The 70,523-nt window shown below is 40.6% G+C and overlaps 3 long non-coding RNA genes across 3 annotated transcripts; 1 reads left to right on the forward strand and 2 right to left on the reverse strand.

Moving 5' to 3' along the window:
- Positions 1 to 3,973: 3,973 nt before the first annotated feature.
- On the reverse strand, positions 3,974 to 9,100 carry LOC138752661 (uncharacterized). The gene is made up of 3 exons (XR_011350814.1): positions 9,016 to 9,100; positions 7,126 to 7,328; positions 3,974 to 4,091 (listed from the first exon to the last, which is right to left on the reverse strand). It is a non-coding gene; the product is annotated as an uncharacterized lncRNA (long non-coding RNA).
- Positions 9,101 to 9,751: 651 nt separating this feature from the next.
- LOC138752662 (uncharacterized) lies at positions 9,752 to 43,635 on the reverse strand. The gene is made up of 4 exons (XR_011350815.1): positions 43,527 to 43,635; positions 42,657 to 42,833; positions 15,970 to 16,097; positions 9,752 to 10,036 (listed from the first exon to the last, which is right to left on the reverse strand). It is a non-coding gene; the product is annotated as an uncharacterized lncRNA (long non-coding RNA).
- Positions 43,636 to 43,850: 215 nt separating this feature from the next.
- Positions 43,851 to 60,697, forward strand: LOC138752663 (uncharacterized). The gene is made up of 3 exons (XR_011350816.1): positions 43,851 to 43,983; positions 56,893 to 57,028; positions 60,120 to 60,697. It is a non-coding gene; the product is annotated as an uncharacterized lncRNA (long non-coding RNA).
- The last annotated feature ends 9,826 nt before the right edge of the window (positions 60,698 to 70,523 follow it).

The following is a 70,523-nucleotide window of genomic DNA, read 5'->3' on the forward strand; positions in this document are numbered from 1 at the left end:
AAAAGGAGCTGATGATTCAGCAATTAACTCCTGTAAAAATAATTGGATAAATATCTGGTTGTTAATGGGATTGAAGGTCAGAGGGATAAGTATAGATTCAGATGATCAAATGCTCTATGGGACACAAGGGTTACGATTCGTGTCCTGTTGGAGCTGAGATTGATGGTATGTGAGGCCACAAGGTTAGTATTAAGTAGCAGACATGTGGGAATGGATAGATATTCTGCACTCTTATTTGTTTGCCTTGGGAATAGGGGAGTATTTGCACAGAAACATCTCTCGGTAGATTAAATAATAAAGACCATAATAAGCCAAATTATTTGTGGAGAGGTGGGGAGTGGCTGAAGGGCTAAATAACATTTTGTATTTCAGTTTATCTTTTGTTATCCACAGGGAAAGAAAGAACATGCATTTCTGTTATCTTTTGCAATCCCATTCTTTGAAATAATCTTAAATCTTCTTGAGAGGGCAGTTCATTCTCTTATCCAAAAGATGGATGGGTATGCTGTCAATTAAACAGCAGGAGCGAATTTTTCCTTTGGTCACTGTGCTGACAGGCACTTTATAGTTCTTTCCCAATATTTGCTCCCAGCCTAAGCTAATCATGGTCACAGAACAACCAATATCCCAGACTCCTTCATCATGATCCCAGGGACTGTCCTAATGCAACATCAGGACAAAGCCATCAGAAATGGTGGCTCAGTAGTAAACAGGTTGACAGGTCTTGGGAATCCTCAGTGATGATTCAGGGAGTCATAATGGAATTGAATTGAATTTATTGAAGTGTTTATTGTCACATGTACCAAGATACAGTGAAATGCTTTGCTTTGTGTGCTATCTAGACAAGTCATCCCATACTTAAATACAGTTGATATTGCAATAATAAAACAAAAATACTGGGTGTAGGGTTACAGTAAATCAAAAAGTGCAAGACATAATGTAACTAGGACGAGGTGTAGGATATAGAGAGTATATGTAACCAATGCAGGGGTATCGTTTTTGAAACTGAGGGTTAGTGTTTGAAAGCTCAAGTATCTTCTTGTTGACAGAAGGGGGGGGGGTGAAGAAGAGAGCATAGTAATATGTTGGTAGCTTTCCTGAGGCAATGGGATGTGTGAATGGAATTGATGGAGGGGAGGTCAGTTTGCATGATGGCCTAAGATGTGTTCACAATTGTCTGCAGCTTCTTGCAATCCTGAGCAGAGCACTTACCATATTAACCTGTGATATATCCAACTGGGATTTTTTCTCTGGTGTGGCCGTAAAATTTGATAAGATGCTTATATTGTGGCATGCTGAATTTCTGTCTTCTGACCAGGTAGTGTCACTGATATGTTTTCTTGGTTGTGGCATCAATGTGGTTGTACTAGGACATTCGCTCCTAGGAAAATGAAGTTCTTCACCATATTCACCTCAGCACTGTTGATATATAAAGGGATATGTGCTTCCATTCATTTCCTGAAGTTAATAACCAGAGGATGTTGTTCTCACACTATGACAGCAGACTCTGCTTAGGCTCGCCATTGGTTGAAAGCTGGCCTGTGATGCAGTGTTATCTGCAATCTTGTACTGGTAAATGTAGTTAGCGCACTACTTGGACACATAGCCATGATATTTTTGGAGTATCACAAAGGGCTGAGTGGACAATCTTGTGAGTATTAGTGTTAAGGATATTTTTAATTATTTTATTTACAAATTTTAAACCACGGTAATAATTACATTACATTCAATTCAAAACTATTTCAAAAAGTCATACATGTAGTATATAACCTCACCCCTCATCCCACCCTCTCACCTTCCCTTCCCAAACCAATGTTTGGAATTCTCTAACCAGGGAAGTGGTTGAGGCTGCTTCATTAAACATATTTAAAATTCGGTTAGATAAACTTTTACATGATAGAGGAATTGGGGGATATGGGGAGAAGGCAGGTAGGTGGAGTTAGGTCATAAATTAGATCAATCATAATCTTATTGAATGGCGGAGCAGCCTCGATGGGCCATTGTTGGCCTTCTCCTGTTCCTACTTCCTATGTTCCTATGTTCCTAACCCTAAAAAAGAAAAAAAGAAAGAAAATTGCAAAAGAGAAAAGGAAAACCAGAGAATGGTAAGGGAATAAAACATATATACCATAAAGTATATATGAAGGTACATATATCAAGAAGTGAGGACACCATATTTTCCAAGTGGTAAAGATTTCCATGGAGGAAGTTCTGTCACAATCCTCATTAAATGTGAGGATCCAGCTCCATAGAGGTGTTGGGACCTAAGTCTCAGAATACGGTGATTAGTTTGCATGGGACTATAGGTGCTGCAGGTATGAGTGCAGGGTCAGTTTGATGACATTTGCTGTGTTATGTATCGTCCCCTATCACACCCTCCATCTCACGTCTTCATCATAGCTCTCTTGGGACTGAACTTCATTTTGATAAAGACACAAACCACTGGGAGCAGTCAATTGGTTAGACAGCATTATCCAAGAACACAGGAAATTGCAAATAGCTATGAACATAGCTCAGGCTATCACACAAACTGACCTCCCTTTTCTTAGGGAGAATGGAAGTCTGTGGTCACCCTTGAGGCTTGATTTGCTGATGAAGAGGTGGACCACATCCTGATTACTGAATAGATGGCACTCAGCTGGAATACATGCAAGTTACCTGTCGCTTCGGGTGGAAGGAGTTGTCGAGATGCTGTCAGGCCACTGTTGCCTCCTGAACCTACTCAGTATTTGCTGAATATTTCCATCCTTTTACTGTAAAAATCCTAAAATCTGGACAGCTCAGTGATTGGGCTGATCTGGATTTTTCGATTTTCCAGATTCTAAGGCAGTACTTTTAAAATTCAAATTTAAGGAGAAATAAAAAAAAGATGAACAAGTAAATTTTGAAAGTTTATTCATTGATCAAAACAAGGATTTTAAAGAAAAATAAAGTCAACACTTGACAAAAATGTAAACATAAATTTTTTCACTACAAAAAGTAGATTATGTTTTAAAATGAAGATTAAAAATAAATACAGTGCATGAATTAATTTATTTGTGATACCTGTATTAAGTGTGGTTGCTTGTTGCCGTTGTGCAAATGGGAGGGATGCGGAACAGGACTACTAGTCCGTTCATCAATTTCCTGCTCACCTGTTTGAATATTAGCAGTACCACTCGCTTTCATATCTCATCACAGCCATGGGTCACAGATCTGAAGTTTAGAGGTGAGATAAAGTCAAAGTTGCCTTTAAGAAATCATAGTTAAACTGGAATCAATGGGTAGTCTTTCCAAATGAAGCAACACTTCACTTGTGCATTCATGGGAGTCTCTACTGCATCCAGTGCTCCCATTATGGGCTTCTCTACATCAGAGTGACTTGGCACAGACTGAGAGATCGCTTTGCTGAGTGCATCAGTGACAGGGATCTCCAAGTGGCCAACTATTTCAATTCTGTGCCCCACTCCCTTGCTGACATCTCTGTCCATCGCCTCATGTATTGTCAAACCAAGAGCACCATTAAATTAGAGGAACAACACTTAATTTTCCATTTGGGCACTCTCCAACTGGATGTCATTACCATCAATTTCTCTGGTTTCTGCTAGCTCACTCGTCATTCTCCCTCTCTTCCCCATCCCCCTGTCCTCTTTCCTCCAGCTCTCTACCCCCTTCCCTCTCCATTCACAGAGTGATCCCCCCCTCCCCTGGTTTACTGGCGTTCCCTCCCTTATCGACCTATTACCTCCTGCCAGTGGATTGTGCTCCTCCCTTTTCCCCACCATTTTGTTTGGATGCCAACCTACATTTCGCTTGTACCTTGATGAAGGACTCAAGGCTGAAACGTTACTGTGTATCTTTATCTTTACTGGTTGGCCAGCTGAGTTTCTCCAGCATTGTGTTTTATATGCATCAAGGAAACCCTTCTAGTGGCTGGAGTTTCACACAGGAAGGTAGTTGTTCTTGTTGGATGTCACCATCACTTCATTGCAGAAGTTCCTTTTGGCTACATCCTGGGCCCAAGTTTTCTTAACTGTTTCATCAACATTCTTCCTGTTATCACAGCATCCAAATTGGGAATGATTGCTGATGTTCAGCGCCATTTGCAACTCCTAAGAGAAGGATGGAGAAGTGGAAATTAATATTTCCACATGCATCTTTCATCACTACACTTGATGAAAAATGATATTATAATGTCTATGATATTACAATTGCATGTCCTCTCTCATTATTATCCTGGGTGGTCTACATTTCAATCAAAAAGGTACAGCTCAGAGACTAGATATCTTGTGGAGATTGACTCTACTTCTGACACTCCAAAGCTTTCCCATCACCTACAAGGCACTTCAGAAATGTGGTGGAACACTCTCCACTTGCCTCGATGAGTGCAGATCCAAAAACACTTAAGAACCTCATCACCATCCAGAACAAAGCAGTCAGCTTGATTGACCATTCACCCCCTCCCTGACTGTTATTTAGGAAGCATGAGCTCTCTCACCAGGCAGTACAAGAGCAACAGATGCATGGGAAAGACAATGTTTGCAGGTCCCACAATCCCTGGACTGTGGAAGGTTCTCTCATCCCTTCTCAACAGAGTCCAAATTCTGGAGCACTGCTGCAGGAGCACCTTCTCTCAAGTAGCTGTTCAAGGAAGGGGCCTGCCACTATGTTGCCAATCCTAATTGGTGATGGGCAATAAATACTGGCCTTGCCACCAAGGCGAACAACCCGTGAGAGAATCAGAAAGAAGGTATATTTAAGTAAAGTCTCTGCGTTGTTGAATATTACAGGTTATGATTTATTTGTCAAGCCCTATTCTTTTGCAAGTGTAAAATATATTGCCATTCCAGTCCATTTTTTAAAATGCTATAATTTGGAACTATATCTTTGAAGCAATTAAACTGCTATTAGAAAGGCTAAATTAATTCTTCAAGTTTATTTTTAATTTGCTGATAACCTCTAAGAACGCCTTCAGTGCCATGATGTGGCATATTTTCTTCTGGTTAAGGTGGTTACCGCAGTACTTGCTACTTTTCTATTATTCATTACCTTGATCTTTTCTTTTTCCATTTGTAAGAATTTATGAGAATTCTCTTTGTGTGCTTTGACAGGGAAACAAGCCTCTGCAGTGAATTATTGTGTAATTAATCATTCAACCATGAGGGATTCATTTACTAATTAAAAAAACTTTAAATAGAGTAAATTGAAATAACCGGCAGCTATTTAATCACAACTTTTGATGTGTGCATGACATTGTAATTCATTCTAATGTATCAATCAAAGAGATGTAAATTGCACTTATTGCATGGACCTTTCTTTTAAGAGGAAGCCACTAATTCTTCCAGGTGGCCAGTGCTTTGGTGAATTTTTGAAGCAGATTCTCCATTTTCCATTTTCTGTGGTGGGATAAAACTTACTAAAAATGTAAATATTTTCTCATCCCATTTTCCTCTCTGATTTTTGCTGTCTCTCAGCGGGGAAACACCATTGCCAAGTTGTTCATCCCTAGCCAATAGTGTTATTATAGCTGCACTCTGCATTGTAGCCTATCTCCCAACAATGGACTGATTTATGCTAGGAATGTCCTGTCCCCTGATGTGGCAATGTGTTGTAGACACACCAGCACAGTGCTGCCTTCTTCACAAATATTCAAGGCACCCTAGCTATGAATAACATTGCATTCCATCACTCACTTCCACACTGGGGACAATTTACATTGGACATTTAACCTTCTGACCTGCATGTCTTTGCCATGTTGGTGGAAATTGGAACACCCAGTTACAAAAAGAAATGCAAACTCCACACAGGCAGGACCTGAGGTTAGGAGTGAAACCACGAAGCAGGGACTCTACCAGCTGCGCCATTGTGGAACCCCAAAATTTCCCTCTCAGTGGATCCAAGGGAATTTTATGTCATTATTTAGAAGTTCAAAGATGTGACCCACCATATCTTGAGCAATATTCATTTTTCAAACAACTTAAATAAAAAGTTTGAAGGTATTCACTGTTTGGGAGAGCTTGTTGGATGTAAATGATTGTGAGAATTCAGACACTGCTTTAGTGACTGTACTTCAAGATAGTTCCTTGGCTGACTTTGCAGAGCCATTGGAAGGTGTGATGATGCAAATGTTTTATTTGAATGAGCCAAAGAGATGTGTTTAATTAAAAGCAGTAATTTCAGATGACAAGATGCAATGGGGGTCACCATTATTTAAAACCTGATATAAAAGTAGATCACAAACTTAAATTAACAGGGAACTTGTTTTGGTGACATTGGCTGACACATGTACAGTATATTGAAGAGCATATTCAGAATCCCTCTTGGATTCTTCATCATATTAAGGCCAAAGATTTTCTTTTCCATCCACCCAGGGGAGCTGATGGAGTCTTGATTTAATATGTCATCTGAAAGACAGCACCTCTAACAAGGCAAGCCTCTCTCAATACTTCATTGAAACATTGTCCAAGGATCTCCCATTTCACACAATAGTGCGGCATTTGATTGTACATCTTTCCTGATTCGGAGATCATACCATTGCCAACAGAACCACAGCATTCTCCTTTGTAGTGTGCACATTGGTGCAGATGATAACACAAATATTTTTCTGAACCCTTTTATGTGGAAAAAAAGAATGCTGGAGAGTTTGTTAATTATGCATTGACAGATACTCCAACCAAATGTTTTAAACAGATTTTTTTTGAAATTTTCTCCATCTATCAGCAGTTTTCTTAAACTTCTTAAAAATTGACAAACAAATAAAATTACCCAGATGAAATAAATTGTTTTCTCCCCTTAAGTGAAAATATGGATTATGTAACATTAAATAACTTTACAAAATAATGTTCTGTTCTAAATTCCATTAACCATGATATTAATTTTTTTTTAATTCCCAATAGGTACAGTATAATATTCTTCATACACTCATGTATACTGATGTAATTATGGCTCATGCTAAATCCTGTTAGATTATCCAATTATAATTAAAAACAATGACTAATGAACAATTTATATCATTTTGGGAGTTAAAATTGCTAATCTACTTATGTGTTGTTCAAAAATCCAGAATGACTTTTTAAATCACATTCAGGCAAAAAATTCTGTTTTTAAATAATCCACTCTAATTTTAATAACAGCATGTACACTTACCTGGTCACTTATCAAAATAATCATTTTAGGGCAATTTAAGGTTGGCATGTGGAATCCTTCATGCAAGCAGGACAAATGAATGGTTTCTCCGGTGAAAGCCGGCTGTGGTCTTATCAGATCAGACGACATGGCGAGTTCCACCCGACTCCTGTGATGACATGCTGTTGTGTTCTCAAGGCCCAGGGTTTGGATCCTGGCAAGGTCTGCAGAATTTCAAGTTTATTATTATCAAAATACTTATTGTATAAGTACAACTGGACAAACCTGTGGCTTTTGGCTTTTGGTCCTCAGTGTAAAAACATATATATATATTTACAAGCGATTTATATGCATAGATAAAAATAAATAAATACTGTGAAATAAATAGTAGATACATTTTCTATATTTTAATAAATTATATACATAAATTTTGCATAGTTTTTCTGTATTTGTGAATAGTTCTTGGAGATATGCCTAACTGTGGTAAGGCCCTCATTCTAACATGATTGCACCAGAAAAATTAATAATAATATAGGTACTTGGAATTTCGTTAGTCCCTTTTCAACTTAATCCATGACTTTCTCAACAGTAGATCCTAATCTGTGAGGTCTCCCAACACCACTTCCTCCTTGCTGGCCATCAACACATGTGTAACTCAGTGCTTTATGTTTAGTGTCCTGCTTTATTTGCTCAACACAAATGATTACAAAACCAAGTTTGGTTCCAACACAATGATTACATTCTCTGATGACACCGCCATTAATGGCTAAATAATGTGTAAGGTGATCGAAATGTAGGATGGAGATTGAGAATCTAGTTCTGTGGTGCCAGAACAATAATCTTGCACTCAACAAAAGGAAGCCCAAAATTGTGGATTTCAGAAAAGGGAGACTGAGTGACAACACACCTGATGGGACAGTGGGGAAGAGAGTTAGTATCTTTAAGTTGTTGCTAATCCACATATTGGAGGACCTCTCTTTGAGCTAGCACCTTGAGGCATTAGTAAAGAAGGCAAACAAGCTCATTTTCTAAGAAATCTGAGGAGATTTGGCATGTCATCGAATACCCTATTGAATTTCGGCAGGTGCAGTGTAGAAATTATACTGACTGACTGCACCACAACTTGGCTTGGAAACTCAAGTGTCCAGGAACGTAGAAAGCTGTAAAATGTGCAAAAACCCAGCCAAGACTATATTGAGCACTGATCTCTTGTCCGTGAAGGACATCTAGATGAGGCCCTGTCTCAAGAAAGAAGCCAACATCATAAAGGATTTCCATCCCACAATATTTTTTTAAAATTTAGACATACAGCATGGTAACAGGCCACTTTGGCCCACGAGACTCTGCCACCCAATTTACATCCAATTAACCTACACACCTAGTGCATTTCAAACAGTGGGAGGAAACTGGAGCCCTGGGGAAAATCTACACAGAACGTACAAACTAATTACAGACAGCGTGGGATTCGAACCCCCGTCCCAATTGCTGGCGCTGTAATGGCATTGTGCTAACCACTTCACCAAACTTGTCTTCCTGCTGCTTCTTCATGCAGAAGGTTCTGAAGTCTGATGTCTGGCACCTCTAGGTTCAAGAACAGTTTTGTTTTTCCCAACAGTTATCAGGCACTGAATCCTCTCTGTACTACCCTAACCACAAACTATTCTGCATGACCAAACCATCTGTCTGCACCACTGAAACAACACTTTTTTATAACTGTGAATATTTATTTATCTGTCCTTATTATTTATTACCTTTTTTTTCTATTTGCATATTTTAGGAATTTAATTTATACTGTTGTAGTTGGTGTATCTTACAATCCTTGTTTGGCTGCAGCAAATAAGAATTTCAGTCATATGTCCCTTGCACTTAGGATATTAAACTCTCGTGCTCATACTAATACAAATGCTTAACCTTTTCTCCAGGATCATCAGGACCGGACATCTGCCATTGCTCTGAATCTTCTGGATTTTGGAGCCATTTTGATTTCCGTCTTTTAAGCCCGCCTGAGTCACGTTGCCATCTTCATCCCCCTCCCGAAACATGTTGCTGCCTCTCCCCCTCGCTCGACCAAGTTGCGCTGCCATCTCTCCCCCTCGCCTGAATGAGTCACGTTGCCATCTCTCTCTCTCCCCCCGCTCCCTGCTGCACCAGCGCCAGTAAAGCAACGGCTTTCTCGATTCCCTTGCGCTGGTGCTGTGACAGCAGTTTCAGCTGCATGGGGGAATATGGGTAGCGACAACAACCATTTAGCTTCCGCTTAGCTGACTGAAAGCATCACAACGCTGGACAGGCATCTGTATAGGCAATTCTGAGGCGCAGTTAAAGTAGCGGAACATGACAGGATACACGGGAGTTAAGTGAGGGTCGTGTCGGGTCATATTTGGTGCCAAACTCCATCTTTGATGAGCAGATGTCATCTACCAAAAAAAGTGCTGGTCTTTGAAAGTTGCTGGTTTTCAGAATTCCAGATAAAAGGTTTGGTACCTTTACTCAATAATTGGTTATTCCACTGTGCTCTGAAGTAAAGTGAATGAAGAATCTATTTCATTGAACAATACAGTCCAAGAACAAGGCTTTCAGCGCATCATGTCTACCCTGACCATGATGCCAATCTAAACTAATCTCAGCTACCTGCACATGGCATGTGCCTGTCTATTCCTTGCGTATTCAAGTGTCTGTCCAAATGCTGCTTAATAATTGCCCTTGTATTTGCTTCTACCACCCACCTGCCACCATGTTCTATACACCTATTGTGTATAAGACTTTCCTTGTACATCCCCTTTAAACTATTCCCACCACCTCCTCACCAAACAATGCTCTCCAATATGTAACCTTTTCATCCTTGAAAAAAGACTGTCTACCCTTTCTATGCTTCTAATAATTTTATGATGTCTGGTTTCTTCTCCATTTCTAACGCTCCAGAGGAAAGGACCTGAGGGAAGAGGACAATTTCTATGTTAAATTTACTTTATATTCAATTTTTATTTTATTTTTAAATTTGCATATAAAGAACGGTAATAGGCCCTTATGGCCAACAAGCTTCTGACCCCCATACATCATTTAACCTGAAAACACCATATGATTTTGGAGGGTGGGATGAATCCAAAGCACCCTGGTGAAACCCACGTGATCACAGGGAGAACATACAAACAGCATCAGATTTAAATCCAAGTCACAGATGCTGTAATGGCTGCACTAACTATGCTGCCATATATTAATGATTCTCTTCACATGTTTAAAAATCGTTTACTTATCTTCTTGATTAATTGTTCATATTGAACTTAACTAACACTGTTGCTTAAATCTTTTACTTTCTTCTCTTTGGCTTGGCTTCACGGATGAAGATTTATGGAGGGGTAAATGTCCATGTCAGCTGCAGGCTCGTTTGTGGCTGACAAGTCCGATGCGGGACAGGCAGACACGGTTACAGCGGTTGCAGGGGAAAATTGGTGGGTTGGGGTTGGGTGTTGGGTTTTTCCTCCTTTGTCTTTTGTCAGTGAGGTGGGCTCTGCGGTCTTCTTCAAAGGAGGTTGCTGCCCGCCGAACTGTGAGGTGCCAAGATGCACGGTTTGAGGCGTTATCAGCCCACTGGCGATGCTGAAATACCCTTGCCACCATTTAAACTCTGTTTAAAGATGCTAAATTCCCTGGAGTATGATCTGGTCCATAAATTGTGTGTAATAATATTGTGTGTAATAATAAGTAATAGTCTTTTATAAGTCTCGCATAAAGAATCTAAAACATTATGTAAACCCAACCCAGGTCAAGTACTGAGAGTAAATCATTATTAGGCTTATTTCTGTTATGCACAGTGAGAAAGAATGGGGGAGTCTTCATAAGTTCATTGAAACTTTTTTCCAAAAGGTAGACTTTATTCACAATAAATTACTTACAAATTGAACTTTTCAAAGTCTAATCAATTCTTAGTGTCATGCCCATACATTCCTATGATTGTGTGATGTTACATACATTCTCTGTTTACTCCCTTGCCTTCACTGTGGTACCTTGTTATTCCTCTCTCTGTTGTTGAGGGGCTGCCTCTCAGTCTCAGTCCCTTAATGCCCAGTGGTGGAAGGAGTCTAGACTGTGCTATTGGAAGGTTTTGAAGCCATTTTCTGATGCGTCTTGTTGGTCTAAGTTGCTTAGTTTAACAACAATCTTTGACATCATATTTAAGCTGTGGGTTTCATATTGAAAATTTGATCCTCAAACATGTTTGTAGTTTGTTGTGGAAAGCATCAGCATTAGCCTGTAATATACATAATCTTATAAAGATCCTAAAGCTGATTTGTGTGCCATGCTAATTCAGGATCATCCCCGTAGATCAGGGCAATGCCCAAATGCTGCATGAGATTACAGAAAGCCTGTATGCTGAATTAGATTCAGTGGAATCCCTTTAATTATGGCTTTGACATGGAAATTTCATTGCAATATTTACTTAGTTCTAACATTCACTGAATGATGATTAATCCTTTCATATTTTTGTACAGACAGCGACGAATCTTTGGACAGTGTTAAGTTGTTCACCCATAATGAAAGAATCATTCTAGGATTCTGATTGTGTTCACACTATATCCTTGGCAGCCGTGGACACAAAAGCTGCTCCCTGATAGTCTGACCTTCGGAGCTGACAATCATTATTCCTGCTACCCAATCTTCAACCTTTTGTCGCTTGACCTCCAGGGGTTGGTATCAGAAGCTGACACTACACAGCCATTATGCCACAAGGAGAATGACTTAAAGGGCCTGAGGTTTTCTCTTAATGTACAATGGAAGCAGTCTGCTGAATGCACTATAAAAGTCAGGGGTATTTCTCTTCTCTAGATGTAACTCAGCTGAGGCATAAGGACCAGGGCAAGTTCGACAAGGTTATTGAGATGTTTGATGAACACTGTTCATCAAAGAAAAATGAAGCGTTCGAGAGGTACGTGTTTCTCTTGCGCACACAGCTGCAGGGAGAGAGCGATGACACTTTTTTAACGGACTTGAAATTGAAAGCAAGAACATGCAGTTTTGGATCGCTTCAAGATTCAGTGATCCATGATCAAATTGTGCTTTGGATTATTGATAAGAAAGTGAGAGAGAAGTTGCTGCAAGAGACAGAAGCTTACCTTTGCAGGAGTTGTGAAGATATGCCACACAAGTGAATTAGCTCTGCAGCATGTGAAAATATTCGGTGAGAGTCCAAAAGCCAATGAAAACGAAGGCATAGCTGTATCCACAGTGTCTGTCCACACACATAATCAAAATATGAATATAGGAAACAACAAAAATATGCAGAGATGTTGAAATGAAAATGACGTGGCACTCAACATGCACCAAAACAATGCCCCGCCTATAGAAAAGTCTTTAATAAGTGCAAAGGGCAGAATCACTATGCAATGTTTTTCTCAAGGGAAACAAAACAAGTGAAAGCATCCACATTGTAGCAGACACTGTACACACGAGAGGAAAAACTGCTCTCAGTGACACACTTTTCATGGGCATGGTGGTGCAGAAAGATTCTAAGCCAACAGACACTGAACAACCAAGCATGGACAGAGTCAAGCAGGATAAGTAGACTGGGCCATTGCCTACAAATGAAATAAATATTCCTTGCAGCCGGCCACAGGGACAAAGGTCAATTTGATCTGTGAGCGCAACATCAGGGCAATGAAGATGAAGCCATATATCCATGCGTATCCTATACAGCTCAAAACATACAATGGAAAGAGCATAAGGTACACATAAACTCAAGATAAAAGTTAAAGGTTTGCAGTAGTCCCAGATGGAAGTGAATCACTGCTTGGTGACAAAGCATGTGAAAACTTAAGCCTAGTCAAGAGGGTGTACACACCAAGGAAATCTATTGTGTTAGTTGATGCGTTATCCATGGCAACGATGCAGAGTGAAGCACACAATGAGAGTTCCACAGAGATAGATGTGAATCACCACATGAACCTGATTATTGAATCTCTTCCCATATCTGACATGAAATCCAAGCAGATCACAGCTGAACCAGAAAAGGGCACAGTTCTACAGAAAGTCATCAAGAATCTGAATGAAGGACGGCCTAGAGGTGAATGTCAGCCATACTACAACATCAGAGTAGAGCTGAGTGTTGTCAATGGGCTAAAAGCCCAAGGTAGAGCAGAATTGTCATTCCTCGATCACTGTGACAAGAGATACTGAAAAGGGTGCATGAAGGGCACCTTAGAATGGAAAAATGCAAGAGGAGGGTCAGAACTTGTGTTTATTGGCCGGAGATAAACACTGACATTAGCAGGATGGTTTCAATCTATGAGACCTGTTTGAAACATCATGCAAACCAGGCAAAGCAACCCATGATAATAACTGAGGTACCACAAAAACCATGGCAGGAAGTTGGGACTGCTCTGTTCTACGTGGATGGAAGGAATAACTTGTTGTTTATGAACTATCCAGAGATTGCGCTATTTCCTAATATGTCTACTGCTTGTGTGATCAAATATATCAAATCAATCCTTGCAAGACATGAAATTCCTCAAGTTGTCTACAGTGAAAATGGACCATGCTACAGTTTTAGAGAATTTCAGGACTTCACAGAAGAGTGATTTTTGACATGTGACTTCATGTCCTCTGCATCCACAGTCAAATGGTAAAGCAGAGAAAGGAGTTCACATAGTTAAACAGTTGCTCAAGAAAGCACTAGGCAGTGGCTCAGATCCGTATCTAGCTTTATTGAGTTACAGATCTTCACCACTTCAGCATGACACATCTCCCGCTGAACTCCTGATGGGACGTAGACTACACAAAACACTTCTCTATTCTGCAGACCCAAACAAGAAAAGAGATGTTGAAGATGTTGAACAGATACAAAAATCTCTGCAATAGAAACAAAAAGCAAACTATGACAAATAGGCAGCAAGAAGCTTAGGCACTGACACAAGATGACACAGTGAGACTCAGAGATTCCAACACTAAGGACAAAAGACTACTGTTCTGGATGAAGTAAATCCAAGATCCTACACTCTCAGAACCAAGAATGGTCAAATACTGAGGAAGAATCGAAAGAGCCTGCTGTAAACACAAGAGACAAAGGCAGAGAATCCAGCCTGCACAGCAACAGAGGGAACACCACCAAGTGCTAGGCAAGAGTGGACCAGCAGAGCCGACATAAGCACCTGTGTTAAATAGATCCACACGTGTTATCAAAGCACCTGACAGACAGAATCTCTAAAAGAAAAAAAACTGAACACTTAAAACGTTTGTTCTTACATTTTGGTCATATTTTCCTAATGATACTGACCATCCATTATGAGTGTCTATGAAGTTGAGAATTCCCCCCCAAAATGTCTCTAACTTAGTGCTTCTCAGCTCTTCACTTCTATTTCTTTCAATTAAAATGATAGATAACCCAATTATTAAGAGTTTAGAAAACATTTTACCTTTCATAATTTTTCTCTCAAGACCTATTCTATCTAATCTCCTTATTCAACTTTCTTTGCATGATATTGTTTTTCAGTGATGAAGTAGAGTGGGTATACAATGTTTTAAAGATCTTTTCATTGATGGGTGTTTTGCATCATATAACTGGCTTTCTCATAAGTTTAATTTGCCTAACTCCAGCATTTTTTTACATGCTCAAATTTCTCATTTCTCTAAAGTGTCTGAAACAAATTTTGTTGATGAGTTTTTTTAGTTTTAAGCCTTTTCGTAAAGGTTTAATATCCATCATTTGTGAGAAGTTATTACATTTAAAAACAGGCCTCACAGTCAATGACTGGGGGACATCATGTCCTGTCTGAATATGGAAAAGATTCGATATTCAGTTAATAATTCAGGGATAAATGTTGGGGGAGTCATTCATGACTTACTTCCCCACTTTATAATTTTTCAACATAATTTGACTGTCATTTCTTTAATTCCTTTTTTTTTTTCCCTTTGCTTTTATTTCTATATTAAGAATATATGACATCATACAACAGTGGTAAGGGAAAGGACTGTGATTTTTTTTTTCTCTTTCCCCTTTTATTTTCACTCTTATTTTCTTTTGTTTGAATATAATATTCTACCCGGACTATGATTTATGGATGTACTTGTCTTGATGTACTGATCGTTGAATAGCCAACTATAACACTCCATAATGGATTTTCATTGTACTTTTAAATTTTTATTGTTTTAAACAAATAAAAATAATTTAAAAAGAAAAAAAAACGTTTGTGTTGCTGATGTGTTTACCTTTGTGTTGAACTTTAAATTGAAATTAATATTGTGTAACCACTGTGTCCCAGTGTGAAATGAAGAATGAGAAAATGATCAGACATAGTCAAGTCATTTACTCAGTCACACACAGCTTTTTAAAACCCTGTATTACTATTGATTATCATCTCTGTGTGTATGGTTAGCCTGCCTCCGTGCTGACTGTACCAGTGACTCCTCCCCTTGGAATCCCCTAATAAAGGCTGTTATGCCCACTCCCCTCCCCCAGTACGAGCTCTGGACTTGGGCCAAGCAACATGAGTGTACATTCAGTTTTAAGCAATTAAAAGCCTATCATCCTGGCAACTTCTAGTCTTTGAAGTTAATTGATTGTGCATCACTCTGCACATAAATACATGCCCATCACACTTATACATACACGTTCAAATGCACAAAATATGCATAGAAGTACACTCACACCCAAACACATGTGGATGCACATATTAGCACGTGACTTCCCAAGTTATTAGGAAAGGCTTAGATGAAGTAGGCAAGAACCTCTCCAGCAGAGAGACTGATATCCAGGAGGATAAGGTGGCAAAAGGAAAGGAGCAGAGAAGATTTGGGAAAGCATTTTTACATCCAGTGGGCAATGGAGATCTATAATTTTCCTCCTGAAAGGGAGGTGGAGATAGCAACACTTACTGCATTTGTGATGAGCAATTGAAAAGCTATGAGTTGCAGGACTTTGGAACAAGACCTGGAGTAGGATGAGTTGAAATTACTCTTTAGGTGAAGTGTCTTCTGTTGCCTGTAAAATTCTGTTCTACCTTCTGAAACACAAACAATTTTAAATTAGAAATATTGTCTGAAATAGAAGTCAAACATTAAGAAGTAATATTACTGAGCCTAACAAAACTCAAGTAGCCATGTTTGATTTTGAGTCCACTGACATTGGTAAGGACATGAGATACCTTTCTAACTATTTTATTAAACAGATTAGTTTTATTAAATTTCCAGAGCAGAACAATGCCATGGATGGAGTCAGTAGGGAGATTAATGGATTTTAAAATTCCATTTTAATTTAATTACATAAACTTTACAACCGTCCATCTGTCAGGGTGGGATTCACACTCATTTTTCCTGGAACAGTGATTCAGAATTCTGGCTGCCAGTACAGCCACGTTATCAACACTTTATGATTTGTGTGTCGTACATCCAGGGGGCCCTGTTTTAAATTCCCTCATGGCTGAATGTTCCTCAAGAGATTTAGTCTCTTAATGTGTTAGTCAAGTCACATTAATTATCATAAGATTGCACGTCCAACCCATTGAAACAGTATGCTCCAGTCCTCACTGCAAAATAGACAGACACCCAAGCAGACATAACATACATACAGATAAATAGTGCATATGCAGGACAAGTATTCATATACACAAATAAATAAATATTGTTTCATGAATATGAATCTCGGATGGTTAGTGTGAGCAGTTCCTTTCATCGTTCAGCATTCTCGCTGCCCGTGGGAAGAAGCTGTTGTTCAGTCTGATGGTGCTGGCTCTGATACTCCTGTTTCTCTTTTCTGATGAGATCAGATGAAGGATGCTTTGGGTGGAATGGAAGGGGTCTTCGATGATTTTGCATGCCCTCTCCAGATAATATCAATCTTCCCAACATCCAACTCCAAAGAGGCTATGGAAAGCAGAAGATGTTTGCAGGATGACACCAGTTCTGGACCTGCATTAGTGAAGGAGTGACTGACCTTTCCCTCAGGGGGCTATGATTGGTCCTGAAGTTATCATCTCCTTCTTGCAGAGGCTGCTTAATACACCTCCCTTTCAGATCTTATCCCATGCATTGTATTCTCTGGTGGCTGCCACAATGCATCCTCTAAATGGATGCACATATAAAAAATGGAGAAAACATGGGAAAAATCTACAGAACATTAAAATTAGTAATGATTCCATGCAACATTTTTCTATAAATACTCCGAGTGGTCATATTTCCTCTTTCAAATATTTCTCAACCAACTGTGGCTAATTAACATTTCTCAGAACACTGGTTAGTTATCCCTAATTTGAGAAAAAAACACTATTTCCTGCTCTTAAAATATTTGGGGCATTTATGTGAAAAAAAACTGGGCTTGCTCAAGCAATACTGAGAGCCATTACAGTCCTTTCATCCTGAGTTATGGGAAACATGTCCAAATGTCGCAGGACAGAATGCACCTCTGTGCCTCAACCACATAGGCCAACACTGACACCTTTAACTGAGAGGAACCTTGGAGGCAACCCCTACCAAAAGCTGCTTAAAATTGGCCAGGTAAATCAATGAAAAACACGTTTGAGCTGTTTGCATATTGCTGTTTGATCATAGGGAATGAAACTGATGCAAGTTAAATTTTGAAAACGTTTTTGCAAGAGGTAAATGAAAATATTTTTTCAAGATTAGGGAGCAGGATTTGACTCGGGCTACCACTTATATAAATAGTACCCTCTTTGCCAAAATTATTGAGGCAAAGTAAATGGAGACCAATGATTTGACAGGTTTGGAATTAAAATTATTGCCAGATTTATGTTGGGAGTGGCAAATTAATCCATAGAGCTGTCATTATAATATAGCTATTATAGCACCAGCAACCCGGGATCAAATCCAGTACTGATTGTAAGGAGTTTTTACATTCTCCCCATGTCTGCATGGGGTTTCCCTGGGTGCTCTAGTTGCCACCCAGCTTCCAAAACATATGGAATTGTTGGTTAATTTGGGTGCAATTGGGTGGCACAGGTTTAAATAGCCAGATTTGTCTTTGACCATGCTGTAAATTTTTTTTTTTAATTACAAAAAAATTACTCCATAAATTGTTTAATGCATTCATTGCTTGATACATAAAACTCAAAAACTACTGTCAGTGATTTAGAAATACCTCCACAGGTTGCATTGTTTACACAACTGCAAGACCTGGCATGTCTCCTCTATTTTTTCTATCCAGACACAAAGCATCTGAGTCTCTATTCCTCTCCAATGATGGTCCCTGTCCACTGAGTTCTTCCAGAAGTTTGACTTGTGCTCAGATTCCATACAGTCTCTTGTATCTCTCTAAAGCTTGGTATCAACTTTACTCATTTATAATTATTTGGTAAAATCCACAGAAAATTTTATGTTCAGTCACATGACATCTAAATTATGCCTTAGAAACATAGAAACATGGAAAATAGGTGTAGGAGTAGGCCATTTGGCCCTTCAAGCCTACACTGCCATTCATTTTGATTTTGATCATGGCTGATCATCTACTCAGTACCCAGTACATGTCTTCTCCCCATACCCCTGATCTTAGCCACAAGGGCCAAATCTAACTCTCTCTTAAATACAGGTAAGGAACTGGTTTCAACCACTTCCTGTGGCAAAGAATTCCACAGATTAATTACTCTCTGAGAGAAATAAAAACTCTCATCTCAGTCCTAAAAGATGTCCCCCTTATCCTTAAACTGTGACCCCTGGTTCTGGTCTTCCCCAACTTTGCGAACAACTTTCCTCCATCTAGCCTGCCCAATCCCTTAAGAATTTTATGCATTTCTATAAGATCCCCCCTCAATCTTCTAAATTCCAACGAGTATAAGCCTAGTTGATCCAGCCTTTCCTCATATGTAAGTCCTGCCATCCCTTGTATCAATCTAGTGAACTTTCTTTGCACTCCCTCTATGGCAAGGATGTCTTTCCTCAGATAACGAGACCAAAACTGTACACAATACTCCAGACGTGATCTCACCAAGGCCCTGTACAGCTGCAGTAGAACCTCTCTGCTCCTGTTCTCGAATCCTCTTGCTATTAATGCCAACATACCATTTGCTTTCTTCACTGCCTGCTGTACCTGCAGGCCCACTTTCAATGACTGGTGCACAGCAATAACCTGGTCTCGTTGCATCTCTCCTTTTCCTAATCGGACACCATTTAGATATTAATCTTCTCTTCGGTTCTTGCCTCCAAAGTGTATATCCTCACATTTATCCACAATATATTGCATCTGCCATGCATTAGCCCGCTCACCTAACTTGTCCAAGTCACCTTGCATCTTCTTAGCATCCTCTACACAGCTAATACTGCCACCCACTTACGTGTCATCTGCAAACTTAGAGATGTTGCTTACTATTCCCTCATCTAAGTCATTAATATATATTGTAAATAACTGGGGTCCTAGAACTGAGCCTTGCGGTACCCCACTAATCACTGCCTGCCATTCTGAAAAGAACCAGTTTATTCCTACTCTTTTGTTCCTGTCTGTCAACCAATTCTCTATCCACTCCACCTCAATGCCATGCCTCCTGTATCGTGTGTTTTGTTTTTAACACTAATCTCCTGTGTGGGACCTTATCAAAAGCCTTCTGAAAGTCCAGATACACCACATCCACTGGTTCTCCCTGATCCACTCTACTAGATACATCCTCAAAAATTTCTATACAATTCTATAAGATTCTGGCCTTCTGCCATAATTGCGCCAAAATAAACCAATTAACCATAAAAACACCTTACGCACACTGCAATTCCCTCAAAATGCAATGGGTTTTAAAATAAAAGAAAATTATCATTATCACTATTTCCTCTTCTACCTTAATTGTACTTGAATATTCCAATAGTTGTGTTTTGCTCATATTTAATCAATGAATAAGCATTATATTTGGGGTTTCTTGTGTGCTATCTCTGCCAATGCTTCTTTGGGATTGGCTGATCAGTGAGCTTGATGACATTATAGCTGCATGATACCAGAGATAATTGGCCTGACAGCAATACATATCGGACAAGAGGAAATTCTTGCCACAGGGACTTCAAGAAAAACTCTCCTCAAGGATCGTTGCTTCATTAGTGACCCTAAATCATGGGTTATTAGTTGCTGCTGTAAGCATGTTACATGTAGCTTGCACAGTTAAATTGAGTGTTGCTCTTGTGCAACCAATAATTCCTTATAAAGGATATTGGTGGTATTGGTATTGGTTGACATTCTATTTGTTTCAAAGACATAGAATCACATAGCATGGGACAGGCCTTTTAGCCCAAATTGTCCAAGTTGGCATTCTGGTCTCATCACATTCATATGTATTCTTCCACCTTCTAAGCCTTTCCTATCTATATATCTGTCAAAATACATATGGAACCTTATATTTATGCACCTTGCTGTTACTTCCTCTGGAAAAACTGTTGCTCTCATTTTATGTTTTCTTAATCCAAAAAGTTCCAGCTAAATTTCAAAGACTTGAATACATATATAAACAAACAAACATATTAAAACTAGAACAAAATAGGACCAATTGCTGCCATTCAAATAAATCATGGTCTCAGTTCCTCTTTCATGCCAGTTCCCATTAATTTTTCACTCTTCTATGATCCATGAATGTCAACCTCTGCCTTGAATATATTAAATGAATATATTCCACCACGACTCTCTGGGGTAGAGAATGCCAAAGATTCATCATCCTCAGAGAAGAAATTCATCTTCTTTGCCACATTAAATCTACAGGGTTTTATTCTCAGACTATGCTTTTCGATTCTGATTTCCCCCATAGAGAAACATCCTTTCAGCATCTGTGCAGAGAATCTTACTTCAAATCAATTAGACCATCTTTCATTCTTCTAATAGATATTATGCTAACTTGTTAACCTTTCCTCAAAAAACAACGCTTCATCCAGAATTAACCAAGTAAACCCTTGCAAAGGGAGGTATTATGTCCCTTACTAAATTTGGAGACTAGCACTGCACGTTGTATACTAGGCATCCCGTGTACAGTTATAGCTGGATTTCCATACTTTTATACTCCCTGCGCCTTATTCTATAAGGCAAAATTCCAAATAAATGCAGTACCAGTATTGATCAGGCTTGCTGTATTCCTTTATATAATTGAGCAAAATTATTTAGAGGCTATTTTTGAAATCATTGTGTCACCTTGCCAGAGGTCATCAGGATTTACTCCTCTTCATTCAGCCCAAGGCATAAAGCTCTGTCTGCATCTTGTAGCCCCTTCCAGCTGTGGCCCATCAGCTGGCATCCTTGCTGCCAAAGCAAGAGGTTGTGGGTTCAAACCTCAATCCAGAGGGAGGAGTGAAAGCCTGGGATGGTTATACCAGTGTATAACTGGATGGAACATGTGAAACCGATGACCTGGCCTTGCAGAATTACATGGCTATTTGAAGAGAAGAGAGTACTCTTCAGTGTCCTGTCTGATACTTTTTTTAAAATCATTCAAAAAGATTAAAACAGATAAATACAAAAACAGCAGATACTGGAATCTTGATTGAACAAATAGAGGTTGCAGGTACTTTGCTGGTCAAGCAGTATCCATGGAGAGAAATAATCAGTCGAAGTTTTGGGTTGAGACTCTTTATTGAAGTTGACTGACCATTTCTTTTGGGTTATAAAACATCCCAAGGTGCTTTATCAAAAATACACTGATGCATATTGAACATATAAGAGGGATCATGATAAGTTGGTGTGTAGAGTTTTTTTTTCTTGTGGAGAATCTAGAACTTGGGTAACTGTTTCAGACTAATGGGTTGATTATTTATGAGAGAGATGGAGCATTTGTTTTTTTCTTTCTTTTGATCCATGTGTACCAATTGGGGTGGGACTCGTACTGGGGCAGAATGGTGTTTAATTACACACACACACACACACACACACACACACACACACACACACACACACACACACACACACACACACAAGTCTGCAGTTAAAATAGCGTGATAAAACATGGAAACAGGCTCTTCAACTGTTGTATTCATGCCAACCATTAAACACTCAACCACACTGATTTAACTTTTTTCCCTTACGTCTCCATCAATCTACCCTTGCTGATTTTCCTGTCACCCTCTCACCTACTCCTGAGACAATTTACTGTGACCAATGAACTTAACAACCAGTAGATCTTTTGGATGTGGGAGGAAACCACAGCACCTGAAGGAAACACACATGGCAACAGGGAGGATGTGTGAACTCCACATGTTCAGCAGCTGAAGTCAAGATTGAGTCCAGTTCTCTGGAGATCTGAGGTTAACACACTTACAGCGGCATAACTCTACGAAATTCTCATCCTCAACTGATGATGGAAGCCTTTGAATATTTATATGCAGAGGTAGATAAATTCTTGACAAGCAAGGAAGTAGAAGTGATTGCAGACTTAAGGTGACAAACATAATCAATTTAAGTGGTAGAGCAGGCTCAAAGGGCTGAGTGGCCAACATCTTGCTTGTATGCTTCTGTGAAACACTGAAATAAATATTTGTTTGTTGTGTTTAGTTCCAAGAAGGCTCTCATTGCAGAAAGAGGCAGGAACATGCAGAGATTTTGTGAAGGAATATGCCTTTGTATATCAGCCAAAAGAAAGCATCTACCCAGTACTCACGGCTGTTAGTTAAAAATAAATAAACTCTGAGGTTATTTAAAATTAACACAACCAAACTGTAACTAATTTTCAACTATACCTATACCAAGAGGAAATATTTTTCTGCAAGCAATTAGAAACTTTTAAGTCTGGCTTTGGATGATTTCCTTTGATGCAAAATGCATCAATATTGGTTCAATAATTTGCAGCATGTAAATGATGCTTGCTTACAGTCAAAGGCCTGGAATATTTAACTCACCATCAGGTTATTAATCAGTCCTGAGCATAATGAATTATTCACCAGCGTATTGAAGAAAACTTTGAATTGATCTCTCCAGCATCACCATGCCACTATCTCCAGGCTATGGTCCGTGTGGTCAAAAGTGAAGGGGAGGGGGGTGTTGGGGGGAATGCGATGAAGATGATTTACATAGCAGTCCATTTGGACAAAGTGTCAATTCCAAGGTATTTGCCCAACACAAAAGGAGCAGGCAGTCCGCAAGCCTGACATTGGATGTAGATGTAAAGGACTGAATCCTGGAGAGTTTGCAGAGGCCCGGAATTAGGAGGGCATGAGCAGTTCTGCATTTATGGGCACATGTTCTATAGCACATGCATAGATCCTGGATTTAGGAACTTATGTTGGACTTTCATCAACAGGCTTACCATCGGGGAATCACTAATATCTTATCAAAATCTTCTGCTAATAAATTCAGAAAGCTGACACCAGAACCATACACTCCTCAGTCACAATTCAAATGCCATCGACAAATGTGGTGATGATGACATCACAGTCATCGGCAATATCAAAGACAGTAATGAGGAAGCGTACAGGAGTGAGATAGATCAGCAAGTTGAATAGTATTACAACAACCTCGTACTCATTATTAACAAAACTAAGGAACTGATGGTGGACTTCAGGAAGGAGAAACCAGGAGAACACAAACCAGTCCTCATGGAAGGGTTAGCAGTGGAAAGTGTTAAAGAACTTCCTATTCCTGGGTCAACGCCATCACAATGAAAGCTCGCCAGCAGCGATACTTCATTAAGAGTTTGAGGAGATATGGTATGTCACCAAAGACTCTTGCAAATTTCTGCAAGTATTGCATTTGATATGACATGCCAAGAGATAGCAGATGCACTCTCGGCACTGGTCTTGGACTGCTTCACAACCAATGAAGTGTTTGGAAGTGCAATCACTTTGGTGATGTAGGCAACTCTACATGGTATTGGCCCATGACAAGCTCACACAAAGAGCAGTATAGAATCTATCAATGGTTCTTGAGAGAGAGGTAGAGGCCATGGCAGCAGAGATATCTCTACTGTTCTTTTTAGAAGTAATATTCACATGAGAGAACAAAGAAGGATTCTGTCAAGTGATCTGAAAGATACATGTACAGCAGGTCTGGCACTTAAGGTAAACAGAATTCTCTCTACACAGTGGCAGCCAAGGCAATTTGCCTCAATGACCCACACGCCCCGGTCTGACCCTCCATGGCTGCCATACACTTGAAAGCCTGCAGAAGTAGCCAGCAAAGAGTTAATCTTATTTTTTTTTCGCTACCCCTGACACTTCATTCCAAGCACAAAGCTTCCGCAACCTGACACCCTAGCACTGGTGATGAGCAAGTGAAAGAAGGACTAAGTTGCAGCTGCTTTGTTTGCAATCACTTTCATACATCTGCACACTCAGATTCAAAATGCTATTAATAGTTGTGTCAGCAGAGCGAGTGAATCTCACAGCTGAAGTGTATTGGAACAACTAGGCGAAGATGAGGAATATCCTGTGGGGCAGACTTACTTTCTCATTGCCCAGACAATGCAATACTTACCTTTATTTGTGTAAAGATGAAATTGCACATGATTTCAAATGTTTCTCCTCCTCAAACTGTCATAGGCCACTGACCTTCATTCATGTTAAGATAATAGATACATTGCCTATTGTTCATTCTACCACTGTTTCGCCACAGCCCAGCACATTCCTATTGTTATAACTGGAAACCAATTAAATAAAATATATGATGTGGCTTTCCCAGGGTATTAAATATTCAAAATGTCCTCTGTTTAATCTGCTCATCCTTTTCATGCTAATAAACCAATATTGACAGTTGTAATAATGATAATTGTAACAGAAAAAAAACTCATTGTGTAAATGTCTGCAAAGAAGATGAAGAGCAGTTGGATTCAGCTAGGGATGCCTTTAATTATGGAGTTTTCAATTCACACCAGATCTAGATCCACTTCCAGGCTTAGAAACTTATAATGGTTAGTTTGACAAACATCGATAACATTTATCGTGTTATATGGCGAGCTCTCCACTGGCCACCGAGACAGAGGTGCACCAAAGAAGAGGTACAAGGACTGCCTAAAGAAAGCTCTTGGTGCCTGCCACATTGACCACCGCCTGTGGGCTGATATCGCCTCAAACCGTGCATCTTGGCGCCTCACAGTTCGGCAGGCAGCAACCTCCTTTGAAGAAGACTGCAGAGCCCACCTCACTAACAAAAGACAAAGGAGGAAAAACCCAACACCCAACCCCAACCAACCAATTTTCCCTTGCAACCGCTGCAACCGTGTCTACCTGTCCCGCATCGGATTTGTCAGCCACAAAGGAGCCTGCAGCTGACGTGGACATTACCCCTCCATAAATCTTCGTCCGCGAAGCCAAGCCAAAGAAAGAAGATAACATTTATATATTAGGACATAAAAATTTACAGCGTATCTGGGCCATTCCATCCATGATGGTAGTAAAAAGAATTATTAAGGCATGCCATACTACTGTCAATACATCGACATGAATATTCTGAAAGCATCATTGGTTCCCAAGTAGTATCAATGTATCAGTTGGTGCTATGCAATCAGGATTTGGAATATCCTGAATGCATGTTGCAGTCTTCTCTTCTAGACACATTATCAAATTTTATAAGAAACAAAGAGCAGTAGGATCTCAGCATTTCTGGGGGAAAAGCAGTGTTGTTGCAGGTCAAGGCCATTCATCAGTTCTGCATCAGACCCTCTGAAGCTCCTCCTGCAGCTTTACTTACTTTGATACAATTTTGGTTTCCTCGTATGCCCTTTCTTTTGCTTTTATTTTGGCTTTGACTTTTCTTGTCAATCAGAGTTGTGTCATTTTTCCATTCAAAATGTTTTTCATTTTTGGAATAATCCTGTCACACACCTTTCATATTTCTCACAGAAACTCCAGCCTTTGTTGCTCTGGTGTCCTCCTTGCTAGTGTGCCTTTCCAAATAATTTTTGCCAGTTCCTCTCTCATACCTTTATTCCACTGGTATTCTAACAAGTCTGATTTTATTTTCTCCCTCTCAAACTGCAGGGCAAATTCTATCATATTATGAACGTTGCCTCCTAAGGGTTCTCTTATCTTCAGCTCCCTTGTCAACGCTGTATATTACACAATACCCAATACCAATTTGCCATTTCCCTCATCGGCTAAGCCACAAGCAGTTCTCAGAAGCCACCCTGATGGCATTTGATAAATTCCTTCTCTTGGGATGCAGTACAAAGCTAGTTTTCCCAATCAATCTACCTATTGAAATCTCCCCTGAGTATTGTAACATTGCCCTTTTTGCATGCTTCTCTGTGTTCCTCTGCAGTTTGCACTCCTGATGAATGGTTCAGGCCCAAAATGTTGCTTTCAATTTTTGCTGATGGATGCTGAGATTTTACAGCACTTTTGTGTACTGCAGTCTCTTGAGTCTCCACCAAATTCAACAATTTCATATGATAATTTTTTTTCTGCCGTGGGTTATCTGTCTGAAAATATTACCTCAGGATCTCTCATTCTATAAATGGTGCCTGATCTACTGGACATTACCTACTGCTCTGTCCTGATGTCTATGCCACAGGTTTTGCATGTTCCTTTGTTTGCTTTCTCTCTCATTAAATGCCCTCAATAACCACCAATCACACTTTTTGTCAGCTTTATCCCTCTTCTGTCTCTCTGCATCTTAAAACAACTCTCTTCCCAAGTTCTGATATTCTGACCTGAAATCTTAACACTTTCTCTTTCCACAGATGCTGCCTGACCCACTGAGGGTTTCCAGTATTTTCTGCTTTTAGCAACAATTGATGTTTCACAAACAGGTTCATAACTATCCACAAGGACCAATTAGCATTACATAAACAAGATGCCAACTGTCCTAAATGCATAAATTTACATGATATTAACAGGATTCCAAATGTGTGAGTTACAATTTTGATTATTATAGATGAAAGAAATGGTAAATGTTTACACATATAATAGCATATCTCATTAAATCTGTGGATGATATTCCATTGATATATTTTAGTACTTCATTTATTTAATGCATCAGTTGTGTTGTGCATAGCTCCCACAACCAGCAACAGAATAATGGGGTAAATAATTATTCTTTTATTCAGGGAATAATGGGATAATCCATGTACTTCAGTTTAAAGCATATGTGAGGAAGAACTCCTTCTCCCAGAGAGTGGCAAATCTGTGGAATCCTCTGTCCTCTGAAGCAGTATAGGCTGCCTCATTAAATATATTTAAGAGACAGATAAATAGATTTGTGAATAATAGGGGAATTCATTGTTTTGGAAATTGGCAGGTAGGTGCAGCTGAGTCCATGGCCAGATCAGCGACAATCTTATTGAATGGTGGGGCAGACTCAATGGGCCAGATATCCTCCCCCTGCTCTGATTCCTTATGTTATCTCCTTAATGTTGATTAATAAGCTGCAAAAATAGAGCAGATACTAAGAAGAACTGTTCTACTCTTTGGGAACTGTTGTACCTACCAGAGACAGGAGATCAGGCATTAATTTAACGTCTCTTCAGGAAAACAGTTCCCCTAACAATGCAACACTCTTAATGCTGCAATGGAATGCTAGTTTAAACATTGCACCCAAGTATCTTAGAGAGGGACCTGAATTCACAAGCTTTACCCTCAGACAAGATGTTCTCCCAACCATTACAAAGCTGCAAGGAAGATGTGCTACAATAGGTATTGATAATTACATTAAGATTAGGAATCTTCAGTTCGCTGGAAAAGGGATCATATAATTAATATTAAATTTCTATTTATATTGATATATACATTTATTTATTTTAAATTATTTCTTTGTATCTACATGTGATTATTACGTACTGTGTATTGTGTGTGAATGTATATGCACCATGGCCCGAAGAAAGGCTGTTTCATCAAGTTGTATATGCACAGTCAGATGATAATAAACTTGAACTTATAGAAATGCTTGTACTCGTTTATTTTATGGCACATCGGAGCTTTCTAAGATTATTTTGTCATTTCCAATGATCCGAATTGGGAAGTCTGGTTGATCGACTGCTAGTAGCACTCCCATGGAAATTCTAACCCAGAACACGATATCTGCAGCAAAGTCAATGATACAATTGAACAACAGCAACATGGATTTGGAAGTGATATCAGCGCAACTTTAATTTGCATGAGTTTTTAGCATACCTATAAAATCCAGAGTGATTCACGAGAGCAAAAATGTACAATGCAGAATGAATTGTCGACCAATTATTGTGGCTGATCAGTGTTTTACTCACCTCCAGTAGAAATTCCTTAATCTTGTCTGTCTTAAAATCCTCACTCCTCAGACTTGCTGTCGTGAGTGTGCAAAATCCCAAGAATAAGGGAAAAAGGTAAAGCTAATATTGATTCCTCAAAATAGATATGAAAGCATAATTAAGAGCAGGAGTAAGAACTGAGATGCTTGAAGAACTCAGTGGGTCTGGTCTGGCAGCATCTGTGGAGGGGAATGAAGAGTTGATGATTCAGGTTGAGAGCCTTTGGAAAGATGAGGAGCAGGGATAGGCCATTCAGCCCTTCAAGACTGCTACGTCATTCAATATAAATGTGATTTATCATTTGCCTTATCAATGTATTCTTGCTCTCTCCTTGTACACCTTAATCCTATTTGCATCTAGAAACATATTCATCTCCTTAAAAATAATTAAACAACTTGCTCTCTGTCATTGTGAATGCAACAGGTTCACTCCCCTCAAGGTGAAAGAAACTCAGACCTAAGTTCCTCATGTCCTGAGACATATACTCCTTATACTAGATCACCCTGTTCACCCTCAACCCTCAACAAACATCACATCTCGGAGAAATATCCTCTCTCCATCTAAATCAGTGGTTCTCAAACTTTTTCTTTCCATTTACATACCACTTTAAGTATTCCCTATGCCATAAGTGCTCTGTAAGGGATTGCTTAAGGTGGTGTGTGAGTGGGAAGAAAAAGTTTGAAAACCACTATTATGTGCATGGTTTCATAACTCCAAGCGAAATGGACCAATGACCACTGTTTTAATCGTACCTAATTGACTCGTTATGTGCACGGTTTCATAACTCCAAATGAAATGGGCCAATGACAATTTTTCTCAAGCAAAATATTTCAGTAACAATTGGGACTAGAGCAGTGGTTCTCAACCTTCCCTTCCCATTCACATACGTTCTTAAGCAATCCCTTACTAATCACAGAGCACTTAGGAATTACTTAAAGTGGAATGTTATTAGAAAGAAAAAAGTTTGAAAACCACTGATCTAAAGTCTTAAACCTTGGCAGAATTTTGTAGATTTCAATTAGACTTCTCACAGAGGGTTGTGGATACAGCTCAGTTCATCACACAAAACCCCTTCCTTTCCATCAACAAATTGAAAACTCAACCCACTCAGGCCTCATTCTCCTCACCCTCCACCTGTTAGGAAGTAGATTCACAAGTTTAGGGACACACCACTTTCAGACTCCTGAACAAAGTACTAGCAAAATTCTGTTGTCTTTGTTCTATACCAGTGGTTTTCAAACTATTTTTTTTCCATTCACATACTAGCTTAAGAAATCCCTTCATAACCACATAGGATGTCATATTAACAGGTAATGTCAAGCAACATTATTGAAGAAAATTATCTGGTGGTATCACATTGTTTTTTTTTATGGGATCTTGTGTAATAATGAGTTGTCATGCATTCTATGTTATTTCGACTACAGTTGAAATTACCTCACTGTTCTAAGTACCATGAGATGATTTTTTTTAAGCTAGAGATACAGCAAGGTAGCAGGCCCTTCCAGCCCTCAAGACCACGCCATCCAAATTCACCAATTTGCGACCAATTAAACTTCTAACCCTGTGTAATCTGCTTGGAATTTGGGAGGAAACTGGAGCATCTGGAGGAAACCCACACAGATGCGGGAAACACCCCCAATCTCCTGAAAGGCGGCACTGGTTTCAAACCCACATTGCTGGTGGTGTAATAACGTTGCCCTAACCAGTAGGCTAACCATGCTGCCCAAACTGAACCTTCTCAGAAATACTGGTCTTTCTCTCTGTTCCTCAGATTCATTCTTCTGCTTAATGGCTGCTTTCAATTTTCTTTTAAGTTACAGCTGCAATATTTATCTTCAATGGAGATGTTAAGTGATGATACAAGGGATATTTTGATATTTCTTTTAAAGTCTGTGCAGGTTAAGCAGTACTGGTTCTGGTTAAAACCATTTTTTTAAAAAAATCTTTTGAGTCCTTTTAAAATCCATTTTGATGCATAGTTTTACTCTTTGCAAAAATTTATTTTGTTTTCTTTAGCCTTTATGTTCCATCTCCATCAATTGTAAATCATTAAAGGCTTGTTTCCACATTCTTAAATATACTGTACTGAAAGCATCAAGCCAGATGAAGGAGTTTCATCAAACACAGATCTGTAGAGCACAGTAGCTCGCCCTTCAGTTCACAATGTCTGTGATGAATCTCTTCTGCCTCCATATCTCTCCAATCCTGCGTATTCATGTGTTGTCTGGCTGCCTCTTTAAATGCTGCTTTCATATCTGTTTTCACCACCACTACAGGCAACCCATTCCATGCACCTGCCATTCTCTAAGTCTTGTATTTTTTAAGGTCTAGCAGAAAGTGTTAAAATAACCTATTTGAAACTACTTAATCCTTAATACCAAATGATGACCACACTGTGCATTGTGACCTCATGGATCAATTATGTGTAGTACATACCGTAGATAAACAGAGCCCAAGTCTTTCTTGCCAAGTATAGTCGGAGAGAGACACAACATAGAAGCAGACCCTTTAGCCTACTGAGTCCATGCCAACCATCAGACACCGATGTTTCCTCCATTATTTCCATTTTCCCCAAATTTCACATCAATGCCTCGCCCCGTCCCCCACATTCCCCCACTTGCTTACACAGAAGGGGTAATTTTAAACCTGCATATATAATATCCCATGAACATTCTTCCTAATTTTCTAAAGTCTGGAATTTAAAAAAAAAAGAGTAGATGTCAACACACACATGGTATAAAATGCTTTAAAAATCTTTTGTGACCATCAAAAAAATTGTGATGTTATTCCTCCCCCCCCCCCCAATTTACAACCACCATAGGTGCTTTACCTGCAGCCGCAAGAAACTTCAGAGGGTTGCGAACACAGATCAGCCCATCACACAAGCCTCATCCCCTCCACTGACTCCACTGACATTTCCCGCTTTCTTAGAAAATTAGCCGACAAATTGAAAGACTCATCCCACCCAGGCCACACGCTCTTCACCCTCCTCCCTTACCAATCACCATTTATAAGGCAAATTGCTCTAAGCAGCCTCAGAAAATAATCTTTGATAAAGAAGATATTGCTTGGGACAGTCACATCCCCGTAGCTTGTGGGGCTCCAGTGACTGCATTTGCTGTGGCTTATACTACAGTTGAGTATGCATTGGAAAGGGAAGCATGCAAATGAGATCAGATCACCAAAGCAATGTTTGGGGGTGGGGGTGGAGGGGGAGTGCAGGAGAGGTGGCAGTCAGTGGCAGGCTGGGCTAAAGTCATGGGCAGAGAGGCGTGGAGATGGATCAGGAGCAATTCTCCTGGCTGGAAGTTGGGGGAAGGATTGGGGTCAAAACTGTAAGGTAAGCAGAGGAACAGAGGGAGTTATGGTACATTCCTCGAAGGTGGATTCCTATGTAGACAGGGTGGTTAAGAAGGCCTTCATAAATCATAGTATAGAGTATAGGAGCTGGGAAGTGATGCTGCGACTGTTTAAGGGATTGGTGAGGCCAGTTCTGGTCTCCAAATTATAGAAAGGATATAGATAAGGTGGAGAGGGTGCAGAGAAGATTTACTAGGATGTTGCCTGGCTTACAACATCTAGGGTACAGAGAAAGATTAAAGAGACTGGGACTTTATTCATTGAAACATAGACGGTTGAGAGGGGATTTGATAGAGGTATTTAAAATTATGAAGGAGTAGACTCTTTCCCCTGAGGGCAGGGGAGGTTGGAACAAGGGTAAGGGGCCAAAACTTTAGGAGAAATGTTAGAAAATGCTTCTTCACTCAGAGAGTGGTGGCAGAATGGAATGATCCTCCAGAAGAAATAGTTGCGGCAGGATCCTTTCTGTCATTTAAGAGAAGGTTGGATGTAGACATGGATTGAGGGGGTTGGAGGGTTAAGGGCGGAGAGTGGGAGGGGGGGATCTAGTGGAGTTGTTCAAGTGAACTTGCGTGGACTCGAGGGGCCGATATGGCCTGTTTCCGCACTGTAAACTGTTATATATTGTTATATGGTTATAAAGTGTTTCCTCAGGAAAACAGCCAACATCGTCCTGACCATGCTTTCTTCTCACTACTACCTTCAGACAGAAGACACAGACACATTAAGTCCCACACATCCAGGTCTTCTCCAACTGCCATCAGGCTTTAGAACCTCCCGTACTACTGTAATCCCAACCATAAACGACTCCAGGACTACCAAACAATCTCTCTGCACAATTTTTGCACTACTGCAACTGTAAATATTTATCTATCATTTTACATTTATTAACTTTTTTTCATCTCTCATAGCATATTATGTTAATTTAATTCATACATTGTTTGTCAGTGTGTTTTCTGTGTCTGTCTAGCTGCAGTGATCAGGAATTTCAAAGCATTTGCATATTGAACTTGTGTCTTTCTCTTTCTTTGGCTTGGCTTCGCGGACGAAGATTTATGGAGGGGGTAAAAAGTCCACGTCAGCTGCAGGCTCGTTTGTGGCTGACCAGTCCGATGCGGGACAGGCAGACACGATTGCAGCGGTTGCAAGGGAAAATTGGTTGGTTGGGGTTGGGTGTTGGGTTTTTCCTCCTTTGCCTTTTGTCAGTGAGGTGGGCTCTGCGGTCTTCTTCAAAGGAGGCTGCTGCCCGCCAAACTGTGAGGCGCCAAGATGCACGGTTTGAGGCGTTATCAGCCCACTGGCGGTGGTCAATGTGGCAGGCACCAAGAGATTTCTTTAGGCAGTCCTTGTACCTTTTCTTTGGTGCACCTCTGTCACGGTGGCCAGTGGAGAGCTCGCCATATAATACGATCTTGGGAAGGCGATGGTCCTCCATTCTGGAGACGTGACCCATCCAGCGCAGCTGGATCTTCAGCAGCGTGGACTCGATGCTGTCGACCTCTGCCATCTCGAGTACCTCGACGTTAGGGGTGTGAGCGCTCCAATGGATGTTGAGGATGGAGCGGAGACAACGCTGGTGGAAGCGTTCTAGGAGCCGTAGGTGGTGCCGGTAGAGGACCCATGATTCGGAGCCGAACAGGAGTGTGGGTATGACAACGGCTCTGTATACGCTTATGAACTTGTGTACATGACAATAAACTACAATCATCACTGCCATCATCAAATAGCTCAGAGGTAAATGATATTGATAATGAATTGGTTACGTTCAGTCTGAGAAGGAAGTAATATTCACCTGTTTCACAGGGAGGAGTAAGAAAGGAATCAAAAAGATGAAAAAACGGGCCGTTGTCGTGCATCTCTCGCAGAAAACAACAATGTGAGTGGGATGAATCAGTTCATGATTCTTTTTATTGAATAACGGAAAAATATGCAACAGTAATGAACTCTCCACATGTCTCAGAGGTAGCGATGGCATTGACCTGAACAAATTTTTACCTTCAAGTTTTTCAAAATCAGAGCACATTTGCTTTTAAAAAAGAAGACAAGGATTTTTTTTTACTGAGCTACTCAGAAAGCGCGATTGAGACATGGATGTATTGGAAACGTGAGCAGTCTTACAGTACTGGCACGGCACACTTCAAAGACCGGCGTAATGCAAAGCTCATGGAAGTCCAATAGCCCATAGGTCAAAGGGCAGAGTTTTGATGGATTATGGGATTGTAACTGTCCCTGCTTGCTGACAGCTTTTATTGGTTGGTAGGATGAGTCTGTAAACCTTTATATAATTATTGTATGACAGGCTTTGTGCTTCTGCATCGCTGGCACTTGCTCAGGGATCGCTACAAAGATAATTTCAAAAATGAATAGTAAGTATTGATCGCTCCCTTGTAGTGCCTTATCAGCAAGTTGAGTCAACTTCTGTAGATTATAACTTCAATGTCATTCACCATGATATGATACGTATTACAAAGTGGCAATTTAAACCGAGCCCTGATTTAATTCTTAATGGATTTTCATAGAACGTAGGGCAATAAATCACCATCTGTATAATATTTAGAAATGTACACAGTTTGCTAAGAATTACTGGCAGAATCTACGAGGTCTCAGAATGACCACAGAGGGCAAGTAGCATCAGTGAGAACCTTCTGAATGATTGGCCTCTGCTTGGTTCTGACATTAGGTCATCGCAATGTTCTAATGGTGGTCTCTAGCTGATTTTGTTTTCGTGCAGAGGAGAGTTTAACTTTGTAACCAACTGCTGGTTACCTGACATCCTCGACTTATCCAATTTGCTCCTTCTGTCAGCAGTTTGCCAAACACGTTTTTTTTGTGTGTGTGTGTGTGTGGATATATCGAGTTGTTGGGATAGATTCTGCGAGATTTGCAGTCCAATTCTTTTTCTGTGGGAATGAATTTTGCATTCTGCAGTAAGTAAATATGTCTGGGTGCATAAAACAAAGCCATTTTCCTCTGCAACTCACTATGCTAAATTTTAACTGTTTGAGTTCTGCAAACTGTTCAGAGATTTTCAACGCCACAGATAGTAAATGTCCAATAGTCAGGCATCTGCATGTTCTGAAATGCTGCTGGTTTGCTATCTGGCTCACTCATTTGACTAGAATGTAAGCTAGAGGTCCGGAGTACGATTGTGATGTATGGCTGGAGCCAGGATTGAGTTCTGGAACAGCAATGGTCAGAAACATGGATGGGTTGGCAGCCAGAGGTGGGGTCCATATTGCCTGTATACTTTCTGCCCCTTTGAACTCATCAGATCCATGTAAAAAATAACTTATAACTGCATGTAACATGTTGAAAAAAGAAGTGAACTGCGAACGTAATGTGTCTGAGGATTAATAGGAATAATATCCAGTAGTTTGGAAAATCCACAAGTCTGATATGACCAAGGGGTGTTCCAATTTCAATCAATAAAAATAGAAAATCAGTCACTGTTTTTCCAGAGAACAAAGGCAATCATATGTGGAGGGGTGACCAAAAGCTTGAGCAAAGAGAGAGGGGAGGATTTAAGGAAGTGGTTCTCAATCTTTTCTTTTCCACGCTACATAATCCCTTAACTAATCACAGAGCACCTAGTAAGGTGGTATGTGAGGGGAAAGAAAATGGTTGAGAACCACTGGTTTAAGGAGTAGCATAAAACAGGAGAGAGGGGTTTTGGTGGGGATTTCCAGAACTTGAGGCATGAAAGTAGAAGCAACGGTATCTGTGAATGTTATGAAGCTGAGATCTCAAACAGATAGTGATATTTTGGGTTGAGATCCTTTGTCCTGGTTCCCAGTTGACTGTTTTCTTCCAGTCTTTAATGACTACATGTTAAATTTAAACCCAAGTTATCACCACTCTAGGGGGCAGTCCCAGTCCAATCTCTGAATGAATGAATAATTTATTGTCAGTGTATAAAGTCTTATTTGCTACAGCTTCCTTGATACATAAAACACACTTACAACAATTTATCTACAATTAACACGTAAGAAGAGAACAAAATAAATAATATAAAAGGGAGAGAAAAAACATTTACATTTGTCTAGCAATGCAAAAGAATTGTTGCATTGGTAGTGCTGACAGTTCTTTGGTGGTCTCGGAGAGCGTTGTGATGAAGGTAGTACAGGCACGTTCAAGATACCTGTTGGATAACATCAGAGTGCTTCTGGGAATCACCTGTAATTCCTTGCTGCGAACTGGAGTCTCATCCACTGAGACTGAACAGTAGAGGTTCTTCCACACACTTAATTATCAATGTACAACAATATTTAATTAGTCAGGAAATGGTGGGCACATTTCCAGAAAGTTCCACCAACCAGCAACATTAAAAATTGTGGGGTTGAAGTTGTAAATAGGTCAGTCTGGATTAGGATGGCAGATCACATATCGAAAAGACATTTAGGGATGGGCCAAAGAGGATTTTACAACATCTATTATATCCATGGTCGTCATTACTGATACTGGCTGCTCATGGGTTTACTGAATTTAAAGTCCGCAGCTGCTGTGATGGGATTTTAGCTCACGTTGCCAAATTATTAGGGTTGGAGCTTAATCACTATGCTCTGGTACTTACTTATTAGACACAGAAGGAGGCCTTTCGGCCCATTGGATCCTTGCCAGTTCCCAGCCGAGCTATTCTATCATTTCCATTTACCCTCTTTCCCACAATGCATTCTCTCATACTTGTCCATCAGTCCCTTTTGACTCAACTCCTCCAACTTCAAACAGGTCATTTCTACCTGCTCTCACCTTGCCTCAGTTTGTTTTACTGTGTAGTTTGGCCTGCTGGTCATATCCCACAGCCTTCCAATTATTACACAGAAAAAATAAGCTTAATCTAATCTTTCTTGCCCCTTGACTGCCGCATTAGATTATTCAGTCTCAATCTATCAGTGATACTTTGTTGGTTCCCCTCTTTGCACAAAAACTCATTTTCCCTTTCTTTTCCAGTTCTAAAGTAATGTCCCAGTCCTGAAACCGTTGTTTTCCCACAAATGCTGTCTAATCTGCTGAACTTTTAAAATATTTTCATTACCTTTAGATTTTTTGGTACAATTTGTGGTATTTTAAAGTAACAAATTAATCTACAGGACATACAACATGGAAGGAAACTGGAGCATGGAAAGCTCCACACAAACTCCACACAAAAACTACATGCAGTCAGGATTGCCTACCTGGAGCCATGAGGCAGCAGTGTTGATTAGTGTTCCACCAGGCAACTCTTTTTTTTTAATATTTTAATTTGATTTTGGTTGTTACAGACCATGTCATTTTTATCCAATGATTTACTTATATATGACAGCTCTCCCTCACCCATTCCCACCCCCTTATCCCTCCCCCAAGAAAAAAAGAGAAAAGATTGACGTGATATAAAGCAGAAAAGTTAGAAAAGGAGGAAAAGAACAAAGAGAAGAAATGAGAGGTTGAACGTGGCGTCAGCATTTCTCATATATGTCCATGGAGGCCATGGGACAATCCCCTTGTGTTGGCACTTTTTCTTAATCTATCTGTTAGCAGTTTTCTATAAACCTTTTTGTTGGGGAATGGCTACAGTCATGCTCCTGTATATTCCAGATATGGTTGCCATATTCCAACGAAGGTGCTGTGTTGGTTCCGAAGGTTATTGGTAATCTTTTTCCATGGGAATACAGCTGTGCATCTCGGTAGCTCATTTGCTGATAAGAAGAGGGGAGTCGTACCAGGTCATTGCTATGCATTTTTGCTATGGCCAGGGATATGAATGTAAATTGAATTTGGAATTTGATCAGTTTGTAGCCTATATCCATAAGATTCCCTAGAAGATATAGTGTTGGGTCTGGAGGGAACATTACCTTTGTTATTTTGGCTAGTATGTTGGCCAAATCTTGCCAGCCAGCAGGCAACCCTTGCTACCCATGCCCAGGTATTTTGATTTGGCAAGATATATTTAATGGGATAGGTCATGATTAAGGTGTATAAAATTATGAGGGGCATAGATAGGGTGGAACCCCCAAAACTTTTCCCCACCTCAGGTAGAGATAAAACTAGAGGACTCATATTTACAGTAATGTGTAAGAGACTTAGAAGGGATCCGAAGGGAACTTTTCACCTAAAAAGTGGTGAATACCTGGCACACACTGCCAGAGAGAATGGTGGAAATGGAATCACCCAGGTATAGAATCTGGCTATGGTCCATGTGAAGGAAAATTGGATTATATGTAAGGATGACCAATGGTTAGTCTGAGAGAAGGCTGAATGGCCTGTTTCCATTCTGTAATAATCTATGATTCATGTAAAGGCACATTAAAGATTTGTTCTGGGGATACACCCTGCAGGATGTTATGTGAGACTTATGTTGGTGCACTCTTGCAGTTTGGATGAGAGGCATTAATAGGGGCTGGTGATTTCTCACACAATGTTCCTGAGAAACATCTATTCCCCAACATGTGGTGGAATCACACAGCTCCTCTACCAAGGAGGCAATTGCTCTGGTAGATGATTGGGTTGAGCTATAGAGCTCTTTATACCCCCTCCGCCCAGCCTTCCCCCACCTATGATGACAGTAATCAGCAGCTGGAGGGTGGCTACAATCATCTATCCTAACATTCCACTTCAGGAAAAGCAACTCCACTTCACCAGCGTGAGATTTCCTCTTTTCCACTTTCTCTGCTCCACATCCTCCCGAGGTCACAATTGCTGATTTGGGACAAAATTAAAGACCGGTTCACGCCATGAATTCATATCAATTGGAGAGTAAATTGAACTGACAAAATTCATTTCAGTTTTGACCCGTAACAGACATCAGAGGAAGGAAACCATCATATGCTTTCTCACTTTAGATTTCAGCATTGCACTTGAACAGGCAAAGTGAACAGAAGCTCCCAGCAGTTTCGTTAATCAGAACTGGCTCAAGCTAGACAATTACATTCACTGACACTGCTGAGGAGATGCAAATTGGTTGTTCACCTAACAGAGAAACAAGACGATGCCCAAACAAAATGGTTCTCTGTAATCCAGCAGCAGGTGAGAGTTTAACTCATGCCTAATTGAATAATTTTATTCACACGATTGTACTGTCATGAGCCAAGCAGCACAACCAAGCTTTTTGGGGTTTTACTTTCCTGGCTGAGAAGGGCATTCAAAAGCCAGCAATAAAGTGGATTAGTTCATCTCTGGAGCAAATGATTCTTTGGGTTACTACATTCCCTGTGGAAATAAGGTATGGTAATACGTTGACTCAGCCACTAACACAAATCACGTTTACGTGCATCCACTCACTCCCTAGCACATTTACCCTCTGACCACACTTGCTCACGAATATGCCTTTATCCTGCTACAAATAAAAGCGGAAACATGGCAGAGAAATTCAGGGGAAAATCCTGGCAACTTCCTCCCTGGCTCTGAGACCACCTTCTCGAGAGTCAGAAATACCCTCTCTGTGGTCAAATATTCATCAGATTTCCTTCTATTAATATTCTGTTACTATTCCACAGGTAAGTTGTCCATGGCTTGGCAATACTGCAAAAAAAAATGAAATGGCATACCAGACAAAAGACAGGGTGAAAGTACAATATATTGAATGATAGAGGTACTCAGTTATGCAGCATGGAAACAGATCATTTAGCCCAACTTGTCTATGCTACCCAATGTCCCACCTGTTAGTCCATTTGCCTGCCATATCTGTCTAAACCTTCATTATCTATGTACCTTAGTCAGATGATTTTTAAAGTTTGTTATTGTACTCACCAATATAGCTATTTTCTGGCAGCTGTTTCAGATTTGCAACAATCTGTGCTTCTCTGGTCCCCTTTAAGTTTTACCTCCTTTATCTTCAATCTATGTCCTCCAGATTTAGACTCCTCTAATCTTGAACAAACACTGCAACCATTTATTTTGTTCTTCATGATTTAAATATATCTATCAGGCTACCCCTGTGAGCTTTCTATCCACACCAAGGAAAAAGGTCTCAGCCCATCTTGTCTCTCTCTACCAATCAATGCCTTCAGTCCTGTTTACGCCCTTGTGAATCATTTCTGTACCTTTTTCTGGTTATTGACATCCTTCCTAAGGCTATGACAGCAGAACTATGCTCAATACTCCAAAAGTGGTCACAACAACATCTTGGACAATTGTAACATCATGTCCCAACTTTTATACTCATTGCCCTAGCTGATGTGCTAACTGCCTTCTTCCCCAACCATCTACCTGTGCCATCACTTTCAAGGAGCTATGTATTTGTACCTAGATGCATCTCTGTTTTACAGCACTTTCCAGGGCCCTGGTATTTACTGTAGAAGTCCTGCCATGGTGTAATTTCCCAAACTGAATTTCCTCACACTTATTCGTTAAATTCCTCGGCCCACCCTCCCAGTTCATCTCGATCTTCTTGTAATTTTAGATAACCTTCGTCACTGCCCACCAATTTTGGTAGCATCACAAATTTATTAACCATTTCAACTACATTCTCACCCCTGTCAATAATGTAGACGACAAACAACTCTGGATCCAGCAATGATCCCTACAGTACATCTCTGGTCACAGACTCCAACCTGAACAACACCATTCGACTAGCACCTTCTAACTCCATCTACAAGACTACATCTTCTGATAAATGTTTTGTGTCCCTGCTCAGAAACCTGAGGAAATAAGCCACAAAAGGGGGCAGTGTAGCTTTAAACTAGCTTCTCGTTGTGAAACAGAACAAGACCACACAGTCTTAACATGGGATCAGGTGGCCACCACCACAGTCAGTAATTTGTTTGCAGAATAATCCATTATTTACCATGATTCTCACATTTACTTCCTGTTTTATTTTCAACAACTCTTACTACTTGCCCTTCACTTTTTTTTTGTTTGCCATGGAACACACAGAAATTAATGACCTGTGATCTGTGATCTAACAGTGAAGCTCACTGTTATAATGGAGGAAATCTCCCTACAATTTCTGGGGCACTTTTAGGCATAAACATTCATGGAAAATTGATTCACTGCTCCTCTCCAGGATACCCTGCTCCAGTGTCCTCATGAAAGCACTAACGACAAGTCAATGATTTGACATGAATTTCAATATACTCACAGCACACAATGCACTGAAAATGTTGAGTCTTGCAACTATATTTTTTCACAATTTCAGTGCTGTTTTTATTCTTACACTGTTTAATATACAGTAAAATCCCTGTTATCCGGAATTCAAGCAATCAGCAACCTCAAGTGACCAGCAAAAAAAAATTGCAGATAATAAATGGTAAAAAATTAAATTAGTGCCCCCTAGCAGTTAGTTCATCAATCTATGTAATGCAATCTCAAGCAACCGACAAATTCCGGCATCTATCATAGGCGCTGGATACCAGGAGTTTGACTGTATTCAAAAACTACTTTTCCATTATTTTTTAAATTTGCAATATCAGTTCAATTTTTAGCAATTTATATTACCTCGGTTTCAGCTTTAGTCCATATAGCTGCCCTAATCCTTATGACGATCTAAGAGAACTTCTAAAAATAACATTTTTGGGTCCTTTTGTTTCTGTCTGGTGGAATTCATCAGTGTGAGTACATTATAGTTCATGACATTGCAAAATGTAAAACGATACCATAAGTGAACATATTTTGGGATTTTCTTTTGAGGTAAATCAGCAGGAAGTAATAGGTAACCTATTTGTACAAGTGAGTTAACTGGCAACTTACCCAGTTACCTACTCAGGAATCGTGCGTCGTGAAAAGGTCAGACCGAGCAGGGCCGGTCAAAATTTGTGGAGGGTACTCTTAGAGCTCAGCAGAGTTCACCCCCCAATCCCCTTCAGGTAGTGTGAAACCACAAATGGCTTACCAGGTAAGCTTCGTGACATCACCTCTGTGCATGCATCACATAGGCGTCACAGTTCCATACAGGTGGAGGAGCTGATTGGCAGATGGATCCGGGGAGGGAGGGTTGAGAAATAGCAACAGAGGTTTGGAGATGACACAACAAAGAAATGCAGATTGTGGTCTTTTAGAAAGGAAACAATGAGAGGAAGCAGATTAGGGATAGAAGATAGATGGGAACATCAGGGAAAGAGGATAAGGGGCCAAGTAGGTTGACTGTCTGAGTGATACGTAGATAGAATCAGTTTAGATAGAGGAAATAATCTGGGTATGGGGGCTGGCAGTGATTAGAAAGAAGGGTGTCTGAGAGAAGGAGGTGGATGGATTAGTAGCAGAGAGAATGTTCGGGGGTGTGGGTTAACTGAAATTAGAAAACTCAATGGTCATGCCATTGGGACACTGTGCAGGTGGAATATACTGAGTAATGTTCTTCTAGCTTGCATTTGGCCTTACCCAAGCAGTGGAGATGGCTGAGAACAGACAGATATGTGTGGGAATGGGGAGAGCAGTTGACATGTAACTAGTTCCAGATGGCAATTGTGGACAGTACAGGTGATTGGCAGTTGCAGGAATGGATAAGGTATTGCTCACAAAACCAACTGAAGTGGCCCTATTCTTCCTTCTGATTCCATCGCTCACAGCTTTTGCTCCCTTCAACCAATTCCAATTAAAATTTTGAGCATTTGGTTTTCTTTTGCTGCCTCACATTGGCTCATATTGTTAATGATTCTCTTGCTTCATGTTCTATACATTTTGTATCAGTAAAGCTAAATTTTTAAAGATGCTGTAGGTACCAAAGTTACATACAGTGCTATTGTCCATAATCTGCATTCTTCCTGATCAAATGTCCAGTCATCACTCCTAATCTAAAGAACTCTTCGTCTCACTGTTTTCCAATCTGTCAATCTATTTCATAGAACGCAGTACAGTACAGGAGCAGGTTCTTTGGTTCACCTGTCAATCTCTCTTTCTTCATTAAATTCTTTGAACATCACTCGTGTTGTTATCGCTGGGGGAGGGATTCCCCTTAAAATGCCCAGTTGCCGATTTACCAGCTATGTAAGGCTATGGTGTAAAATTCCTGGGAAATGCAACCTTCCTGGGAACTTCACCCAGGACCTAGGAGGGTTGCCTAGATTCAGCAGTGTGAAAAGGTCTAATAATGGTACCGAAGGACTGTTGTGCTATCAGAGATGCAATTTCTCAAATAAGACATAAAATTGAGATCTTGTTTGCTCTATAACTTACTTTAACCAACTCATCCCAATAAGAGCAATCGGGAAGTTAATGTGATCTGCACTTTCATTCTCGCTGATGGAAGTTATCTGATAGTCATCCCTTTGCACATTGTGGGATCCCATTGTCTGCAACTTGGATGCTGTGGTATCTACAACCAGGTCAGCATTTTATGAAGTATTTCAGCGGCTGTGAAACATTGAGATGGCCTGTGAGAATGCTGGCTGCTACACAAATGCAATTCTTTAGACCTCTGACAGTGGAATTTCAATCCCTTTCACAGTAAGTTAGATGCGTGACAGTTTACATCAGGGCATGGTAAACAGGCCTGCAAACTGAGTAGGCACTTCATTAGGAGTCACTACAATCCTTCGTTAATTGACAGAAGATTACCCTCTACAGAGTCTGTCAATTCAACCTTTCTTTTATCATGGTGTAACCACCCACCCCGCACCCCCACTCCCCCTCACCACCACACCACTTCCCATTCACTTCAATTGCCAGCACAGTCTTACAGGTAATGTGTAGCTTATGCATGAAGAATTGCTCTTAGATGAGGTTGGGTTGATAGGGGCTTTCGCTGAATGCAGTGTTTAGCATTGCCCATCTGAGCTTAAAATGTCAATAAAACCTGGAGCAGTGAGGCTCCTTTTGATACATTTGTGCAATCAAACAACAAAACAAAAACAAGAAGAAGTGCATTGTTTGAGGAATTCAGCAGTGATGATAAGCGCTGGCCAAAGTGCATTGCTAGTTTTAAACCTGCATCTGAGTGCACTTCCATCAAAACTAATGGAGAAGAGCTCATGGACAGAGCCTGAAGCAGTCTATGTACTTTAATTGCCATTTACATACCAGAAAAATCATTAATTTCTAATTCACCTATTATTCTCTCAGCCCACCGTGTTTTATCAATGTCTGAGTGAGGCAGGGAAATGATTCACTTTGCAGCCAGCTTTCTCTCTCTGGGTTCAATGTTTCCTCCGTATCTTTTGACCCTGCTGCCAATAGCATCATTAAGCAACTGAGACAGCTCACAGCTCCTTATTTAGATATGATTTATGATGTCACATTAACCCTTCGCTGACCTCGAGCTACCTTTTATTAAACCAGTTTGATCCACTAAAGGAACATTTTAAATAAGCATGGTTTAATGCAAGTGCCATTGCCTATATCATGAGTTTCACCAATCCAGCATGAAAATCATTCCCATTCCTTTCAACTATTGAGCATCCTATTGGAAAAAAACATCTAGCTCGAAAATTGCTTCATCATTTCCATCCAAGTTTTGCTAACTCAGCTATCCTGAACTTTCCAGGGAAATGAGGAAAGAAGTATTGTAAGACATGGCTATTTGTTGACATCTTTATTCTTCGTGATCTGCCACAGACCCCCAGCAAATATTGTTCCAAAACTCTACCCATACGCCCTAATTTGCAGAGCGCACCAGAAAATTCTCCTTTATTGCATTTAACAAGTATTCAGGAGGCAATTCAATAAGACAGGAAAATAAGAGCAGAGTTGGACTACTTAGTCCTTCAAGCTTGTTCTGTCATTCAATACCATCATGGCTAATCTATGTTGGCCTCAATTCCTCTTCTCTGCCAATAACCATGTCCTTACAATTTTTCAATATTTCAAATAATTATCTATCTCCGCTTTAAATATATCTAGTGATACAGTGCCCACCACCTTCAGGGGAACTTCCAAGCACTCATTCCCCTCTGAGTGAAGACATTTCTATGCACCTCAATTTTAGATGACTGGCCCATTATTTTGTATCCAGGTCCAAATGCTCACAACTCATCCACTGGTGAAAATATTTACCTTGTCAATTAATTCCCTTAGGATCTTAGATGTTTGTAACTCCAGCCTCTAAACTTCAGCTTCTAAACTCCAGCCTCTCATCCCAGGAATTAGCCTGGTGAATCTCTTGGATTGCCTCCAATGCAACACTTCCCCAAGACCCTCTGTCTGTGTGTCGAATATTTTAAGAGAGTGGCATGTTATGAGATCTAAACATCTCACCATCTTGTTAGAATTCCACTGTTATAATAATATAATTCATAATGATTTAATAGCATTTTCAACCCTTTTAGAGAATGCTTTGCATTTCAAGGTGAAAAGGCAGTGGTTTGAATTGCTGCAGCTTTTAACAGTTTTTACACTTCTAATAATGATAATTCGAGCACCATCCATTTCCCGAAATATGGGGCTGGATCATCCCAATCCAGGAAAGTTGCTGAAATCACATTTTAGTGCTTAGTTCTTTGGTTTCGTGAGCAGATTGTATGCAGAGGTCAATGACTGGTTAATTTTGAATTAATGAAATTGACCAGAAATTGACAAGCAGATTCTTTGAAAAGTGATTCTGTAGCTTTAAGTATACAGTGTAGTGGTATCATTTCCTTTTGTATGCTCCACGCACACTTAGCCTAATTGTAGGTTTCTGTGACATTTTACATGTGATACAGACAACACAATAAAGGAGGAAATGATTTGGAAGATGCAGAACAAAGTTACCCAGCGTCCAAAAGCCTGAGGAACCTTGCAATATTTATCACATCCATTTTTCCTAATTTCTCCTCCTCAACTTCAGCTGTCCTAAGGGTAAATCCGCTTTCCTGCAAAAGAAAGCACCTATGTACTATTCGGTACAATTTGTCTTCGGTCCAAGCTCAGGTTACAGTCCAATGACCCACCTTTTAGAGCTATTTTATTTGTTTGATTGTTTATTGAAAGCCATGACTCTTTGGAAGAAAGAGCTCCATTTAAAAAAATCTATTCATTCAAGGGATGTGGTATTTGCAGGCTGAAGCCTATCCCTAATCACCTTGAGAAAGTGTTGATGAACTGCAATCCTTGAGGAGTGGGTTTTCCCACAATGTTGTTGGGTGCAGTAAAACAATGCAGGCAGAATCAGAATTTATTGTCACAAACACAACATGAAATTCATTGTTTTGTAGTCAACATTACAGGTGCAAAAATTGCCAGAAAATTACATTGTTAAAATAAATAAATTAGTGCAAAAGAGAAAAAAAAAGTGAGGTAGTGTCTGTAAAAACACAAAGCCAGGGAAACTCATCAGGTTAAATAATGTACTTTATAAAGCAGAGATAAAAGTACATAACCAACGTGGTGGCCTTGAGCCCTTCATCAAGGTGTGAGCAAAATATAGGCAGGTGTCTGAACAAAATGGTGGGGGAAAGGGGAATGGGGAGGAGCACAATGGCACAGGCAAGTGGTCATAAGTTTGAAATTCCTACAGAACTCTGGAAAGCCAATGAGAACTTCTTCAGGGTAGGCATCCCTCAAAGAGATTTTTGCAGTTTTACAGTACATAGGAGTAACATGAAAGTCTGAAGATGCCATGATTGAAGTTAAAGACACAAAGCTGGAGAAACTCAGCAGGTCAAGCAGTATACAGTGGCGAGCCTTCTTCATGCTTGCATCGACCTAAAGGCCTTAGGATAGATCTTCAGAGATGTTGATACGCAGGAATCTGAAGTTCATTACCATTTCCACTGCTGATCCCTCGATGAGGACTAGTTTGCATTTTCCTGGTTTTCCCTACCTGAAGAGCACAATCAGTTCCTTAGTTTTGCTAATGTTGAGTGTAAGGTTATTGTTGTGATACCACTCAACTAGCTGATCTATCTCTCTCCTCTATGTTTCCTCATCGCTGTCTCAGATTTGTAGATGGCATTTAAATTGTGCCAAGCCATGTATGTAGAGTAGAGCAATTGGCTAAGCAGGCACCCTTGTGTGCCTGTGTTGCTTAGAGAGGAGGAGATGTTGTTACCAATTCACACTGACTATGGTCTTCGGATGAGCAAGTCCAGGATCCACTTGCAGACAGGGTGCAGAGTCCAGATCTTTCTGGCCAGTACTGAGACGATGATGGTATTGAAAACTGAGCTTCAACTGATGAAAAGCAGCCGGATGTATGTGTTGCTGTTGTCTAGGTGATTCAGGCCTGAGTGGAGAGCCAATGAGATTTCATCTACTGTGCAGCAATTACGGTAGTGGTTATTCAATATGTGGCAATGAACAAAATTTTGCATTTATATCCATCTTCTTCTGCTGTCTTTTCAATCAATGGAGTCCTGCTTCCAGTTCAACTCTGTGGTTTCTGAGGTGACATACTGTGTAAAGTTAAGGTGGAATCTATAAATGATGCTCAATGGGATGAATGGGTGGTAGTATGGGAGGTGGTACCCTCCTTCCGTTGTGTATATTGGGCTTCTGTGTGAATGACCTGAAGTTCTCAGTGCCAATTGAAATGCTTCTTAGTGTAATTGAGAGATACAGCATAGAAACAGGCCTTTTGGTCCACCAACTCCGTTCTTTTTTTTAATATATTTTTTTAGACCATACATGTAGGCAAATACAAAATTAAAAAAAGACAAAAACATAAGTAGATAAATTTATACTACATGATGGTTGTAAACCAAACCCTCCAACCCCCGCCCACCCACCAAAAGACCCAAAAAAAGAGTGCATGAGAAGAGAAAAAGAATGAAGAAAGAAGGAAAGATAGAATGGAAAAATAAGAAAGGTGGCTGAAAAGTGTGGCTCACTCCACAGATTTGAATTCATTATTTAATTGGTCTTCTTCTTTGGAGAAGCTTAACATGGACTTGAGGACTGGAAGAAACTCAACTAAAGATTTACACCTGAGATCTGTAAATATTGTCTCTATATTTGCAGAAATATGTCATACCTATTTCTTAGGTTGTAAGTAATTTTCTCAAAGGGAACACAGCTATTCATTTCTGCATTCCAGTGTGCCATACCGAGATGGGAGTCAGACTTCCAAATAACTGCAATACACTTTCTGGCCACTGCCAGTGAAATTTTAACAAATTCAACTTGATATTAATATAATTTCAATTTTGGTCTTATCCCTATTATATTTCCCAGTAAAAAAAAATTCTGAGTTTTGTGGAAATGGAATTTCAATAATCTGTTCTAAAAAATGTTCTAAATCCATTCAAAACGGTCTCACTTTGCAACATGACCAAGTCGAGTGTAAGAAGGCTCATATCTCCTCACCACATCTAAAACATTTATCTGATAAGTCTGACTTTAACTTATTTAATTTCTGTGAAGTGAGAGATAAATAATGCAAAAAAAAATTGTATTATTACCGAGCGGCCCAGATGAGATTTCTTTCTCTTTTTTGAGGAAGGAGCCAAACCTGTGTGGTTGAAAGTAGAACTAGAAAAAGTAGGAGAGAGAATAGCAGATTTTTAAAAATATAAATGTGAAGCAAAATTAATATCTGGTGAAAAAGATAAATAATTAAAATTTAATTAATTAGTTTATTAATTAAAATAAATAATTTATATTTGGTATAAAACAAATTATAAGATTCAAACAAAAAGGTTCCAAAACACCTCTGATTCAAAACAGGCTTATCCCTTTACAATGGGTAGTAAAATTTTAGAGACTTGGTCTCATAAAGGGATCAGATATATTGAGGATTGCTCTGAGCTGGGGCAACTTATGTCATTTGAACAATTAAAAAATAAATATGGGATCCTTAACAACACAATCTTCTGCTATTTTCAATTCAGAACATACATAAGGGAAAAATTGGGGCCAACAGTGTTTTTATCAAAGTGTAGTGCTGTGGAGACTCTGAATCGAAAGGGAAACACAAAGAAATTCACTTCAGCCATGTACTTCTGACTTCAAATGGGAGCCCCTAAACAGGCGGTTTATAATTTTAGACAGAGATGGGAATCAGACTTAAGTGTAAGTATTGATGAGCAAAATTGGTCTGATTTATTTACAATACAATAAATGTAAGGTGTAGTGGCCATGTAGGGGGCTGAGTGGATGCATAGCGCAGTATTGCGAACTGTCACCAGTGAGTCTCACCAGTGGACGAGTAGAGCCGCGGGCCGGTCCGCTCTGCACTCACCTGGGCAATGGACCGCATACATGTGGTAGTGTATGCTGAGTAGTGGCATGCTGGGTTGCTATGCCTCTTTCTAGAGGGCACGGGGCTCCCATCATGTTTACTTTAAACACACCAGCCCCTCAGATTGGCGGCAAACACGTAGTGGCGTCACCTCCCCGATGACCCGTGGAGGCTGGGACGGAAGGGATATAAAAGAAGGATGGCAAATTCAAATAAGCAGTCTTTGGCTGACTAACCTTGTGTATGCGTGTTTATTTAGCAGCTCTACCGGTATAGTCGCTAGAAAAGTATAGATTAGTACAATATAATTTTTTGCACCAACTCTGTTCTGCTCACCAACCACCCATTTACACTCATCCTATACTAATCTAGTTTAGTTTATCCTTCCCACATTTTCATTAACCCCCCCCCCCCCTGGATTCTACCAATGATATATTAGCAATGGGCAATTTACAGCAGCCAATTAACTTACCAACCTAGACAATGGAGGAGAAAGGAGAAACTCAGCAGGTCCCACCGTGCACACAGAAGGCAAAGATATATAACCAACATTTCGGGCTTGGGCTCTTTATCAAGGCATGAGCAAAAAGCAGGCAGGTGTCTGAATTAAATTGCAGGGGGAGGTGAGAAGAAGGGGCAGGAGGAGCAACATTAGCTAGCAATTAAGAGGTCATAGGTCAACGTGGATTTGGGGGCAGGAGAGAAAACCAGAGAATTGATGAGGGGAAGGTGCTAGCTCTATGAATGCAGAGCTGGAGGAAAAGAGACAGCGGGATAGGGAATGAGAGAGAGAGAGAGAGAGAGAGAGAGAGAGAGAGAGAGAGATAGTGGCTGAGGAGTTGGAGGAAAGGAGATATAGGGATGTGGAATGAAAGAGACGGTGGCTAATGAAAACCTGAGAAATCAATGTCTCACTCCAGACCGTATTTGAGAGCAGCATTCAACCCAACTTCTACCAGCTATGACACCTTAGGCCATTTTGAGTGGTCATTCATTGTGGACCAACTTATCAGTGCACATAGCAGCAGTTCACTCATCGTGACAGGGTAACATGAGGATTGATGATCAAACATTCAATCTCACAGCTATGCGGAGGAGGAAACGGAAGTAGAGAGCAACACAGATGTTGGGAGGAATTCCAGATCCTGGGTTGAAATGATGGATTTTTCAAATGGTTACATTTGGAGAAGTTCAAATATCTCAGAGGACCGGAAATTGGATTGCAGATCTGAATAGGAAACTATTGGAAGGTGATTCCTATCTCTCTTGCTTCTCACAATCTGGTAGAACCTCAGATCCAGGGTCGTCTCAATGGGAACGCTTCAGGAGTCCTTGCTCAACAGCCTGGCTGCTTCGACAGATTACCTTTCCGACTGCAACAGGACACTTCCCCAGCATGCACCGCTCCATCTAGTGGGCTAATTGAGAACTGGCTAAATATTCCCAATGGCATTAAACTATAATTGTATGGAATTATAAACCTACAAATGGTTTGGCTGATACAAAGAATGTTACTTTCCCAAGAGCTATGCAACCCTGTAAGACTCAAAACACTTCTGAATCCCACTGCCTACTCTATGACACTTCCTTCCCCCATTGCTTTTCCATTCAAAGATCATTCTATCTTTCAGTTCTTCCCAACACCAGGAACCCTCCTGAGCTTAGTGATTTCCCAGAATGTTTCCTCCTTCTTTTTCCAGGTTCCTGCCAATACACAGGTCTGATATTATCTCTGGAGTTTATGGCCACTCATTTTCACCTCTGGAATATCATAGTGTCTTACATCATGTAAGCATGTCCTACGGCTCAACTGCCCTATGCTGACCAAGTTGTTCAACTAAGCTTGTCCCATTCACTTGCATTTTCCCCATATTCCCCTCAACCTTTCCAATTCATGTATCTTCCAAATCTGTTTTGAAAGTCATATAGTTTAATATCACATTTTCCATGTATCTATCGATTTAGTAGCATCTTCAGGTATTCAAACCTGCTTCATTCAACTTTCATGTAGTTTAAGATGTCTTGAAACATTAAAGTAATGTTATAAAGATAATATCACTTTCTCAAATATTTTTCAACAAGTTACTCCTCTTCCTTCTTTCCCATCTCTCCTCTTTCTTTATTACTCTCCCTCCTTCCTCATGTTTCTCCTTTCTCCTCTCTCCTCACTCCCTTGTGCTCTCTCCCACTTTGTACAAGTGAGAAATAGGCCATTTCATCGCTGCTCTACACAGACCTCCTCCCACATCTCATCCTATCGATATTTGCTTCTAATCCTATCACCTTCATGTAAAGTGACTTCCTCTTTACTGAATGGTGTTCAATCCAATCATGGTACACTTAGCGTAGTGATTTCCACAATGTTATTACAGTGCCAATGATGTTGGCTTGAGTCTGGCACCGTCCATATGGAGCTTGTACATTTTTCTCATGACTGCATGAGTTTTATCTGGGAGCTCTAGTTTTCTCCCACCTAGCTAAAATCTACAGAGTTTGTAGATTTGTTGGTGTATTTGGATGAGATTTCCAGATTTCAGATTTATTGTCAGAGTACATACATGACATCATATACAACCCTGAAAATCCTTTTTCCTTCGGGTGCAGCAGAATTACCATTAATAGGTAGTGCAAAAAAATAAACTGTACACAGTGTAAATATGTAAACAAATAAAGAACTGTAAACAGATAATGAATGCAAATGAACTGACTGTGCAATACAGAGAGAACAATAAGAAAATCAATAAAGTGCACAAGTAAGAGTTCTTAAATGGATCTCTGATTGAGTTTGTTATTGAGGAGTCTGATGGTGGAGGGGTAGCAGCTGTTCCTGAACCAGGTGGTGTGAATCTTTTGGCACCCATACCTCTTTCCTGATGGTAACAGCAAGAACAGAGTGTGTGCTGCGTGCCGTGGGTCTTTGATGATTGCTGCTGCTACCCTGTAGATGTACTCATTAGAGGAATGAGATTTGCCTGTGATATCCTGGGATGTGCCCACTACCTATTGGAGGACTTTATGCTCAGGGGTATTGGCGTTCCCATGCCAGACCATGATGCAGCCGGTCAGCACACTTTCCAGCACATCTCTATAGATATTTCCCAAGGTTTATGGTGTCATACCAAACCTCCACAAGCCCCTGAGGAAGCTGACATGCTTTATTCATGATGCTATCGGTGTGTTTGGTCCAGGAAAGATCCTTTGGGATTGTGACTCCCAAGAACTTACATTTGCTCATCTTCTCCACCTCTGATCCCTCAATGATCAACAGATTGTACACCTCTGGCTTTCCCTTCCTGAAGTCAACATCAGCTCCTTAGTTTTGATGACATTGAGTGCAAGGTTCTTGTTGGTGCACAATTCAGTCAAGTTTTCAATCTCCACCCTGTATGCTGTCTCATTCCCTTCCATTATACAACCCACTACCATGGTATCATTGACAAATTTGTAGATGGTGTTATTGTCGTACTGAGCTACACAGTCGTAGGTGTAAAGTGAGTAGAGTAGGGGGCTAAGAATACAGCCCTGTGGTGTTCCAGTACTGATGGAGGTTGTGGACGAGAAGTTCCTACCAATCTTCACCAGTTTTGGACTGGAGTTGAGGAAACCCATGATCCAATTACACAGTGGGTTGTTAACTCCCAGGTCTTGGAGTATGCTGATCATTTTTGAGAGGATGATGGTGTTGTAGTTGATAAAGAGCATCCTGATGTATGCATCTTTTCTGTTAAGGTGTTTGAGGGCTTTGTGTAGAGCCAGTGAGATGGCATCTGCTGTAGATCTGTACTATAATAGGCAAACTGGAATATATCCATATCACTGCTCAGACAGGATAGGCTACATCACCAACCTTTCAGAACACTTAATCACTGTTGATGTTAATGCTACTGGTTGATAGACATTAATGAAGATTACTACACTCTTCTTGGGCACCGGTATGATTGACTCCTGTTTGAAACAAGTGGGTACCACACCCTGCTGGAGTGAGATGTTGAAGATAGCCATGAATACCTTAATAAGTTAGTCAGCACAGATCTTTAATACTCGGCCAGGTACTCCATCCAAGTACAAGGCTGGCGTGGGCTTTTGGGCCTGAAGGGCCTGTTAGTATGCTGCATCTATAAAAGTTTTTAAAAAAATATTAAAACCTTATCAAAGTAAGTTCCAACATTTCTTTTAAAATTATTTTTTCTTACTTCCTTGTTGTATTAGCACTTTATATTCATGGCCCCTAATTTTGACTCCCTCCTCCTTTGGGTAAATCTCTGCTTGGAATTTGGATCACTTTTTTGCGTGAATCCCAAACAGAAGACAATTTCCTCATGTTAAATTATGCCAGTGATAATTTCCATGTGACACATCACCCCACCAAAAAGTTGGACTGGATGTTTTAAGAAATAATCCATGAAAGTTCCTCTAGTGTATTTTCAGAGTGGATGTATATCAAAGGATCTTGTCTCAGCTGCAGTTCCTACATCCACAATTACTACCATAAATTGGAACATTTGGGGACAATGCATGGCTTTTTCTTATCAGGCACAAAAAGAAACCAGGAGAAAACCCCACAGCAGATGGGTAATGAGAGGTAAATTAAGGAGACATCGATATTCTCCATTTAACTCCTGCCAGATTCACTTTCCATTGCTCCATTTATGTGAAGAAATATCATTGTGTGTTCTCTTATTGATCAGCACACCTGAGTGTAAGACACTGTAATATCTGCAGAGCTGATTGGTCCATTCCTTGCAGCTGTGTGGCACTTAGGACTCAGGGTGGGGGTTCAGCCACAGAAATTGAAGATTGCTGCTCCCTTCTTTGCTTGTATTTCTCTCACCTCCATTGCAGATTCATTGCCTGCAGCTGGTCAGAGGTTCTTTAAGGTCTGACCACCTTCCCAGATTTCAGTGGTGATGGACAGCTTGGAAAACTCCATGCCATTCCCATCGGCAATTATCCAGGTAGGCACTTGACTCTTGCTGAAAAGCATGCTGGCAATTTTAAAAATCGAGTCACCTAAATGGACATTATGATTTTAAAAAGTGTATATTTAACCAACCAGATTAGGCTGAAATCCAGTTTCCAGCAACATTCCCTCGACCCAAATTATCAAACCTTCCGATAATCACAAGCTCAATGTTTGCACCCCCACCTGCCCCCACCTTTGCTTTCCTATGGAGAGGGTTGCAGCTCATTCAATCACGATCTAGGGAATTCAAAAGCATGTCAACCCACCCTAAATTACATATTGATCAGTTTTAATTGCTTGCCACCCATCAGCATTAGCTTTGAAAATTCATAGGAGAAGAATAATGCGCTCTTTGGGAAAGATTATGTCTGGGGCATCACAAATGATTTCTATTGCTTAACCCTCACTGATACAGAATGCTTAGAATGCTATTGTGGCCACAGTGGAATCTTTCTTTTTAATTGTTGTGGCAAATTGAAATAGTTTATACTATTGTCCATTGCAGCAATCTCCTATCTATTTTGCACTATTTATTTTCCCTCAACATTTTCTAGTTGAAGAGTTTTGCATAACCTTTACATGTAAAATATTTTTCTGGTTGTTGCCCAGAGACTCTTTCCTGCATTCACTCCCTGAGCTCCACAGATGAGACCAGGTTCGATCGGATATGATCTAATTAAGTGATGACATACAGTATGATCAATGACATAATCCAGTAATCCCCAGAATTCTTTCAAGTTAGGTGACAATTGGGCGTTGCAGTTCTCCCAGCCCAGCAAACTGAGAAAATCAGCTGAATTCAGTATGTCATTGATGTCACTCAAAAACTTTTTCAGGTGTACTGTGGAGACCATTCTGATTGGTTGGATCACTGTCTGGTATGGAAGTGTCAATACTCAGGACTAGAAAAAAACTCCAGAGGGCCGCTAACACAGCCTGCAACATCATGGGCATCAGTCTTCACTCCATTGAGGACATCTATAAAAGGTGATATCATAAGCAAGCAGCCTCTATCCTCAAAGACCCCCACCACCCAAGCCATGCCCTCTTCAATCTGCTACCATCAGGAAAAAGGTACAGGAGCCTGAAGATGAGCACTCAACGGCACAAGGGCAGCTTCTTCCCCGCTGTCATCAGATTCCTGAATGAACAATGAACCACAGGCACTGCCTCACTTTGTCTTTTTCTTGCACTATTTTTATTTATTTTTTTAAGGTGATTTATATAAAGGTCTGCTTTGTGATGCAGCCACAAAAAGAAATAAATTTCATGACACGGTCATGACAATAAATTCTGATTCTTATTCTCATTCTGGAACATTTCAATTTCAACTATTTCTTTTATTGCTGTAATGCAGTCACAATTGTGGTAAATTTGTGCGCAGGAAGCTCCCATGTATAGCAATGATATTTTTTTGTAAGTGAATATTGTAGGATAAATATTGCCCAGGATGCTTCCTTCCTCAAAACAGATCCATGGGCTTTTAACTTCCTATGAGGGAAGTGGTGCCCCAATTTATCATCTCATCTGAAAGAGGTAGACTGGCACCCAACAGTCCAAACTGCTACCCCAACATTCCGATGAACAGGGTTCAACCAGAGTCTCAAAGAAAATGGCCTCAACACAAACCTTGACTGACCATTTATGTCTATGGATACTACCTGATACACTGAGCCTTTATAGCTTCTCATTGTTTCTTCTAGATTCTTGCATCTGCAGTTCTCATTGTTTCCTCTTGATTCTTGCATTTGCAGTTCTTGTGTTTCTCTAGATTACTACCAGGCAGGGCCAAGCAGACTGTGAGCAATTAGAAGGGACACATCATAAAACATGCATTAATGTGATACCTTATTTTATCCTTGACATAACCCAATGCTTCACAGGCAAGAAGGTATTTTTAAAGACAGAGCTAGGGTTTTCCCTATGGAGAGGATGAAAGGTGACTTAAGAGAGGTGGACAAGATTATGAGGGGCTGAGATAGGGTGGACACCCAGCACCATTTTATCTCAGGACAACAATGGCCAATACCAGAAGACATCTGTTTAAAGTGAGTGGATGAAATTTGAGGGGATATGAAAGAAGTAGGTTTCATATACAAGGTGGTGGGTGGTTGATATGCATTTCTTGGGTTTGGGGTGGAGATTGGTACAATTGGAACATTTAAAAGACTCTTAGATAGGCCCATTGATGCAAGAAAAATAGGGCTATGGGTGTGTAAAATGGAATAATTAGATTGGTGTTAGGTAGGTTTACACAGGTCAGCACAGTGTCATGGGCTGAATGGCTTGGACTGCGTTGTAATGTTTTTCATTCTATATTCTAATGTGCAGTACCAGCTGGTACATGGACAAGATGAATATTAAACATACTACAAGATGCTATAAGAGCAGTCACCATCAACCACTCTAAACATTCATTCTCTTGACCAGGTATGTACTGAGTGCGCCATTTACTGCAGTTACTCAATGCAGCACCTCTCAAACCCATGGCCTCCATCACAAAGGTCAAGTGTAGCAGGCACACAGGGACCTCCTCCCTAACCTTTCTTGTTACTGGGTCTCAATCTTGGATCTCCCTGCCTAACCTCACTGCGAAAGCACCGTCACCAGAATGACTGCAGCAGTTCAAGTAGGCATCTCTCCTCCACCTTCTCCAGTGCACTCGTAGATCACAAAAATGAATATATATTACACATAGGAAATAATTATCATTTTATATTACTTGGTCACCTAAACTGAACAATACTGTGAATGTAAAATAATGGTGCTGAGTTTCTGAAGTGGTCAACATTTTCAATATTTCAATGTTCCCTTTTTCTCTGAACTTAACTCGTTTTTTTAGAATTACAGTATGGTAACAGACCCTTCCAGCACACGAACCCATGTTGCCCAATTACACCCAATTAACCTACACCTCTCCCTACCCCCAGCCCAAATATTTTGGAGGAAACCAGAGCACCTGGAGGAAACCCATGCAGATATGGAAAAATGTACAAACTCCTTACAAACAGCGTCAGAATTTAGTTCTTCTTAAACTGAAAACTGATCACATTGGCCTGCTGGGTTTTAGAGTTGAGCCATAAAAGCAGGGCCTTCAATGAGAAAATAAAGTACGTGGGTCAGATCAGACCCTACTATCAAAACTCCTCCGAACATCTCTAATAGGCAACAAAGCCCCCCTCCCCTCACCCCAGAAACATTTTACAACTATTATAAATGAAATAAATAATGAGTTTTTTTAAGAATTAAAAAAATGATTATAACTAAATTGGAATCAATGAAACTTAAATAATTAAGAACATTAATCAAAGTATGAATAATTAAAAAGAACTTACCATATCTTACCTTCCCTGCAGCACCACACTACTCCTTCTAATGAATGAGCTTGCAGATTCTGCACTGGAGCTGCCCACAAGAAGGATCCCAGAATATGTTCCATAGGTTGATGAATCTCAGCAAGATCCTGCAGGAAGTCCAGCGGCAGAGTATCAGGTTTAAAGTATTAGATCCATAGGGCAGAAACAGGCCCTTTGGCCCAACTCATCCATGACCATTAGCCTGCATTTGATTCATATTCCTCTAAACCTTTCTTATCCATGTATAACTTAAAAAAAAGGATTTAGGCAAAAGGCAGGGAACTATAGGCCAGTTGGTTTAACATCTGTGGTTGGGAAAATGCATGAAGCAGAAAGAAGAAATAGCGAGGCACCTGGAGTGAAATAGATCCATCAGTCAAACACAGCACGGATTCAGCAAACATACTGGAGTTCTCTGAGGATATAACGAGCAGGGGAGATAGCGGGAAGCAGATGCACGTTGTTTACTCGGATTTCCAGAAGGTGTTCGATAAGCTGCCGGTTAAAATATTTGAACATAAGAAAAGAATGCATAGTGTTGGGGGTGCCGTATTAGTATGGATAGAGGATTGGTTAACCTATAGAAAGCAGAGAGTTGGGATGCAGGGGTATTTTTCTAGTTGGCAAACCGTGCTGAGCAGGGGGAACTACTGGGCCTGCAACTGTTCACGTGCAATTCTGGTCTCCTTACTTGAGGAAGGATGTACTGGCTTTGGAGGAGGTTCACCAAGTTGATTTCGGAGATAAGGGGATTAGCCTATGAGGAGAAATTTAGTTGTCTCGGACTGTACTCGCTTGAATTTAGAAAAATGGGAGGGAATCTTATAGAAACATATAAAATTATGAATGCATAGGTAAGATAGAGGTATGTAAGTTGTCCTCATTGGTGGGGGAGAGTATAACTAGGGTCATAGATTTAGGACGGAGATGAGAAGGAACTGCATTTCCCAGAATGCGGTGATCTGTGGAAGTCATTGCCCATTGAAGCAGTGAAGGTGACCTCAGCAAATATATTTAAGCCAAGTTTCGATAGATTTTTACATAATAAGGGAATTAAAGGATATGGGAGAAAGGCAGATAGGTGGAGATGAGTCTGGTGACTCAGTTTCCAATACTTACATGACCACTTAATTGTTTCAGGATCTGAGATGTAGCCAGTAATTATTATTGGTTGGTGTGGTTATAGGTTTTGATGGGGAAAAGTATTGGTCCAGAAACCTTCACATGATCAATAGCAATTATGTTTTGAACCATAATCAGGACAGTAGAATGAAAAGGATTTATCACAATGTACATTCAAATTCAATGCACCCACTTTTTGTGTTGAGCTTGAAAATTTTTATTGTTATAATAACATTAAATAGTCTGTGTAGTGAAGATGTTCCTAAAGTGCTCTCTAATCTTTAGATCCATTGATGGTGAAAGAATCTCAATAAGTGGGTAGCAATGTTAGGATGTTGGCTGCAGGAAAATCTAGAGGATAGTGATAATACCTGGTAACTATAACTTCTGGTCTCCTAAGAGGTAGTGTTGGAGAAATCTTATTGTGTTACACCAGTGCATCTTGCAGGTTCTACACACTCCTGCTTTGCTGCAGTGTTGACAAAGGAGTGAATGTTTTGTAGATTAAGTGCCGATTAAGTAGTTATGCAGCATAGGTTAATCAACTCTGAAGGCATCTGGGCAGCATCTTGGAAATAGACTACTCAGTAATTATAGGCTGTCCTGTGTAACAAATGAGTTCTGTTTTCACAGATATCCCTGTCAATGTGGTCCATAAGTCAGAAAATACGTAAAATTCATGTGATATGCGACATACCACCAAAATATTATAATGAATAGTATCAAAAGCAGATAAGACTGATAATGAAGAAAAATTACTTAAAGTGGAGAGAGTGAGGAAACTTGCTCTTCTGCTTATGGGAACAAATGTATATGAACTTTTGAATGAAATAATATTAAGGAGGCTTGTATTTATTGGTGTCCATAAGTCAGGAGTTCATAACCCAGAAAAAGACTGTATTGGGGGGGAATAAATTAACTATAAAATTATGATATCTGACCCAGAGAAATAGCTGTAAATTAGAAACAGAGACAGAAAAGCCGGCCATGGAATTCTAAGTAAATCCCACTGCAACATTTTGTCACAATTCCACATGCAAGAATTCTCACAGGAAAAGCTGTCCTGAAACTCCATGGAATATCAATCTTTTGACCGCGCAGTAAAGGTAAATCTTGCAAATAAGGAATTTATGAACACAATGGAATATTCCAACTTTTCTAACAAGCCAATCAAATTAAATAAATGAATTTAACACAATTATTTCTCAACATAAAATGTGAAGCTCCATCTAACCTAAAACATATTGCAGTCAAGAGACATATTGTTATCTTGCATTATTTGAAAGTCAATTATTTTCTTTCCCCATATTCCAATTTTTAAGCTAAATCAAGGGTATTTATTGCTTGGAGTTTAAAGGGTTAATCTTTTTCTCAGGATCAATGTCACTCCAGAACTAGAAAGGAGGAAAATGTAACATTTGCAGACTCCATTGACTTGCCTGCCTTCCAAAACTATGAATCGGAACTCTTTTGTGTGGAGAGTTTTGGTGAGATCACATGAGAGGGGAGTTGAGACTGAGAACTTCTGGGTTAAATTATGCCATCTTGTGAAAGTCAATTCATCAATTGGTAAGGTCTTTGTAGCTGTGGTATTAATAATAATTGAGACTCAATGTTGAAAATCAAGACTTATACTGACACAAAACCTTTTACCACTTTAAAATATCCCAATTGTTCATGTTTTAAAGGGCACTCATTCTTGAACCATAGAACAGTTTGTAACCAAAGGACATGCAGACTCCATCATAAGGCATCAAATATTTATAAATGGATCAGCTGAAATTAGCTCCCAAAAATAATTTTGTCTATATTCACTAATACAGCTCAGTAATGACATTAAATTTAAATTTTACATTTAGACATACAGCACGGGCCTAGAGCATGTGGCAGCCAATTAGACCCAATTAACCTACAGCCTCTGTATGTTTTGAAGGATGGGAAGAAACTTGGGCACCCAGAGGATACTCAGGCAAATACAGGGAGAATGTACAAACTTGTCACAGTCCGTGCTGTAATAGTGTAGCACTAACTGCTACACTAACCGTGCAGCCCACGGAATTAAGGGATGAACCTTACTTGGAATTCTTCTCCTTTATATGAAAAAGGTACCTCAGAATCTCAGCAAATGGAGAAGATGGAACAAGAGAAACACAAGAACTTACAGATACAAAAGATGGTGAGCAAACAAAGAGAAGTTCGAGGGACTTGGCAGATCAAGCAAACATCCATGGACAGAAATGGACATTCAACATTTTGGGTCAGGTCACGGTATCGAAACCACCAAGAGAAGATGAGAACTTGGCTCATCATCTCCTGCCAAAGGAATCTGTGGCTGCACAGAGCTTAATAATTTGTATGTTGGAAGCATGAGCATAATCCTATACTGGAACAAGGTATAGAAAGGATGACATATTGGGGGAAATAAGGGCATCCTGCTTCCTTTTGCAGTTTTTTTTGTTTTATAGTATCACACACCTTATGAAACGTTAATAAAATGTTGGAGGCAAACCAATCAAGGCTTTTCTGTACAATACAGGATATTGCTGATTTAATTGTACAAACACTGACTGCATTGCGAAAATTGCTGTAATTAAGTATTGACCAGTTTTAAAATGTGAAAGGGCTGTGAAAAATGTTATACAGAACGTTATTGCAAATAGATTTTTTTGAGCATAAATACTGAAGTACCTGACTTTGGTGCAGATGCACATTTTGCTGAGCAACTGGCAAGTTCCAATCATCTGTATCACATCTAAAAATACTACCTCTTGTGCACAAAACACGGACTTCAAAAAGTATCATTCTAATACAGTACATCACAGTGTGAGAGCTACTGATTGAGAAGTGCTTTGAAGTGTTGTGTAATTTTGCATTGAACTATGCAATATAAATTTGGATTGCTCCAGCTGAAATAAAATGCCCTATTTTAGAAAGTTACAAAGCAATTTAGTTGACCCAAAGTACTAAATAGTACGACTTTGAATACTCCTGTCTCATTCGATACTGCTGACTGCACAATTCATGTCAAATATTGGACATTAAAAGGAGCAAAAGGCAGTTTGCAGCTTATGACATTTATCAGTGATGAAATGCGAGTGCACTGCACACCAGATTTTTCGATCCAGAGCCCCATGCCTCATTATACAGTTTTAACATAATGGCATAACAATAATCAATGGGTACTGAAACTGAATTAAAAGTTGATCTTAGTGCTAATTAGTGCAAAAGGAAAACTGAATATTGGTGTCATTGTGACCTTAAAACCATAAAGCTGCCATGCAACTGGGGTTTTTGTCTGACCGTCATAAATTAAGAAGATAAATCTACAAACTTAGTAATACCTTTATTTTTATAGATCAGTTTTAATTTTTTAGCAAATATTTTAAATGAGAGCTAAATTTTGAAACAGTGGTTCATTTTTTTTCTAAATTGGAACTTTTAAAATTTAACTTTAAAGGAACAGTAATTGATGAATAATTTAATATGTCTGATTTCATGGGTTTTAGTTTAAACTTACTCAATGGCATAGCAGGCACTTGAAAACTTTTGAGCTGTTACATTCAAGCTCCTTGACTGATAAGCTTTATCAACACAACATTAAGTGCAAAGAGATGGGGTGTTTGTATTTGTCTCCTGCTTATTTAAAATTCCAACCTTCCATTTAAACAGAAAATGATAACAAAAAACAAAAAAATTCAAAGAAACCGATATAATATTTCACATCAATGATATGTTTTTCCACTGTGCCTTCAGCTTGAATATCCTTCACTCAGTGCATCAGCTGCAAATAAGGAAGTTGCATGTTTATGTGTCGTAAAAAACATAAAAATTCTAGTCTGCAATACAAAGAAGTGCTGTATTTTCACAGATCTTTTGATTCATATTTTGAAACTGTTGCTTTTACTGCCCTCTTGTAGATATGAAAAACATATTTGTTATGATTGGAACTATATGTTGGAACTATTTTGAAACACAACAAAATAGCTATCCTTAACATCCTATCCAGAATTTATATCTCACTCAATATAGCACATAGAAAAGGTTATCTAATTACTACATGGCTTTTGTGGGAGCTTACAGCAAGCAAATTGGCTGCCTTGCTTTCAACAAAAGTATCTGCATTTAAGCAGTGTGACGAAAGTTGTAAGGCACTTTGAGATGTCTTCAAAGGGATGTATAATGTGCTATAGACATACAAGTCTTTCCTTATGTCGTATGGATTTCACTTCATCAATTTAACAGTTTACAGAACTTAACAGCACAGTGCTTCCTATCTTAATATGTAGTTACTTGTGTTTATCACTTCAATTTCTGCTTCTTTTTCCTAACACAGTTATATCACGAAAATTCCAAATCAACCTTTAGCTATTACATGGAAATCTGATTTGGTTTTAGGTATGAAAAGATGGCATATTGAAATGAAATCTTGTATTTCTTTAGAAAAGATAATGTATAATTTAAGGGATAAATATCTTTTTTTTTTGTTAAAGTATGTAGCCCATATTTAAAAACACTTGGTATTAAAATTTGATCTCCTGATCTCCTCCGGTGGATGTTTCCACAGCTTAAAAAGTTAATTATGACTGTTTTTAGTGACGATCTCCTTCTTTCTTTCTTTGTAGGTGCATAAGGGATGAGGGAGGATGTTAGTGGGGTGGATGATGGAGGTGGGGGTTTCATGTTTGTATCAATATATTATAACCAATGCCATATGATTTAAAATTGTAAATAAAACAGTAAAAAAATTCCAATTCAACCAATATTCAACAAACACAGAAAGTCATTCCAAAAGATAAAAGAGGAAGGAGAGAAAAATTTAACATCTTAGATTTCTATCAAAGCCATGGAGACCACAAGGTAATGATCTTCGGGCATGAACGTGTGCCGAAAACTGTCATCTCTCTGAGAGAAAAAAAATTCAACTCATCTCATCTCAATCATCCAATCCCTTGTTTTTAACCAGAAACTCAGGTTTCACTCACAAAAGGAAAAGTGCTCTTTGTATCCAATCTGTTTAACCTTCCAATCTAAGACAACCCAGTCATTTCAATGTACAAGCCTAGTAAATCTATTTTAAACTGCTTCCACTACATTGATATTAATATGGGCTCTTGGAGGAAATGCCATGAGGTTGCTCAAATGCACTAATGGTAGACCTCAAGGTAACACAAGTTGTGTTCACGAGCAAGCCAACTCAGCTCAGCAGTGCCCAATCCTCTGTCAGGAGGGAGTCTGCTTCGACGATCCTTGAACAGAGATGGGCTGAACCAGTGTAATATTCATCCTCAGACCAGAGATAACCAAACAAAACTTGCCTTTATGACAAAGTTCCAAGAATGCCAGATCTAAAAGTCTATATACTTATTTCATGTTTACTCTTAATTTATCCTTTCATCCTATTATTACCAATGTGCGTTTTGGCAGCTTAGTCTGGTAACATGCTGGTTTTATCACAAACGATTGGTACAAAAGATATTACCTGAAGTAGTGCTTATTGTTAAGGGACAAAATGAAAACCATATTTCCATCAATGACAGAAATTATTATAAAGATGTTTCCAAAAATATAGAAGCCACCTTTTCAGAATCTTCTGGAAATGATCAGACAGCACATGCTGGTAAAATCATAAGAATGATTTTTCCATAGTGTTTAATTCTGCAAACAATCCTTTATTCTATAGGTGAATAAAACCTAACCATAAACAGCATCTAGCTGATCTGAATTTGTCCTTTGCAATTGGTTTAAAAATCAAAATTAAATAAAGCTAAAAAAAATCTCTAATTGTTATCGATTGCATGTGAAAAAAAAATCAAATCCCTTACAAATTAGAAAAGAGAGCAGAAGGTATAGCTAGGAAAGGCAGTTAACAGTTCAGCTTTCTCTCCACTCATGCTGCCTGCCCTGCCAAGCCTTTCCAACTATTTTAGAATGCACAGACAACCTTTCCTCAGAAAACAATTTGATCTTTCTAGGTGTAAACTTTCTCTGTCCAGCTTCTAACACATTAACCATCCTTATTTCAGATTTCCATGATGGCTATAGAAAGGAGTTTAATTACTCTCAATCCATTTATCATTTGTTCCCTTTGGAAACAATTGATGAAAATTGTTTTATTGCCACTAAGCCTTTTTCAAACATATCAAACATTAATTATTAAGATATATTAAAGGACCCACTCCAACCCAGTTAAACTCTCTTTTCCCACTTTTTGTCAGGCTGAAGATACATGAACTTGAAAACACAAACCTCCAGGTATACCAGGGCAACTTCTTTCCTGCTGTTATCAGACTCTTAAATGGACCTTGCTTTGGTTAAAAAAAAGATGATGCCTTGCAATGTTTTAACTGTACTTTTTTTTTCCATAACTTGCATTTTACCTTTGTAACACTATTTCTTGTAATTTTGTTTTATTATTGCTGCCTTTAGTATTGGTTGACTTTCCCCAGATAGTGTGTAAAGCTAAGCTTTTCACTGTGCACACAACAATAAAAAAATTCAATTCAATTCAAACAGTCCCTCCTGAATACTGCATTTCTGCATGCACAAAGTGAGCATCTACTTTTGCAATTAATATGTTGAGTTTTATTTGATTGTTATAAGAAATTCTAATCTTCTATATTGTTTGAACTAAAACTAGGATGGTGAAGAGCAACAAATGGAGGCGCAAGAGGTCATTCAGTACTTTAAGTCTGTTCTGCCATTAAGTTAGATTATGACCCTTCCCCATCACGTTGCCTACTGCCCACCCTTACTACCATTGTGCGACAACAGATGATCCATCTCAGTTCAAAGATTTTAATTTGACCCCCTTCCTTAATCATCTGTTAGATGGACAAGAATTCAAAACGTATGATGCCACCACTTTGAAATTCTTTGGGTCCAATTATGAATCCCTAGTCTCTTGTTTCTCCTCCCATATGCTTCTACCACGCATGTGTGTGTGTGTGTGTGTGTGTGTGTGTGTGTGTGTGTGTGTGTGTGTGTGTGTGTGTGTGAAAAAGAGAGAAGGAAATCTATGCCAACTATTAGAAATATTCCTATCAATCTCATTGGCTCTTGTAATGTATATTCTTCATAACTCATGTTCCTTTTAAATAGATATATAAACAACCAGGGGAAGAATAGCATCAGATATTATGGACTGAAGGGTCTTTTCCTGTGTTGCATTGTTCATTGTTCCATTCGATAGTCCATAAAATTATTTTGTTGTTTTGATTTGTTCAGAATCAATAAATTTAATGACTTAGTAAAAGATCCCCAGCCCCTTGTAGCATTCAAGACAATGCCTAAAGCGTGGTCAAAGATGAAAATTTTTAGGTGTGCCTTAAAATAGGAGAGAAATGAAGAGGGAATGAGCTTAGGGAGACAAGCCCAGAGCTCAGGACCAGACAGATGAAGGCATACATGCCAGCCCTGAGGAGATTTGAAGGATGATCAAGAGAAATGGATTTTCAGTCTGGGACACTCAACATTGAGCCCAGCTGTGATACAGTGAATCCCCGGAGGGAATGTCTGAATGCACCACATCTGGCCCCCTGGACAGAGAGGAATGGCACATGAAAAGTGCTTCTACTCAAAAGAACCCTCAATTGAATTGGGTCATTGACCTCCTGGGAAAAGATGAGTGCAGCTCAGAGCTTTACTTACTTAAACGTTTTTGATTACTTGTTCCTGTTTTGAAATGATTTTAATTAAAGTAATATTTTTCATTATTTACCTTAATTTAAATTGTATATAAATAGTACAAAGAGCACAAAAGCAGGCCCACCAAATTTCTAGTAATTACTTAGCACCCATTCCCAAAATGACCCGACTCCCCCACCCGCCCCCCATTCTACCTCTCATCTACACTCAAGAGACAATAGCTAATCGCCAATTAAGTACCTGTGGGATAGAACATAGACATCTACAGCCTAGTACAGGCCTTTTGGCCCACAGTGTTGTGCTGACCAAATAACCTAAAACTGCCTAGAATTTTCACTCTGCATAACCATTTCAGCCGTGGGAAAACCTTTAGCCAGCCACATGATCAATGCCTATCATCATCTTGTACACCTCTGTCAGCTCACCCCTAATCCCCTGTCGCTCCAAGACCAAGTCCACTCAACCTATCTTCATAAGGCATGCTCTCCAATCCTGCCAACATCCTTGTAAATCTCCTCTGCACCCTTTCTATAGCATCCACAACCTTCCTGGAGTGATGTTACCCGAATCTCACTGAGGATGTGGGAGAAAATTGGTGCAACTGTGGGAAATTCATGTGGTCCCAGGGAGAATATGAAAACTCTACTCAGAGACAATACTGGAGGTCAGGAATGAACTCAGGTCACTGGAACTGCGAAGTCAGCAAGTAAGTCTGCAGATGCTGGGACCCAGTGCAGGACACAAAAGTGCTCGAGGAACTCTGCAGGCCATGCAGCATCCACAGAAATTAAAAGGCAGTTGACATTTTGAGCCTAACCCAATGGTTCTCAACTGTTTTCTTTCTGTTTACGGATCACTTTAAGTAATCCCTATGCTATCAGTACTCTGTGATTAGTAAGGGATTGCTTAAGGTAGTATGTGAGTGGGAAGGGAAGGTTGAGAATCACGGCTTTAGACTCAATTGTTACTGAAATATTTTGCTTGAGAAAAATTGTCATTGGCCCATTTCCTTTGGAGTTATGAAACCAGGCATATAATGAGTCAATTAGGTACAATTAAAACAGTGGTTTTCAACCTTTTTCTTTCCACTCACATACCACCTTAAGCAATCCCTTACTAATCACAGAACATCAATGGCATAGGGATACTTAGAGGTATGTGAGTGGAAAAAGAATGTTGAGAACCACTGACCTAACCCCCTCTACTGGGCAATTTCTCTGGCTCGTGAAGCTGAGCTCAGGTCCAAAATGGCAACTGTCTTTGACTTCCGATAGTTGCTGCATGATCTGCTGAGTTTCTCCAGCACTTTTGTGTCCTGCATTGCACCCCTACATCAGCAGACTTTTTTGTTTCTTCTTTATCTAGGAGGCAGCTGCTTTGGTAGCTTTATCACCGTGACTACCTGACTCTGTGTGCCAGAAACAGACACAAACAAAGATAAAGACTGTACAACAGGCTTCAATCCACAAAGACTTCCACAGAGCCAGGCTGGCTGTGGCTGCAGCAACTCTGAGTGAGGCCTCGGGAGGCCGGCGTAGGCTTATTATCCCGGTGGGGGTTGATCCATTCAGGCCGACTGATTGACAGCCGGTATTGTCCTGTCCCCTTACACTCCTGCAGGTACAGAGGTTTCTCCCTGCAGTAAGTTGGTGGTGTACAACCACATTCACCCCCTTCTTTAAAATTGTCCCGGGTGAGGGTGGCAGTAACATGGAATTGCACCCACTGTGCACATACAATATTTACAGGTTGAAATGATCTGGCAGCCTCCAGGATCTCTGTGACCATCGTAGGACTGGCTCCTGGTCACTGGTCAGAGGGGAAGTGGGGGGGCTGGCAGCAGGGGTCTGTGGCTGGTGTGGTGTCGCACGGAGGGGTGGCCAGGGGGGCCGGGGTCGACGTATGCGAGTCATATTGGATGGGTGGGGGGGGTCGGGTTCATCTCCCAAGGCTGAAGCGGGCCCCTGGTGGTCAAGGAGCCCTGCGTGCCCCATAGCTGCCTGGGGATGGAGATGTATGCCCGGTCAGCGTCGTTCTGGGTTGGAGGGTGGCGTGGTGTGGAGGGTGCTCTGGCTGATGCCAGGTCGCTGGTTGACATGGTGTCCTCCCTGCCACTGCCGAACCTAACGTAAGCGTATTTATGGTTTGCATGAAGGAGGAAAACCTGCTCCACCAGGGCTTCAGCCTTGTGTGTCCATACATGCTTATGCAGAAGCACAGGTCCCGGGGACGTGAGCCATGCTGGGAGTGACATTCTAGTCGCCGACCTCCTGGGGAGTGAGAACAGATGTTCGTGAGGGGTCTCACTGGTAGCCGTGCACAGCAGTGACCGAATGGCATGGAGTGCCTCGGGGAGGGCGTCCTGCCAGTACTCAACAGCCCATCCTTTTGACCTGAGAACCAGGAGGATTGCCTTCCAGACCACCCCATTCTCGCATTCCACATGCCTGATGCCTCTCGGGTTATAGCTTGTTGTGCAACTGGTCGCGATGCCCCTCACCACCAAGTACTGGCGCAGCTCGTTGCTCATGAAACTAGAGCCCCTGTCGCTGTGGATGAAGGAGGGGTAGCCAAACATGGTGAAAATCTGCCCCAAGGCCCTGATGATGGTGGCCATGGAGGTGTCCGGACAAGGGATGGCGACAGAGAAGTGTGAGTACTCGTCCACTACCGTGAGGAAGTAGACGCTTCAGTTCGTTGAAGGCAGGGGCCCTTTGAAGTCCACGCCAAGACGCTCAAATGGCTGAATAGCCTTTACAACGTGGGCCTGGGTGTAGGGGGGCGGAAGAAGCGGGGTTTACACACCGCACAGACCCGACAGGCCTCAGTCATGTCCCTGACGGTGTATGGCAGATTTCGGGACTTAACAAAATGGTACAACCGGGTGATACCCAGATGGCAGAGGGACTCATGCATTGCCTGCAACCTGTCATCTTGCATAGATGTGCAGGTGCGAGTGAGGGCATTGGGAGAGTTGTTAAACTTCCCGGGGCGGTACTCTATGTCGTAGCTGTAGGTTGCCAGCTCGACTCTCCAGCGCAGGATCTTGTCGTTCTTGATCTTGCTCTTGTGGGTAGTGTTAAACATGAACGCCATGGCCCGCTGGTCTGCGAGGAGTATGGATCGCCTGCTGGCCAGGTAGTGGCGCCAGTAGTGGACCACTTACACAATCGCCTGGGCCTCCTTTTCAATGGTGGAGTGCCCTAGCTCGGAGCCATGGAGGGTCCTGGAGAAGAAGGTGACGGGGAGCCCCTCTTGGTTGAGGGTAGCAACGAGGGCCACCTTGTAGACATTGCACTCCACCTGGAAGGGGGAGTCCTCATCCACAGCCTGCATCGTGCCTGATGCAGGTGAAGGCTGCCTCCACCTCAGATGGGAAGGGCAAAGTTGTGGCTTGGACCAGTGGGCGGGCCTTGTCCGAGAAGCGAGGGACCCACTGCGAGTAATAGGAGAACAGGCCCAGGCACCTGCGGAGGGCCTTTAGTGTGGGGGGGAGGGGTAACTCCATTAATGGGCGCATCCTTTCGGGATCTGGGCTGACGACTCCATGGGCCACGATGTACCCCAGGATGGTGAGGTAAGTGGTGCTGAACACACATTTCTCCTTGTTGTAAGTGAGGTTCAGCTCCACGGCCGTCTGGAGGAAATTTTCCAGGTTAGCATTGTGGTCCTGCTGGTCACGGCCGCAGATAGTGACGTTATCCAGATATGGGATCCATCTCCTGCTGGAAGACAGAGACCCCGTTCTTGACCCCAAAAGGAACCCGGCGGAACTGGTACTGGCCCCCATCTGCCTCAAAGGCGGTGTAGGGCTTGTCCTTCGGGTGGATAGGGATTTGGTGATAAGCTGACTTCAGGTCAATTGTGGAGAAAATCTGGTAGTGGGTTATCTCATTAAGCATGTCGGCGATCCTCGGCCGGGGGTAGGCATCCAGCTGGGTGTACCGATTAATGATCTGGCTGTAATCCACAACCATCCTCGGCTTACTTCCCCCTTTGACCACCAGGAATTGGGCTCTCTAAGGGCTGTTACTGGGCTCTATAATGCCTTCCGCCAGGAGTCGCCGCACCTCTACCTTGATGAAGTACCTGTCTGCGGTGCAATGGCACCTACTTTTGGCGGCGATCAGTTTGCAGCGCAAGATGTGGGAAGAGCGCCGGTGGGGTGATGCACAATACGGAGAGGCTGCAGGTTGGCCGGGGCTGGTAGGTTGGCATGCTGTGCAATGTGAGTGGAGGTTGGGGCCCCATGAAGGCAAGGGTGACACTCTGCAGGTGGCACTGGAAATCCAGGCCCAGGAGGAGTGGTGCGCAGAGTTTGGGCATGACCAGGAGCATGAATCCTGTGTAAATCTCCCCTCCCACCATTATATCAACCAAGCAGCGCCCAAGGGTACCAACAGTCTTATCATTGGTGGCGAGGATTATCGAGCAGGTAGTGGGGTGGACCTTTAACCTTAGGGGGTAGGCCACGCTCAGGTGAATGAAGCTCTCAGTGCTGCCACTGTCGAATAGGCACTTCGTTACCTGTCTGTTAACTTGCATGTCCATCATCGAGCTTCTAACATCGTGGGGGATGTCCCTGTCATTTTAGTGGCAGCCAAGACTGTCTCAGAGTTGGAGTTGTTGCTATCTGGAGGGATGGGGAGCATCGATAGGGTGGCCTGATCATCGCCCGTGTTGACCCTGTCAACATTGGTCATGAGGTGCAGCATGTGGCAGCCGATGGCCTCCGGAGGCATGGGGAGCATCGGTATGATGGCTTGGTATCGCCCGTGTTGACCACGTTGTTGTCAGTTACTGGGTGCGGTGTGCGACAGCTGATGGCACCCGGAGGCATGGGGAGCGTCAGTAGGGCGGCCTGG

The sequence above is a fragment of the Narcine bancroftii genome, chromosome 2 (genome assembly GCF_036971445.1).
Source record: "Narcine bancroftii isolate sNarBan1 chromosome 2, sNarBan1.hap1, whole genome shotgun sequence".
NCBI lineage: Eukaryota > Metazoa > Chordata > Chondrichthyes > Torpediniformes > Narcinidae > Narcine > Narcine bancroftii.